Here is a 72089-nt window from a genome sequence, read left to right on the forward strand (position 1 = left end):
TGTGAAGAAACTCATTGGTAACTTGGTGGGGATGGCATTGAATCTGTAAATTACCTTGGGCAGTATGGCCATTTTCACGATGTTGATTCTTCCTATCCATGAGCATGGAATGTTCTTCCATTTGTTTGTGTCCTCTTTTATTTCACTGAGCAGTGGTTTGTAGTTCTCCTTGAAGAGGTCCTTCACATCCCTTGTAAGTTGGATTCCTAGGTATTTCATTCTCTTTGAAGCAATTGTGAATGGAAGTTCATTCATGATTTGGCTCTCTATTTGTCTGTTACTGGTATATAAGAATGCTTGTGATTTTTGCACATTTATTTTGTATCCTGAGACTTTGCTGAAGTTTCTTAACAGCTTAAGGAGATTTGGGGCTGAGACAATGGGGTTTGCTAATTATACAATCATGTCATCTGCAAACAGGGACAATTTGACTACTTCTTTTCATAAGTGAATACCCTTTATTTCTTTCTCTTGCCTGATTGCCCTAGCCAGAACTTCCAACACTATGTTGAATAGGAGTGGTGAGAGAGGGCATCCCTGTCTTGTGTCAGTTTTCAAACGGAATTTTTCCAGTTTTTGCCCATTCAGTATGATATTGACTGTGGGTTTGTCATAAATAGCTCTTATTATTTTGAGATACGTCCCATCAATACCGAGTACTTTTTTTAAATTTTGCTAGATCATTGAACTTTGATACTTTGTCTTTTTAAATAAAACTTAGACTTGGCATAACAAACATTTTGCAATAATACTGTTCTTTATTTGCTTTTTGGTTTTCAATTTACAGCAATTTATTGTTAATATTTAGAGAATAAGTAGTAAAATAACTTATTAAAAATGTTCTTCCTATAAAATATTACTGTACACTTCCAATAAATTTTTATGTGCAATGGTCTCACTCCCAGAGAGAAGATTTTCTAGTCCAATATCCAGGTCTACGAAGGTTTTACGTATGCTCTACTTACTGCCTAATTCTCTGGAACTAATAAACAATGAAGCATACAATATATTCTAAATTTCAAACTGCATTATCATCATATTTTTTTTACTTAAACCCTAATAATAAGTTTCACTTTTGACACCTGAAATTATTACAATGGGCTTCCATCATGCCAATCTCAACCTCTCAATATTTCTGGCATTTGCAGTATTTTTCTGAGATATTTAAGAAGAATCATCTGAATAGTATTTTGTTTATCAGAGCCTCAATTAATATATACATAAATTTTTGGTTAATACAGGCCCCTAATCTCTAAATACAAGTACTAAAATATGTTGGGTCCTTTTTTTTTTTTTGGCTCAACTTTTATAGTTCAGATAGCCCAGGATTGGAAAGACCTGTTGATGTTTATTACTGTTTTATTTTCTTAGTTCTTGCTTGCTCGTTTTTTTTTTCCCCCCAAACTGAACCTATGTTCTAAAATTCTGAAATGAATTTTTTTCATGCTAGTATGAAGAGGGTTTAATTTGAACTTTTTTTTGCATCTGATCAGGATATGTAAAAATACACTTAGAATTTGTACATATAATCTCCAGCTAAAAATAAAAATAAATATTAATAGTTTTAGTATTATTGTGTTAAATTTTCTGAAAGTATATATATCATCAATGTCTTCTATAAATCCATGATTTTTTTATTTCCTCTTGTTTTTATTTCTATCAGCCACAATATATGTTAATAAATTAGGCTGTATCTCTAACCTATTATCATATTCTGTTTTCCTTTTCTCCAAATAAATCATTAGTAAGTATATATTTTCTTACTATTAAAAAGGTTGGCCAGGCTCAGTGGCTCATGCCTATAATCCCAGCACTTTGGGAGGCCGAGGAGGACAGATCATGAGGTCAGGATTTCGAGTCGAGACCAGCCTGACCAACATGGTGAAACACCGTCTCTACTAAAAATACAAAAATTAGCCGAGCATGGTGGCACCTGCCTGTAATCCCAGCTACTCAGGAGGCTGAGGCAGGAGAATCACTTGAACCCAGGAGGTAGTGGTTGCAGTGAGGCGAGGTTGCGCCACTGCACTCCAGTCTGGGTGACAGAACAAGACTTCGTCTCAAAAAAATAAACAAAAAAGTAAATAGTTTATCAGTTGTCCATTTTTACAATATTTCCCACTCTATATGTTACTAGTATAAGACATGTTTACAAGGATTTTAGAGAATCTTTTTATTTTAATTGTCAATTTGAGCTGTTTGTTATTGGCTTTTTTTTCAAGTGGTTATGGATTTTGTATTTGCCCATGTTTAATGAGCCTTACAACACTGGTATCAGAGAACATGAGTTATTTAATTTTTCTTTTTATTTTTTACATTGACACCTAAAACATGTTTTTCTCATTTATAACATTGAGTTATCAATATATATTCTTTACATTTACTTTATTAATTTTATTACTGATAACTTTACAACTTCCTATTTATACATATTTTATAATATATATACAAAACCTTTTCAGTTTTCCCAAAGTAAATATATATTGAATGTATATTAACTATTATACCATTTTCTATTATTAAATAAATATTTTGGAAACAACTGAATAGTAAACACATTTTCATTCTAAATTATGTATCTCAGTGTTACAAATAAACTAAATCAGGGCATTCTTAGATAGACATAAGGAACAGTACAGTGTTTACTACTATAGCAAGGAGATATTTAAAAACAACAAAAATATTTTAATTATAATATCAAAATATTTAAAAGAAGTATTTGCTTTAAGCAACAGCAGTTGAAGATAAAATTTGTCACATATGTTATCAGGATGTTGTTGGACCATCTAATAATTGCTGCATTAATTTAAGAGTAGTCATTTTAGTTTTTAACCTTATAAATTGTATTCTTAATGCAAAATTTAGGTAAATATGTTTTCATGGAAATTACCTAGAAATTTTATGACAGATTTTTTTCAAAATAGGATAAAATTGTTGTTCATTAAATGTGTAAACTTTACATGTGTAATTGAAATTAGACAAGAGTTCAGTAAAAATCAGTGACAAATTATTAAAACATCAAGAATATTATTTTTAAAATTTCACTTTAAGATGAAATTAAATTACTGCCATAATTTTTAGAAATTAGTTCATTATTTATTGTTTCTATAGCATAGATTTGTTGGACATCAATTTGTAACATGAATACATTAAATGTTTCTTTCCACTTCTACAAATTAAAGAGAAGATAATGTAGATAAATTATGCCAATAAAGTTAAATTAATATGCTACTTGAATTTTAAAGAATATATAAGAAGGTGATTAAAATGTAGAATGAGATATGTTAACATAAAAAATATAAGTGCAATGCATGAATACTATAGAATATTGATATACCAAAGTAAACACTAAGAAAGAGAGCTAAATTATTTATAACACTATAAAGTTATATTGGGCTCAAATATACAATGGAAAAATAATACTGTAATCAGTTATTGTGGAATTAAATGTCAGTGAAAATCATTAGATTGTAGCTTAATTTTTCTAGGTCATACTTCAAAACACAACCATTTTGCATATTAAGCCTACATAAATAACACTGTATTTATTGGTCTGAAAATTATACTGTTACTAAATAGGTTTGATATTAAATTACCTACATAGGATGACCGCACAAAACTAATCTACCACAAAAACTCAAGTTGCTATGATTCAGAGAAACTGAAAGGAAAAAGGTACTTTTAAAGTCATTTTTGGCTCATTTTACAAACAAAGGAATAAAAAATCCACAAAAATATTTGATTAACATATATTGTAACTTGTTTCTAAAGATAACCAGATTTCTGCTTTTGTCCCTATTCTGGGAAAAAAAAAAAAAAAAAGGATTTACTCATTATGCTGGTGCTCTTCACTGAGGCCTCTTTTGTAAAAGTTTTACAACTTTTGGTCCTGATTTCCTCCCCCCAAAAAAGAAAGCAATGGGGCTAAACCTCCATTGCATGGAAATCCACACAAGAATGGCTAATCTAGTGAAAGTACCAGCCTGTGGCTCAGTATCTACCCTCTAATAATATTATTTAATTATTACTCCTATGTGAACAAGGCTAGTCCTTAATTTTTCTTTCACAAGAAAGCCTCAATGGAGAACATTAGCATAGGATGCAGCCATTCAGAGAAAGCAGACCATACAGTGTCTATGGATACAGAGAGATGACAAAGGTGTCCAGTTTGTGCTGTTATAACAAAATATCTGAGACCGGATCATTTATAAAAAGCAGAAATTAGTTTTCTTACAGTTCTGGAGGCTGCAAAGGTCAAAGTCAAGGCACTGGCATGTTTGGTTGTCTGGTCAGGACTGCTGTCTGATCCCAAGATGCTTGGTTGGTGCGTTCTTTGTAGGGAAAGGGTACTGTGTCCCCACAAAGCAGAGATAGAAGGACAAGAAAGCTGAGTGCAGAGTGAAGCCTCTTTCATAAGAGCCTTCCCATTCACAAGGGTGAAGCGCCCACGACTGAATTAAAAAATAAGGAGCATATTGAAGTTCAATTTAAAAATTATTTAAAAACATAGTGTTAAGTGTGAGTAAACATGCCTATTCCTGTACCAATAATAGAAAACCTAAGGCTTCATGCTTACAGAAATTCATGAGATGAGGCCATGATCCTAGATAAGAAAGATGAAGCTAAAAATAAATGCCACCAAAAGGCCAAACATATGTTTACAACTACCACAGAGAGAGTACAAAGAATTTTTGTTTGGGGGTGTGTGTGTGTGTGTATGTGTGTGTGTGTGTATTTTCTTACTGTCTAGTTCCTTGCTTTAAAAGTTTGGGTAGGGACAAGAGGGAAAAAAAAGAAACTCAACTAAACGTTTGTGGCAAAACCCTATGTTTAAGCAAACTTAGCAATTTACACTCACACTGTATCTTTGGTTCAGCAGCTTCACCCTAGAATATAATGTGTATGAACTGATAATATCTCTGGTTCACCTAGTAGAATTGAAACAAAAATAAATGTAGAATACAGAGACAATGTCTCATATCATTTCAAAAATTCATTTTTTTTGGATCCATTGCTAGAGAATTATTGTGTTCCCTTTGAAGATGTCATAACATTTTGCTTTTTCATAGTTCTAGTATTATTACACTGATTTCTTCACACCTGAGGAAACAGTCACTTCTTACTTTTCAATTTACTTTCATTGGGGCAGGACTTTTTTTTTCAGGCTGTGACTAGGACGTATGTTGATGGAGGTCATTTGGCTTCGCTCCTGGGGTGCTTCAGCGGCAAATATTCAGTGTGGTTTTCTTGATGATAAATAGCCTTAGGGCCAAGGCATTCTCAAATACCAGTTGTAGTAGTCGAGTACTGGGCAGGTGAGTGGGCTCACAGCCTCCTGTGTAGCTGGGATGATGTGGGTGATGGTAGTAGCAGGGAGCAGAGGTAGTAAGAAGCTTGTCTTTTTCCCAGGCACTGTGCACTTCTGTCAACAGATGTGATGGACTGTGCAGGCTGACTTCCAGGCCTGTAGGTAGCACTTGCAGGTGACAGCCAACTGCAGCAGTGACAGTGAGTTTATGCTTGACCTTTGTTAACCAGGTGGGGTACTTGGGTGTCCCAGGTGATAGGTTGACCCATGGAATACTCAGTGGTTCAGAGGTCCTGTGCTCGGCCTCTGAGGTGTAGGGCAAGGGTGGGAATCAATGAAGCTGGCAGGGCTAAGCCAGACAAGCCTGCACTTGGAACGTGCGATAGCAGAAGCAAGTGCCAACCCAGAGGGGTGTGAGGCTCCACAGGCAAGTGAGCAAGAGTTGGACCCATTTGACTCTCACACTCTGGAGCAAGTGAAGCTCCCTTCCACAGCACAACCGCAAAGTTCATGTCAAACCTCACTCAGTTAGCATGGATAATAGTGCTCTAAAGATAAATAAATCATCCCAAGTCAGAGCACAGGAAGAGCTTATCCTCAGTAAATAAGACTGCCAACACAATCCACAGCCAAATTATTCACAGCAACACATTTCAAATTAAAGTAGTTTAGACAGATTTAAAAATAAATATATATGCATACATCAAAAATCCATTAGGGGGGCCACATTATGAAAAAAAGCATTGAAACATTTAGAAATAAGAAAAATAGAACTTAAATAACATAATTTTATATCTGTATATATTTATGTTGAGTAGATTAGCCATTGAGATTAAAATGAAATGGCTATATAAAGTAGAAAGTTAGGTTAATCTACAGATAATTAGTAAAAAGAAAGATATGAAGAAGTCATTCATAATAAAGTACCAAGTGATTAAACAGCTGCAATATATGAAACAGAGGTAATTCAAAATAGAATCCAAAATGATACAGGTCAACATATTTCGGATTTCCCAGAAAATGATATTGTTTTGGGGACACAATATTCAAACGAACAAAGTTAGACCATTTTCTGGAATTGCAAATGGGCAGAAATGCTCAAATTCAGGGAGCATAAGAAAGATAATTCACTCAGAGATTTTACAGCACCCCAGCAAATGCAAATTAGTACATCTGTAGATAAAACATATCTAAAATGTAGATTTCTCTGCCTCTGTTTCAGTCATGGGTGTTTATGTGATTAGATTTCAGTTTAATTCGACGTAAGCATATCTGATGTGGTCACTTTTCAGACTATCTGCAAATTAAAGGAAAGCTGCTTGCTCATGAGTTCTTCTTTGCTCCCTTTCTATGGTCTGCAATGTGATTGCGGCAGTGAGCACTTTTCACCTTGAATGCAGAAATTAGAGTAAAAATGAGATCAATGTCCTAGCGGGTAACACAGCCACAAGAAAATGGGGACGAAGGTCCCTGCATAACCAAATAGAACAGAGCTTTCCTATTAGCCTGGGTGAGCGTGGAAACAGATTACCACACATAAGCCAAAACCGTGAGATCTTTTTGTAATAACATCTTGGTATTTACTATCATACAGATATTTAGGTACTCATATTGTTTCATCATTTGAGGAGAAAACAATAGCGAAAGGGAGAGAAAGAGAGAGAGGGTAATGAGTGGGTAAAGTCATAGGAGAGCGGAGAGACAGAAGTTTAGACTTTGTAAAATTGTCTCATGAAATTGTTTTATTTATAATAAAAAATAAAGTGAGAGAATATCAGCTTAGGGAATCCAAATACATTGCAGCTATGTGAAATTTATAAGTTACTCCCAGAAAACTTAAAGACTAAAAACATTAAAATTAAAGGTTGGAAAAATACACAACCAACAAGCAAAATTACTACTAGCCAAAAAAAATTGTGAAAATGATATGAACAAAAATTGGCTGAAACAAGCAAACCTAAATGGCTAGCAAACATAAAAAGTGTCAAATTTGCTAGTAGTTATTGGGAAATAAAATTGACATATATGTATACGTGTGTGTATTATATATATATGCATAAATGTATATATTCACAGATGTATATATCAACTTTTAATAATTAAACTAGTAGAAATCTTAAGGAGAGAAAGCCTTGGCAAATAAACATTTATAGTACATATTGTTACAAACATTATAGAAAGAAATCTGCCAGTGTCTATTTAAATAAAAGTCTATAAACATACTAACCCAACAACTCCACTATTAAAGCTCATCTGTGTAGAAATATCCACATAGCAAAATAATAAATGTGTCTCGTTAAAGAACAGGATTCAGGTACATAAGTTGCTAGGGCTGCCATAACAAAGTATCACAGACTGAGTGGTTTAAGAATGGCCTCTTAGCTGATAGTGGTGTCTCACGCCTGTAATCCCAGCACTTTGGGAGGCCAAGGTGGGCGGATCATGAGGTCAGGAGATCAAGACCATGCTGGCCAACATGTTGAAACTCCATCTCTACTAAAAATACAGAAAAAGTAGCTGGGCGTGGTGGCGTGTGCCTGTAGTCCTAGCTACTCAGGGAGGCTGAGGCAGGAGAATTTCCTGAACCTGGGAGGCAGGGCTGCAGTGAGCCGAGATCGCGCCACTGCACTCCAGCCTGGTGACAGAGCAAGACAATGTCTCAAAATAAAATAATAATAAATAATTTAAAAACGAATAAAAACTAATAAAGAATGGCCTTTTATTTTCTCACAGTTTAGGAGGCTACAAGTCCAAGATCAAGATGTCAGCAGAGCTGGTTTCTTTTTGAGACTTCTGTCCTTGGCTGGTAGATGGCTCTCATTTTACGTGGTCTGCCCTGTGTACACAACTGTGTCCTAACCTTTCGTTTGTATCAAGACACCAGTCATTAAATTAGAACTCACTCAAATGACTTTGTTTAACTTAATTACTCTTTGAAAAGCTCTTTCTCCAACTACAGTCACATCTTGAGGTAGTGAGGGTAAGAACTCCAACACATAAACTTTGAGGGGACATAATTTAACCCATAACAATATGGATGGCTATTCTACTGTATTTTTAGTAATAAAAATGCAGAAAAATTCTGAATTACCATTAATAGAGAAATCATTATGTAATATTGTAAGTCATCCATAATACAATAATTATACAAATTTAAAATATGATTTTATTAATTTATATTAATGTGTATGGATATTCATAATATGTTATGCTATGGTTTGGATATTTTTTTCCTCCAAATCTTTTTTTTTTTTTTGAGACGGTGTCTTGCTCTGTAGCCCGGGCTGGAGTGCAGTGACCGGATCTCAGCTCACTGCAAGCTCCGCCTCCCGGGTTTGCGCCATTCTCCTGCCTCAGCCTCCGGAGTAGCTGGGACTACAGGCGCCGGCCACCTCGCCCGGCTAGTTTTTTTTTTTGTATTTTTAGTAGAGAGGGGGTTTCACCGTGTTAGCCAGGATGGTCTTGATCTCCTGACCTCGTGATCCGCCCGTCTCGGCCTCCCGAAGTGCTGGGATTACAGGCTTGAGCCACCGCGCCCGGCCCTCCAAATCTTATGTTGGAATGGAATATCCAGTTTTGGAGGTAGCTTGATGGGAGGTGATTGGATCATGGGGCAGTTTCTCATGGTTTAACACCATCCCCCTTGGTGGTGTCAGGGAGAAAGTGAGTTGTTGTGAGATGTGGTGGTTTGAAATTGTGTGGCACCTCCTCCCTCTCTTCCTTGTTCCGACTCTCACTATGTGACGTGCTGGCTTTCCCATTTCCCTCTCCCATCATTAGAGGACTTTTCCAGAAGTAGATGCTGACACTGTGCTTCCTGTTTAGCCTGCAGAGCTTTGAGCCAATTAAGCCTCTTTTTCTTCTTTTTTAATAAATTGGCCAGTCTCAAGTTTTTCTTTACAGCAATTCAAAATTGGCCTAATATATCTGGTCAGGAGTAAAATGTAATGGTGTTAGTTTCCTAGAAGGGAACATTTTTCCATTTTGCTTGCTAGAACTTAATTTGATTATTTCTTTTTTTTTTTTTTTTTTTTTTTTTTGCTATTGAGTTGAGTTCCTTTTATATTTTGGGTATTACCTCCTTATTAGATGCATATTTTGCAAATGTTTTTCTAGAAGGGGAATCTGTGGATTGTCTATTATGTCAATTGATCTTTTTGATGTATGGAAGCTTCTCAGTTTGATGCAATCTTCTTTATTTATTTATTATTTTATTTGGTTGCCTTTGCTTTTGGGGACATAGTGAAAGAAAAAAGTCATTACTTGGTCTAGTGTTGTAAAGCTTTTTTCCCTATGTTTTCATCTAGCAGTTTTACTGTTTCAGGTTCTACATTTAAGTTTTTATTCCTGTTTGACTTAATTTTTGTGTATAGAGTAAGATAAGGGTATACTTTTAATCCTCTGCATGTAGACATTCAGTTTTTCCAACACCATTTATTGAAGAGACTATGTTTTTCCTACTGTGTGCTCTTGCCTTTGTTTGAGGAAAATTAGTTGGCCTTAAATGCATGGATTTATTTCTAGGTTGTCTATCCTGTTCCGTTGGCTGATATGTCGGTTTTTATGCCAGTATCATGCTATTTTGATTACTATAGTTTTGTAACATATTTTAAAATCATTTATTGTAATGCCTCTAGCTTTGCTTTATAAAGAGTTAAAATTATCACAGGATTTAGTTATTGAAGATCAAAGAACTGTGATGAAATTGACAATGGCATATAGTTATACTGTGGTATAAATGTATCTAACTTAAGACATGAAGAAACAAAGCATAGTGCATGTCTTCTTGGAAATAAGGTCCTGTAGTGGGAGGAAAGAAAATGAAAACAACATCCAAGGTAAGATTGAACTACTCATGGTCAGTATCTTATTCAAAATTCGCCAATTAGGTAAATGTTTATATATCAACTATTACATCATGAGTGAGGACAAAGTAGAAGCCAGGATTCTCAGGCAGTGGAGATTCTGTCAAAAAGTAAGGTAACGTCAGGAGTAGAAAAGAGGTAATCACTTTCATCAACATTTACTTATGAAAGATCATGAATCAAGAGTCATTTATGAGATTTATGTACATGTGAACATATCTGCATTATTGAAGAATAGCACATTTTAAAATATAGTAATATCAAATGTTTGAATACTCAATTGAATGCATTCTTCTTGTTGATTTTACATATATATTCTATATTTTGGATCAATATTTTCTGTCATTTTAGGTATAGTTATAGAAAGCTACACTCTTTGGAAATACAGAGCAATCAATATTCTATGCTAACAAAACAGTTATGAAAAAGCCTAAGGACGTTTTGAAATGATAATAAACTAAAAAGTAATGCTACAAGAAAATAAAAGCATCATGTATTGGGCAAAATCACTGACTTTCACTAGTTTTTTTCAGGTTCTTTTATCTACTACAATTCAGGGTAGTATAATTTTAATGCTTAACAAATCATCTATATTAATGTCAAGAAAATAAAGTTAAGCAACAATGTTAAATTTTTTCTGCATTTTTTTTTTAAATTTGTAAGATTTTATTTTTCAATACACCAACCATTTTCTGTTGATTCCAGTAGTGGTAACTTGAGGTATATTATTATATTAACAGACTAACAAAATAGTTATATTGAAGTTCCAAGATACATTTTTTTTTCTTAATGTGCTACTAGCTAAATCTATGAATTTTGAAAACGTACAAAATATCCTTGTTTAGACGATGTTTGATGAATTATTAATTTATCCTCCTTCTTCTTTTTGTATGTACATACCAATTTGAAAATGCCAATTCTCAATATCTCAGGATTCCTGTAAATTAGAACTCATCATGTGAGAAGTAAGCAAAGGTCTCTTGGAAACCTTTGAGAACATTATGTTTTCCTTGATAAAAGTGGTTGGCAAAGCTTCTTTCCTGACATGCCTAGACTTTAAAGACTGAAGTGACGACAGACATCTTGTTACAATGAGAAAAAGATTAAGAATGTTTCAGAGAAAATGGCTCCGCTCTAGTCATTTTATTATGTGACACAAATGAATTTCCTTTAAATTTGCTTTTCGGCCATCTGTTGGGATTTTCCATTACTTATAATCAAAGCCATTTCTGATTTACATATAAAGTTTCATTTTTCATTTGAAGCACATATAGGAAGTACAATAAAAGAGAAGAAAGATTTTTAAGATTTAACATAATATAAATTATGGTATATGGGTTTTATTGTCTCAGTTATTCATATTAAACTGATTTTCATGAATTTCTAAAAAAAGTGTTTATAACAAAACAAACCATTGCATATTTCCTACAGCTATTACTGAATAAATGCTCAAGAAAAGATAAATCCTGGAATCTAAAACTTCTAGGCATGGCAACAAAAAATTTTGAAAGATACATAAAAGATACATTTTTTAGCATGTATCTACAATTCCTTGAATTTTCTTATTATAGAATAGCATTGTGTGTCCAAAATGTGTTCTTCATCTTGAAGGATCTTTCTTGAAACAAAAACAGAAACTGAACAATACTAAGCCAAGCAAGTTACAACTTATTGATTACTCTTCATCCTCCGTATCAATCAATTAAAAATGTATTTTTCCTACTATTTATTTTCTTCTATTTAAATTTTTTGCAATCTAGGAGACAGAATATAGATACATACCCTAATGATGGTTAGAAAATTAGGAATATAGCTACATAGATATTATAAAGTATCACTTAACACTACCAGTTCTTATTATAGTTCAAACAGGGTTTCACACTCATATTTTTTCTATGTTCTTTCTTAATATCAATATATTATTAATACTAAGTTGGTCATTTAAAAAAATATCTTATTTCACAAAACCTCTATGTAAGAACATTTGCTATACTAATTTTTTCAATGAGTAATTGAGGCACAAATAGCATAATAATTTATTTAAGTTCACACAATTAATAATTGGCACAGATAAGATTTGAACTCAGACAATCTCACTTCAGAAACTAACTTTATCCTATAAAGTTTTACTGTTTCATTTTTTTTTTTAATGTTAAAGTCTAAAACAAGTACGCTTTTTAATGCTGACATTCTTGCTTAGAAATAAAAAATTATTTGAAGTTTTCTGGTCAAAAAATAAAGTATTTCTATACTTCTGCTTTTATTTTTTGGCAGGACATTTTTACAGTTTTCTGTCATTATAACACATGAACAATATGTTGTAAATAAGATGTCATTTTAATATAACACACATTGTTTTACATTTTAATAACAATTATGTTACATAGATCAGTAAAGGAAAACATACTATTTTTCTGAGACAAAGTCTTGCTGTATTGCCTAGACTGGAGTGCAGTGATGTTATGGTTGACTGCAGCCTAGACCTTCTGGGCTCAAGCAATCCTCCTACTTCAGCCTCCTGAGTAGCTGGGACTACAGGCGTGTGCTGCCACATCTGGCTAATTTTTTGTTATTTTATTTTAATTTTTCTAAAAACAGGGTATTCTTATGTTGCCAAAGCTGGTCTTCAACTACTGGGCTCAAGAGATCCTCCCAACTTTGCCGCTGTAAGTGCTGCAATTACAAGCATGAGCCACCGTGCCTGGCCCTAAAAAATACTTTTAAAGTTTTTATGAAACTTAATTTCAGGCTACATCTGAAATCTCAAAATTAGTGTGTAAAGTTTATCATATTTTCTGAAAAGTATTTTAGTTTATATTGGCTTTATAAGCAAATATACAAGTTACTTTGTCTAATATTCTTTATAAAAAATGCACTAATGTAATGAGATTAAAATATAATAAACATTAAATAACAATAAATTAGTACATAGAAAAGAGTCAAATGACAGTGTATAAAACTTATTTATGCCAAAGAGGAGCTGGAAAAACTGAAATTAATGTCTATTTTTAATTAGAAATTTTTTAAAAAAATTGAAAGTTACCTAATTTAAAAATTACTTTTGGAATGCAAATACATATAATTCATAATCCATATAAATTAATGATTTATTTCAATATTTTAAAAATGGAGCCTTCTATACCAATGGAAAAGAAAAAAACAGGTGTTTTAAGTATATATTTTCATAGTTGTCTCCACCATGACTGATAATTGATTAGCTATAGTTTTTCAATGACTAAAATTAAGATTTATCTGTCTGTATGAATGTTCCATTTCCTTTCCACAGCCTGTTGGAACATGAGTGTTCAAATGTTAACATAGTATTTTATACTTTTTATACTCTTAATCATAATGTCAACCAAAGTTTTGTAAACTGAATATCTGTGATTTGAACTGTGGGGACCTGTATATAGTAGAAGGATCTTTAGGAGTAAGTGGTTGATTGTTTTTGGCTGTCCCAGTAACCAACTAAAACCATTATACTTTTGACCACCATTCTCAGTTTTCCTAAGGTGTTCTACCAAAGCAAAAACAAAATCAGAATAAATTTATAATAGAATTACTTCTGAAATAAAATGAGTTGAAAATGTACAGAAAAACAGTAGTACAGTAGCCCTCCTTATCCCAGTTTCACTTTCCACAGTTTTCAATTACCAGTGGTCAACTGCAGTTTGAAATTATTCAATGGAAAATTCCAAGAATAAACAATTTCTACGTTGTGAATTGCACACAGTTTTGAATAGCACGATGAGATTTTTACCCCATCCCAGGTGGAACTGAATGTGAATCATCCCTTTGTCCCACAAATTCATGCTGTCTGCGCTTCCTGTGGGTGAATCACTAAGGAGCTAGCTGGGTTATCAGATCAACTGTTGGTATCACAGTGCTTGTGTTCAAGTCACCCTTATTCTATTTAATAAGTGCAAGAGCAGTGTTGTGCAGCAATTAGAATATGTCAAAGAGAAGTTGTAAAGTGTTTCCTTAAAGTGAAAAGGTCAAAATTCTCAATAGGAAAAGAAAAATATATATACACTGAGGTTGCTGAGATCTATAGTACAATAGAAAATGTTAAGAGAGGCCAGGCATGGTGGCTCACACCCACTTACTCCCAGCACTTTGGGAGGCCAAGGCGGGCGGATCATGAGGTAAGGAGATCGAGACCATCCTGGCTAACATGGTGAAACTGCATCTCTACTAAAAGTACAAAAAATTAGCCATGCGTGTTGGCACCCGCCTATAGTCCCAGGTACTCAAGAGTCTGAGGCAGGAGATTCACCTGAACCCAGGAGGTGAAGGTTGCAGTGAGCCAAGATCGCACCACTGCACTCCAGCCTGGGTGACAGAGCAAGATTCCATATCAAAAAAGAAAGAAAGAAAGAAAAAAAGAAATGTTAAGAGAGAGGGACCATATTCACATAACTTTTATTGGAGTATATTGTTATAATTGGCAAATTTTATATTAAATAATGTTGTTAATCTCTTTCTGTGCCTAATCTATAAACTTTATCATAGGTATGTATAAGAAAAATCATAGTACAGGTATATATAGTTTTCAGTACTATCCATGGTTTCAGGCATCCACAGAGGGTCTTGGAATATATTCTCCATGGATAAGTGGAGACTACTACTGTCCTGAAATCTTAGAACATATAATCTATTAATAAAACAAAAACAAAACCTGGTTACTGGTGACATAGGGTATATTTTTGGAAAGCAGATATTTACTATATGATAAAAAGTATGGAAGTTCTTCATATAAAGATACTATATTTCCCTCTTCACATATAGGAGCAGGTTTAGAAACTATAATACATCACATTATATATCATACTTTCTATGTATTTGGAGGGTAAGGAAGGAAGTATCTAAATAGTTGCATCACTTCGGATATATTTGCAATAATTGTCATTTAAAATGCTTAAATTCTTTAATGTTTATAAAACTACAATATGAAACTTTCAGCCAAATCTAATATTGTTAATATAAAGACAGAAAAAATATATACACAGACAGACTGCACAGTCCTTGTAAACTATAAATCTAAATATGTGTCTTAATGATGGCCCTGAGTGTAACATACTTTTTGTGGTTGAAAAATAATGTATTCCTAACACATCCTTGCTACATAAACGATTAATCTAGGAAGAAATAAAGGAATAGAGAGGATTCTTACTAATACAATTTCTCTTGACCTACCTGTGACAAAGACTCTTTCCTTTGAGTAAACCTTTAGTCAGGTATTTGAGTCCTTCTTAACTAGTCCTGACCTCAGACTTTTCTCTGTCCTTGTAGAACCCAGTTTGAACAAGAATCTTGCTAAGTCAGTGAAGGAGTTGAAAAGATTCCACCAGAAAATATGCTACTCTGGCATATTGACTATTTCCAATAAAAACGAAGCCCCTCCCCCCCCCAAAAAAAACAAAAAAAACACAAACAATCAAAAAACAAGCAAACAAAAAAACCCAAGGCAGGTTCAAGATCACTCTTAGTTTAACTCTGTTTTTTTAAAAAACAAGAGATGAAATTACCATGTGTAATACATATTCTCTATACCAAAAGTAGTAGCGTTCTTGCCATTAATGATTGGAAGGTAAAGCTGAGGAAAATCTGCACAAATAAATCTTGTTAAACTAACCTTTTTCTTCTTAGTCACTTCTCTAACCAATAAATTACTGTAACCCAAGCCCCTTTGACTCACCACATTTCACACCCACTCATGTTTAATTCAATAAATAACGAGTTGGACTCTTAACCACCTCTTTGGGTCTTCATTTCCTCATATAGGCTTTTATGCTGAGTAAAATATATACAGTTGACCCTTCAATAATGCAGATATTAGGGGTGTTGACCCTCCACACAGTTCAGAATACATGCATAACTTTTGATTCCCCCCAAAATTAACTACTGATAACCTACTGCTGACTGGAAACCTTACTGATAACATAAATAGTCAATTAACACATACACACATACTTCATACATTTTATGCATTATATACTGTGTATATAATCAAGTGGCCAGTGGTAAAGAAAGTTGGTCAAACTAACGAATGACATTTTAGATTAAAATTGACTTTTATGTAACCCAATTATTCTTACCCTATGCTCACAAAGTTGAGTTTAAGGTAGTTCGATGCAGATGGTCACTCCATTCCAAAGCCTGGGTCCAAATACCCTGTTTCCAGGAGGAGCCAGCTTTCTTCAGAAGGTGGCAAGAGCATTGCAAAGTACTGAGGAAAACTTTTTTTGCAGTATCTTTTTTCATCATTCCATATTTTGCTCTTTATAATTGCAACTTCTCTCCTTATACATGTCTCTTTTGAGACTTCTCACTTCTCTAAGGTGCTATTTTCCCTCCTCATCTATTTTTTTATATGTAGCATGTCCCTCCTTATTGTGCTGAAAAGGCTTCAGACTTGCTGTTCTTGCCAGGAAACATTTCTGCAGTGCGTATGGGAGTGGAACGACTTACAGAGTGTCAGGGCAAGTCCTTACATTTGTTTTATGCTTAGGACACAACACAGAAGATAATTTTCTAAGTTAAAGATTGTATGATTTTGTCTTGACTTCAGAAACTGGTCATACTTTTTACTTTAGTTTCTAAGAACCTCAGAGCTGAGCTTGAAACAACTTGAATAATTCCAATGAGACATTTGTTATTTATCCTTTTAAAAAAATACTTCTAAAAAAATAATAAATCATTTTATTATTGCTCTAAATTTGCCAGGTTCATTTTAGAGTTTTATAAACTGTCTTAAAACTAGTTTACGGCCAGGAGCGGTGGCTCACGCCTGTAATCCCAGCACTTTGGGAGGCCGAGGTGGGAGGATCACGAGGTCACATCAAGACCATCCTGGCTAACACGGTGAAACTCTGTCTCTACTAAAAAATAAACAATTAGCCGGGCGTGGTGGCGGGCACCTGTGGTCCCAGCAACTCGGGAGGCTGAAGCAGGAGAGTGGTGTGAACATGAGAGGCAGAGCTTGCAGTGAGCCGAGATGCGCCACTGCACTCCAGCCTGGGCAAGATCCAGACTCCATCTCAATAAATAAATAAAAAAATAAATATAAAAATAAACTAGTTTACATTAAGTTGGAATAAAGTTAACCAAATTAACACAAACATGTTTTATTGCACTTCTCTTTATTCACAGATATGGCCTTTTTTTCTTTTATTTACAAATGAAATGTTTGTGACAACCCAGGTGAAACAAGTCTATTGGTACCATTTAATAAACAGCCTGTGCTCACTTTGTGTCTTGGTTTCACATTTTGGTAATCCTCACAATTTTTTAAATATTTCATTATTATTATATTTATTATGGTGATCTTTGATCAGTGATCATTAATTTTATGGGAGGTGGAGTTTGCAGTGAGCAGAGATCGCTCCATTGCACTCCAACCTGGGCAACAGAGTGAGACTCCGTCTCAAAAAAAAAAAAAGTTTTTATATGTAGGGTACAAAATAATATCTGACCTTAAGGTGTGTGCAGATTTTTCTGAACTAATTAAGACTTAAATATTAACACGAGTGATTGTTTTTGTTACAATCGCCAGGTTCTGATACTTTCCCCAGAAGAAAGCATATACAAAATTTTCACATAATTTAAAAACATCCACAGATATGTACTATGGATTCAGTTTATGAATCAATAATTCAGCTCTTCAGAAGTAAAAGATGACATGAGAAAATATCTGATTTTGAGTTGGCAAGGAATAATAATGTTGAAATGTACCTTGTTAAAAACTGCAAAAGTTGTGGCTAAGTAAGACGTTGTGTGTTACTGAGATGCATCCATGTGCCCAGTGAGAAGACTTGTAAGAATCCGTTTGGGAATAATGAGAACATGAGCATTCCCCTCCCTACCTCCACCACTCCCCTCCTGCCATTTGAATGTTGTGAATATACCAAACATGGTGATTTAGGTCACTTTTATTATTTCAGAAATTCCAGATACTTTACTACTCATATTAAATAGGCCTCGAAGGGAAGTTTGCCATTAATTAATGTCTAATACGAAGAAAAGACAAATGTATGTGATCTGTAGTGAACAGTAATAATACAATCTGAATAATACATTTAAAATTTTTACTCCACTTTCCAAGTAATAAAGCATTGATTCTAAATATATTCTCTATTTGTCAAAACAAATAGAAATTATTTAGTGTTTCATTTAGAAAAGTAATTAATTAATGATGTCTCTAAGTTAATTTTTTACCTCTTTCCCCCATATCATTTTTGTATTATATAAGAGAGCATATTTTTCTACTCTATCTTGGAATTAATTAGCAAAACATAAAGTATGATATTTAACCCACGGCTACCACATTTTATTCAGTGTATTTAGTAGGCTCTCATATATCTGGAAAAGAAAACTTAAGATATAAACATAAGCAAACTAGAATAACATCTTTTTTTCCTTCTATTTACTTTACTTCTTGAATCCAATGATACAATATGGCTTCATCTACCTCTGAGAATACACTTAAAACTACAGAAGCAAATTAACATTCTCCCGATTCACAGGTAGTGCAATATTGAAGATTTCATCTCGTTGAACACATGTTGGATCAAATTTACAATACTAAAGCGCTCTTCTAAATACTGCAATGTGTAGATGGAAGACAAGCTAGTCAGGTGGCTGAGTGAACATCATGCTGGTAGGCCTTTTCAAGCTGTCACTTGCAAGATGTTTGACTGCTGAGAATGTTAGCCATAATTAATCGCAGAGATAGGAGGCTGCAAATGGGCGAGGTAATGTTCAAACGCATGGAATGAACACTAGTCATGGTAAAAGATAATAGATGTGGCCTCATTGCTTTGAGAAAATTTAGAGAATATTTTGGGTCACACGGATACATTTCTGCCTTATTTGTGAAATGTATTTAATGAAGTTACATCACACATGTAGACTTCCAGATCCTGTGTCTAACGTACTTTCCTTGGCTTTGTGGGAGAACACATATTCTAATGAAGCTCATTTTAAGGCAAATATTTTTTGAAAATCCAAAACTGATAGATATATGTATGCAGGGTTCCTTCTTATATGTCTTTTATAAACAGTGAGGTGGTATTTCTCCTTTAGTGTTTAATGTGTTTCATCACATAATGTCCTAGAAGTTTTATCAAATTTTTCTCTCCAGCTTTTGAAGGTGTATGAGAGCAAAAAAAATGCAGTCTGCTGCTTCACTAATAAAACTAGGACAAAGGCCATTCCGACTGAAATATGTGAAACACTCACTTTTATTCATTTCAAGCATTTAAAACTCTAAATTTGGACTTGAATAAAGACATTTCATAGAAAAACAATTATTTTTTATTTATTTTTTAATCTTTATAACTTTTAATAGTTTACAGCCACAGTGGCAGCTTTTATATGTGTACATGCATTTAAATACAGTTTTGTACCATAAATAGCCATGTGGAAAAATATCTGCCTCTAGGCAAAAAAAAAAAAAAAAAATCTTTGCCACTACATAAATACCTTTAAGTAATACTGAAAATAGATGTGAGGTAATTTTATCTAAAGTGACCGTAGCCTATATTAAGACATATTCACTGTAACAATTCAAGTTTTAAAATCCTTGTTTTATAACTTGAAAATGTGTCTTTTTTGAAAAACATCTTTACATTTATCGCTATTGTACATTTATTTGGTAGGAAACAGGGATGTTTGATGTCTTGCAACAGGGATGTTTGATGTCTTGCAACGATAAAATGATCATATTCAATAGAAAATTATCTCACATTCTGCATAACTTCTGAACATTCTATAAGACAATTACAGAAGTGAAAAACCAATTTGTAGATAACTGAATGAGTACGACCATTTAATATATGTGAATAAAGGCATTTCAGAACATTTTAATGTACACTACACTTTCCGATAGTAAGATTTTAGGTTAAAATAAGATTATACTTTAAAAAGTTGACCATTTTGAAAAAATCATATCACTGTTGGCAATGCCATTTTCATACTTGAGATGCTAGTCCAACATATTGCTTATCCATTTGCTTCTGTTTGATTTTATTGTTATTACATTCATGATAATGCTAAAATACACACATACACAATTACTTGGGGTTTTTTTGTTTTTTTAATAAAAAGCCCAAAGAAAAATGCTGACAACGTTCAGTTGAAATTTTGAAACTGGGTTTTATAATTCTGCCCACACACCAAAAGCTGAAATGGTCTATGAAGATGCAGTTTTTGAACTAATGAAGCAAGTAGTAAAACTGACAAACCAAGTGAAAATTATACAAGGAAACACAATAATAAGTTAACAAATGAATTATATATAATACAGTTTTTCTTCATGTTGACAAGACATCATTTAATCCTTTTTAATATTTTCCCTTCTCTTTTAAATAAATAAGCTTATTTGTTAATACTTTATCTAACTCTTTTATTCTCTTACCAGTGTCAGTAATACTTTATTTTTCATTATTTCTCTTATAAAGTGACTTCTGAACTTGCTAGTTTGTTTAAACTATCACAAGGTCAGAAAACCAAACACTGCATATTCTCACCCACAAGTGGGAATTAAACAATGACAACACTTGGACACAGGGCGGGGAACATCACACAGGGGCCTGTCATGGGGTGGGGGGCGTGGGGAGGGATAGCATTAGGAGAAATACCTAATGTAAATGAGGAGTTAATGGGTGCAGCAAACCAACAGGGCACATGTATACATATGTAACAAACCTGCACGTTGTGTACATGTACCCTAGAACTTAAAGTATACTAAAAATAAATACGTAAATAAAATAAAAAATAAATAGAAACATATTAATCATAAGTAAATGAAATATCTGATGATCTTATGTCTGGTAGTAATGTCATCTAAGTATTTAAATATTCATCGATATATTCCTTTGCTAAATTTTCTTTTATTTCTCTTTTATATTACACTTTTTTTAGAGAGCACAACTCCAAATCATCTTTTATTAATGTAGAAAGGTCATATTTAGCAAAAGACACAAGGCAGGGAAGTGTCAGGCCTGAGGCCTGAGCCCGTGCTGAGGGAGAAGGGGGCTCAGGGCATGTGGGAGAAGTGCTGGGAAGGGCTGAGTTATGGGGGCCGCAGAAAGTTCCAGTGGGCAACACTGTGGGCAGGTCATGGGTGGGACTCACGGGGACCTCGCTGCTAACTCTCGTTGCGTTGGCGGAGTGGGGTGGGGGGAAGGGAGGATCATTAGTGCTGCCACCTGGAGTGAGAGCCACCCCTTGGTTCCTGGAAGTCACCATCAAGGGACACAGGACAGGAAGCGCAGGATGGTTAGTGCAACTAGGGATGAGAGTCAGGGAGAAGCAGGTGCTCTGGAGTGGCCAGGAAATGTCCAGACACAGAGGCTTAGGAGCTTCCTGTTAAGTGTGTGGGTTCCGCTCTGTCTCTGCCAGGCATTCTGACTAGGGATGGATGATCCCTCTCTTCAGGCGCTCCGTGGTGCTCTTGCTGCCAGCAAAGGTGGTCCGGATCCCTTTGCCCATCTCCCCTGTGACCAACAGCAGTTCCATGTGGGTGCTCTGGCAGCCCTGGGTGCCAGGTGGTTTCATGGCCTACACACAGCCGATGGAAGGTGGTCCAAAGTCGTTAAACAGCGGTCTGAAAGGGACAGCGGCTCCTGGCACTGAACCCGACGGTGATAGGACGCTTCCTGTAGAGACCGGGGTGCCCAGCCCAGGGGTGCTGGAGCCGGGGGTGCTGCTGGGGGCAGGCGTGATGGGTTTGTAGGACATCCTCAACTTCTGGGCACTGCGGAGCCAGCAGGCCGCTCCTCAGGGTTTGGCTGCCTGGCCGCTCAGCTGAGATCTGATTTGCAAGCTGGCTGCACACCCCGTACTAAATCTATGTTAAATTTTTTAACCGCAGTTTTTATTAATCTAAATACAGTTCAGATATTCTCGATGAAAATTTCACATTTGAGTTGAGACGTACTAAAATGTAAAATACACAATGGATTTCAAAGATTTCATAAGAAAAAAGAATGCAAACTATCTCTAGTAATTTTTACATTGATTACATGTTGCCACAGTATTTTGGATTTATTGAGTTAAAATATGCAATTATTTTTTTAAAAAATCTATGCTACATTTTTGTTAAAAACATTTAAATAAACTATGAAATTACTTCTTGGGATAGAAAAGGGGACATTATTAAATATTTACCTAAATTTTTTCAAAAACGTATCTTTAACAAAAACATTTTCAAACAAAACAAAAGTATTTTAATTTTGAATAGGTAAAATAAACTTATTCCTGCTGGAATTCAATCCTGGTATGATTTCTTTTTTACGCATTTGAGGACTCTGTTTATAACCCAGATAAAACATAAAGCTTATGAAACTCCTCTGAGAATGTCGAACACAAATTACCTGTGTAGATATCAGGGTGCAGATGATGCTGAGGCCGGGCTGGCTGAAGAAGAGCAGGATGAAGATGCTGTACTGGCACAGGGGCTGGCCCCAGGTCACCCGCCCTTCATGTACGTGGTGATGGTCACCTGGCTCACCAGCAAAGTGAACAAAAGGTCGGTGGCGGCCAGCCGCATACCAGTGTGTAGAAGGCGGTCTCCTTCTGCTCCTCGTGCGACTTGCACAGCCGCATGATGGCCACCAGGTTGCCCACCACCCCAAAAATGGACGGTCCCAGGCTGTCCGGCAGATTGGGCTCCAGGTGAGGGACACATTGACCTGGGAAGGGGTTAACATGATGGTGGCTGGTGGTGTGCAGCCCTGGAGTGTGAAGCTGAGTCTGGGGTGATGGAAGAGAGACAAAGCCTCCATGAGTGAAATGACCACCTGCAGGATGTCAGAGCCACGCCCAGGAAATGGGATGCTAACATGACAAGGGAGGATCTCAGTCCCACTCTCTGGATTGCAACCACTTACCAACTGCAGCCACCCAAATCTCCAGGCTCGCTCTGCTCCTGCCAGCGGCACACCATTGCTGATCTTAATATGTATAAACTGAGCTTCACATTCCTCTTCCTCTCCCCCGCCCCCCCCCCCCCACATGCCTATCTCACTACTCTGACAAGAGCCATCTTCAGGGAAAGGTAACTCCCTAGTATTATTCCTGACAGATTCTGAGTTAATAAAATGCTCACGGAAACCCTGGAAGACAATTTGGAGAGTGTTTTCTTTCCTTCCTGGCTCCACTGGCAGTGCCCCATCTCCACGCCTTCTACCCAATGGCCCAAATCCCATGTCACGTGTAGCGGCCCCAGTGGTGGCCTCTGCATGAGCCCCCATGGTCAGCCCTCAGCTGTCCTGGACCAGCCTCCAGCCTGCCTTCACCTCCTCCTGCTCAGCCTGGAAAGTGCCAGGGCTTTGGCTTCTGAGAGCCAGGTCTCAGTGGCTGCGATTTAGGGATCTGAGGTCAGAGTGGCCAGTTTTCAAAAACGTGGGAAACAAGAGGGCCAGCGGGATGGATCTGGAAAGAACAGTGCTGGGTTACTCGTTCAATTTTTTTCCTTCCTTCAAACATGAGTCCCAGCTTTGCTGTGCCCCCCCGTGTAGGCTGTGGGAGGACAGCTTGCAGGTGTGCGCCGCACGTGCAGGTGGCAGGAAGCCTGGGTCCCAGCTCTGGCCGCTGTCCGCCCCAGCCGCTAGCAGCGTCAGCAGCTACTGATGTTGGCGGCTGCTGCTCACTGGCATTTATAAAGTACTCCACCCTTGGCTGGGTGCGGAGGCTCAGGCCTGTAATCCCACCACTTTGGGAGGCCAAGGCGGGTGGATCACCTGAGGTCAGGAGTTGGAGACCAGCCTGGCCAATATGGCAAAACCCTGCCTCTACTAAAAATACTAGAATTAGCAGAGTGTGGTGGCGGGTGCTTGTAATCCCAGCTACTGGGGAGGTTTAGGCAGGAGAATCGCTTGAACCCGGGAGGCGAAGGTTACATTGAGCCGAGATCAGGCCATTGCATTCCACCCTGGGCAAAATGAGTGAGACTCTGCCTCAAAAAAAAAAAAAAACGAAACAACAAAAACCCCTGCTCCTCCACCCCCTAGCATCAGAATACAGCAGAACATTTAGGTACCCACAGAACATAAACCAAGATGGTCTGTGTCCTGCATTTTAACAAACATTAGAGTTTTAAAAGAACTGAAATCATGTAGAATGTATCCTCCAGCCAAAATGGCATCCAATTAAAAATAAAAAAGTAAGATAATAGCAAAATCTTAAATACTCGAAAGATAAACAGCACATATTTTAGTTTTGTTGGTTTTTTCTTTTTTACATTTTTATTTATTTTATTTTAAGTTCTGGGGTACATGTGCAGGATGTGCAGGTTTGTTACACAGGTAAATTTGTGCCATGGTGGTTTGCTATACATATCAACCCATTGCCTTGGCATTAAACCCAGCATGCATTAACTATTTTTCCTGATGCTCTCCCTCTCCCGCCCCCATCCAGGGGCCCCATTGTGTGTTGTTTCCTTCCCTGTGTCCATGTGTTCTCATTGTTCAGGTCCTACTTCTAAGTGAGAACATTAGGTGTTTCGCTTTCTGTTTCTGCATTAGTTTCCTGAGGATAATGGCTTCCTGTTCCATCCATGTCCCTGCAAAGGACATGATCTCATTCTTTTTTATGGCTGCATAGTATTCCATGTTGTATGTGTACCGCATTTTCTTCATCCAGTCTATCATTGATGAAAATTTGGATTGATTCCATGTCTTTGCTATTGTGAATAGTGCTAAACAGCAAGCACACTCCTAAGGGAAACGTCTCAAGGGAAACTATTAAATATATTAAACTGAATAAAAATACGACATATCACACTTGATTCAACACAGGTAAAGCCAGTGCTGGCAGGAAAATGTGTTTCACTAAATGTGTATGATGGAAAAGTAGAAATTTCTCAAATAAAATTTCAGCTATCACATAAAGAAAGTAGAAAATAGTAGCAAAATAAAACCAAAACAAATATAAGAAAGAAGCCTGAGCTCTGAGCGGCAGCCGTGGCCACCGGCAACAGCACTGCCACGAGTGTCTTGTGGGCTTTCCTCAGAGGAGCCTGTCAGCATCCTCCAGTTCCAGGCGCTCTAGCCCCTGTCCTGCTTCAAGAGGCTTTTTCCAACCAGAGGCCTCTCCTCCATAGCCTGAAGGCTCGGCCAGTTCCCACAAAGTTTGCCGGGAACGCAAGGCTGTCACTAATATTCGTGGCACCAAGACTTGTGCGCAGGTTGCACACATTGGCCACTGTCTGTGCCACGTGCAATGACGCCGCCTGAGGCGCGCACACCGCACGCGCACGCCCATAACGGCTTGGCTTGCCTGTAACGGCTAGGCCTGGCTCTGCGTTCCTGGCTTGGCTTGGCGTTCCTCCCTTGGCTGGGCGTTAATCGCTTTGCCCGGTGTTTCTCGCTTGGATTGACGTTTCCTCCATCGCGTTCCTTTGCTGGGCTTGACCTTTTCGCTGCTGGGCTTGGCATTCCCTTGGCTGGGTTGGGTGTTTCCTTTGGGCGGGGCGGGGCGGGGGTTGGCCCTTCCTGGGGGCGGGGGGCGTGGGATCACCCCGGGTGGGCGTGGGCTTTCCCCGGCTGGGTGTGGGTTTTCCCGGGTGGGGTGGGCCGGGCTCCCCTGCTGGGGTTGGCAGGTTTTGGCTGGGATTGACCTTTCTCTTCAAACAGATTGGAAACCCAGAATTTCCTGCTAGTTGGTGAAACTGGTTGGTAGAGGCGATGTGCTCGCTACTACCGGCCTCCCCTGGCTGTTCAAAGCAGATGGTGGCTGAGGTTTCTTCAATACCCGCTGCCTCTGCTGTGAAGAAGCCATTTGGTCTCAGGAGCAAGATGGGCAAGTGGTGCCACCACTGCTTCCCCTGCTGCAGGGGGAGCGGCAAGAGCAACGTGGGTGCTTCTGGAGACCAGGATGACTCCGCTATGAAGACACTTAGGAGCAAGATGGTCAAGTGGTGCTGCCACTGCTTCCCCTGCTGCAGGGGGAGTGGCGAGAGCATTGTGGGCCCTTCTGGAGACCAGGACGACTCCGCTATGAAGACGCACAGGAGCAAGATGGTCAAGTGGTGCTGCCACTGCTTCCCCCGCTGCAAGGGGCGCGGGGAGAGCAACGTGGAAGCTTGGGAAGACTACCACGACAGCGCCTTCATGAAGCCCAGGTACCACGTCCCCAGCTGCAAGGGGCGCGGGGAGAGCAACGTGGAAGCTTGGGAAGACTACGACGACAGCGCCTTCATGGAGCCCAGGTACCACGTCCCCAGCTGCAAGGGGCGCGGGGAGAGCAACGTGGAAGCTTGGGAAGACTACGACGACAGCGCCTTCATGGAGCCCAGGTACCACGTCCGTGGAGAAGATCTGGACAAGCTCCACAGAGCTGCCTGGTGGGGTAAAGTCCCCAGAAAGGATCTCATCGTCATGCTCAGGGACACTGACGTGAACAAGACGGACAAGCAAAAGAGGTAACCGGGCCTGGGCTGGGAGGAGGCGGGACGTGGGGGGATGATGGGGACATACCCTCCTGGCGGGATCGGGATCCTGGCTTTCTGTTCCTCCGCAGGCCCCACACCACCCTGGGTGTGGAAACCTCAGAGAGGTCAGGGCACAGGCCCTTTATGAACAGCAACACAGAAACAAAACTTTAGCTGATTTCCTATCCGATTATAATTTCCCTTATAGAGCACTAATAGACTGTATGAAAGTGACTTAACTCGCAAAATCAAGTCGATGCAGCAGATTATTTTTAATGTACACATTTTAAAACAATGTTCTATACATTATAGAAAGGTGTATATTGAGAACTAAGTCCCATAATATATCAACTTCTGGGCGAAATATTTTTCAAATAAAATCCAATATGGATTTGATATCAATGTACCCTATGTAAATATGTCCTTTACTGAGGAACCTTACAAGGAAACTGAAATGGGAAGATGGTTTGTGTCCTTGAATAGGAAGATTCGTTTTTCTTAAGATGTGAGCTTTTTCTGTGTTTATCACTTTTACGTAAGCCAAATAAAAATAGCAAAGTTTTAGCATTTTTACACTGCACATCCTGTATTTTATTGCTGTAATAAATTAATTTTTTGTACCAGAATGGAAAAAGACTTGCTTTTCCAGATATCAAAATGTGAATGTGCTATTTCCACAAATTGTTTACTAACAACTGAAAAAATATCAATGAATAGAACAGAATAGGAAATCCAGAAATACCCAAATATATGTAAGAATTTAGCACTTGATAATGGGGATGTTTCATATTGATAAAGCAAGATTAATCATTAATAAATGAAATGCATGCTGTTTGGAGAAAACTAGCTAGATTTTTATGTCACAAAAGTAAGTTCCTGGAGTATAGATTAAAATTTTTAAATATACAAAAGGAGAAAAGTACCAGAAGAAAACACAAAAGCCTATTTATATATGCAACTATTTATTTATTTATTTATTTTTCTGGGACAGAATCTCACTCTGTTGCCCAGGCTGGAGTTCAGTGGCGCAATATCAGCTCACTACAACCTCCGCCTCCCGGGTTCGAGCAATTCTCTGCCTCAGCCTTTTGAGTAGCTAGGATTACAGGTGCCCGCCAGCTCACCCGGCTAATTTTTTGTATTTTCAATAGAGGCAGGATTTCACCATCTTGGCCAGGTTGGTCTTGAACTCCTATCCTTGTGATCCACCCGCCTCAGCCTCCCAAAGTGCTGAGATTACAAGCCTGAGCCACTGAACCAAGCATATATATGCAGATAAAATAAAATAAGCTCAATTTAAGATTGGGCAAGGTATTTTTTGCATATCTACCAGTGACTTGTGCACATAGGAAAACGTAGTGTTCCTGGTAAGAGAAGGAATTTAAGTTAGAAGAGGAATGAAATACTGTTTTCTATTGAAGTTAGAAGAGGAATGAAAGGCCGGCCGCGGTGGCTCACGCCTGTAATCCCAGCACTTTGGGAGGCCAAGGCAGGTGGATTACGAGGTCAAGAATTTGAGACTAGCATGGCCAGCATGGTGAAACCCCGTCTCTACTAAAAAATACAAAAAATTAGCCAGGCATGGTGGCATGCACCTGTAATCCCAGCTACTCAGGAGGCTGAGGCAAGAGAATTGCTTGAACCAGGGAGGTGGAGGTTGCAGTGGACTGAGATTGCACCACTACACTCCAGCCTGGATGATGGAATGAGACTTCATCTCAAAAATAAATTAATTAATTAATAATAAAAATAAATAAATAAAGGAATGAAATACTGTCTTCTATCCACAAAGTTTGTGAGGGTGAAGAACAGTGGTACTTATGTAGTTGCTGAAAGTTTAGGCTGCTGCAACTTTTCTAACACACTTCGATGATAAGAACCACATGTTAAAAATGTGTATGCCTTTTACCTATCAACTCTATTATACTGAAATATCTATATGAAATAGAGACATATGTTTTTCTTGGTATTGCTTAAAATAGCAGTGTATTGAGAAGAGCTCACATAAAGATTTTATGAAAAAATTTCAGTGCATCCATAGGATGGAATAACATGTAACCATTGAAGGTGTCAGTAGATACAGAGATATGTTGATGTGCAAAGATGTACTTTGCTATATGAAGTGAGGAAAAAATCAGTTTTTTAATACACCTACACAAACAGAATCTGCTCTTGTGTTACCTGAAAACATGTAGAAAACATAATCAAACTTATTTCTGGGGATTTGTAAGTGAAGTTCTTCCCTTTCTCTTATCTGTGATTTCTGCAATGAATATCTGAAAAGTTTTAGTTAAATTTCACTAGTAATTAAATAATCCTTGGGAAGAGAAGGAATGTACTACTTGCATAGATACAAATAATTTCTCACATTTTGTTATTTATTTTTATTCCTGTGGATAGCTATCTTCTGTGAACTTTTACCCTCTTGAGAAGTAGAGGGTTTCTGTTTACCTGTTCCTGTAGATTTTATTGTATATACATTTTATTATAAAATTATCTTTTCATTATATATATAAACATGTGTAAAAGGTATGAATTAATTATTTTATTTTAGTTATATATTTATGAAAACTAAAATAGCAAATATAAATGACCATTACTATTGTAAATGTATTGCTCTACTCAACAGGAGCATTCTTTAAAAATATTGAACTCCCAAGCTGTGTTTATGCATTCTTTCAATCCGTTTAGTCATCAAACATAAGCCAGACACCTATTATGTGGAAGGCATATTCTACCATCTCTCAGGATCCTTCCGTCTTTGAAAACTTCATATTTACCTGCTGGGCCTGAGCAAGTTGAGAGATTTAAAATTGGGGCATTAGGAGGTAATCTCAATTGAAACTTTTCTTCCTTCCTTTCAAACAAAAGCATTTCTGAAGGTAGACAATAGTAAAAGATAACCCTCAACTACCCTTCTGAAAATGTATAAGTCTTGGGTAAAGACTGTTTTAGTACTTTTAAGAACTAAAATGTGGCACACAAACAGCATGGAATACTATGCAGTCATAAAAGAAAGAACGAGAGCATGTCCTTTGCAGGGACATGGATGGTGTTGAAGGCCATTATCCTTAACAAACTAATACAGGAACAGAAAACCAAGTACCGCATGGTCTCACTTATAGGTGGGAGCTAAATGATGAGAACGCACGGACATCTAGAGGAAAGCGACACACACTGGGGCCTATCAGAGGGTGAATGGTGGGAGGAGGGAAAGAAGCAGGAAATAGAACTAATGGGTACTGGGCTTAACACCTGGGTAGTGAAATAATTTGTACAACCAACCCCCTTGACACGTTTTTACCTATGTAACAAACCTGCACCTCCTGCTCCTGTACCCCTGAAAGTAAACGTTGAAAAAAAGCTCCACAAATAGTTTCATAAATTCATTTTAAAAGGAGAAGAATTATAACAGTCTTAAATCCTAATATGAATGATTGGAAATATCTAATGTACATACATTGTATAAATCTAAGTATTGATAAAAATGAGCCCATGCCATTCATTTGAATTTCAAGCTTTCTTTGGCTTAAAGTTTTTGAAAACCAAAGTAAGAAACAGATTATTTTAGAAATTTGTTTGTGTTTTCACCTCAGCCCTCTTATTCCATACTTCTTTTAAGAACTAAAATTTATCTAAATGCTAGTCATCTGACTGGAACCGCCCCAGACGTGTTATATTGTAACATATTCTACTTAATGTAAGGCACCAGGGATTGTATGATGCCCCATTATTGTATGTCTCAATAAGAGAATTATTTAAATGCTGCCAATTATAGTTATAGTAAATCATGAATTATAAGTGGTATTTCAGTGTGAGAAATGGTGAAACATAGAGACAATGATCATCTTAGAATCACTAAAATACATCGTTACCTGTAATCTTTAAAACATACCTGAAAGTGTAGGTATAATTGTATCATCTCATTGAATTCAAATGTTGTCTTTAGTGGTATTAGTAAAAATTATAATATCTTACAATTACTGAGCTGTTATTTGTGTTAGGAACTATTCTATATCTTTCGTGTAGAGTCTTATTTAAGCATTACTGTGGTTTCCTCTGAGAAATCGACTCTTTTCATTCCCATTTTATTGATGAGGAAATTGAGAGCCAAAATAGGTAAGCAACAGCTGGGAAGCATCAGAGCTTCAAGTAGGATTCCAGCCCACGTTGAATGCCATTCAAGGGCTCTGGTCTTCCTATTCAAATAGGCTGCTCTTTCATTCATACAGTGAGTCATGAGGTAATAAGTAGTGTGCTTTCTTCAAAGGGAAATTAAGTTTGTTTTGAAGGCAGAGTAATAGCAGGCTATTCTGTGTTTGCTATTGCATGAATCATTGATGTAGCTGTAGATAGTGCACTACAATTTCCTAAAAAGTCTTCTCACTCTCATAGGACTGCTCTACATCTGGCCTCTGCCAATGGGAATTCAGAAATAGTAAAACTCCTGCTGGACAGACGATGTCAACTTGATGTCCTTGACAACAAAAAGAGGACAGCTCTGATCAAGGTATGCAGTAGTCAACTATATCAGCATGAGATGGCTTTGATTTCAATACATAGCATAAAAATGAGTTTTCTCATTTAAATGGAACTAGTTGGTGAAAGCTGTGGAATGTTACTTTTAATTCTCAGGACTTATAATTTATTTTTGGTCTAATACTGACAGGCTGTACAATGCCAAGAAGATGAATGTGCATTAATGTTGCTGGAACATGGCACTGATCCAAATATTCCAGATGAGTATGGAAATACTGCTCTACACTATGCTATCTACAATGAAGATAAATTAATGGCGAAAGCACTGCTCTTATACGGTGCTGATATTGAATCAAAAAACAAGGTATGGGTCTACCAATTTCACCTTCAAAATACTGAAATGCATTTATTTTAACGTTGACCTGGGTAAGGGCCAGTTTTCCATATTTGGAAGCTCAAGCATAACCTGAATGAAAATAGTTTGAAATGAGTTAATTATCTAAGACTTTATTTTAAATATTGTTACTTTTAAAGAAGCATTCGAGGGTACAGTTTTTTTTTTTTTTTAATGCTCTTGTGGTTTATGTTTTTTTTAAAAACACTGAATTTGTATAAGGTAATACTTTGTTTTTTTTTTCATGCCAGGTTTTTTTTCCCCTAATAAATGTAAAATGACAAAATTTGCCCTGGAAATAGGTTTTACATTAAAACTCCAAGAAAACTCAAACAGAGTTCAGTGAATAGTAATCCTGCCCCTTTGGCAAGTTCCAAAAAAAAACAAAAAAGCAAAAAAAAAAAACCAGTAATAGATATGAGGTGATGGATTTCTCAGTGACAAGTCTTTTTCTCAGTGACAAGTCTTAAGATATTTCTGATTGCACATGAGGCAGAAGCGGAAAGGGAAAAAGACAGCAATCAGAAATATCAAGGCCAATTTGGAAATTGGGTAACGGAGGGAAAGACCATGAAGAGGTTTTCTGTGTGTGTGTGTTGTTGCTGTTGATCATTCATTTGTTTCCTTTGTATGGTGAGACAAGGTTCTTTTCAATTTTAGAGAATGACAGTTTTCAGTTTGGGAGAGGGAGTTAGTGGGTTGTAAACTGCTTAGAGATCAATTTCAGGAAGCCTCTGAGGATCCAGATAGGCAGTGAATAGGTGGTAATGTAGTGGGAAACACTTGAGCAGAGGGAACGACAAGTAATTAACTGACTTAGTGTCCTATTCTGGTAAAAATGGCCAATTGGAGTCTCAACTCTGCTTTCAACTCTAGAATATCTTGATGGGAAGGTGGGTGATAAGGGGCTTATAAGGAGCAAGATCAGGTTGGATTTTGAGTTTACTAGACCTTGTTCTACTCTTACCGGGGAAAATTATGTGATGTTTTCAGCAAATGAGTCTCTCTCCTACTCTTTCCTCTTTTTGGCCAAATCCTCAAATGATAAAGGGAATTGGTTATGTGGATGAGCACTGAGACTGAAGTAATCGTCTATTGTACTAGCTTCCAGCTAGAGTTGTGCATTCCAGTTACCTCAGGAAAATTTTCAAATAATCCACAAGTCTAGGCTTTCCCCTGAAGGTTTTGATAGAGTAAGTCTAATATGTACATTTAAAAATGTTTCCTTGAAGCCAGGCGTGGTGTTGCAGGGCTGTAGTCCCAGCTGCTGGGGAGTCTGAGGTGGGAGGATTGCTTGAGCTCAGGAGTTCGAGTCTAGCCTGGTCAACATAATGAGACCCTGTCTCTAACAACAACAACAACAACAACAACAAATTTCTCAAAATCTGGATACACTTCTGCTTAAGAACCATGAATACATAAGTGTAATATGTAAATTCTTATGTCTCAGAAACTTAAGATATTTCCAGAAGAGTTGGAGTTGCATATGTGCTAATTCCTTTCAATCTTTCCTTTCCAATAACATTAATCTAACTTTTTTTTTGGTTTGTTTTTGAGATGGGGTCTCAATCTGTTCCCCAGGCTGTAGTGCAGTGGTGTGATCACAGCTTACCACAGCCTTGACCTCCCCAAGCTCAGGTGGTTCTCCAATCTCAGTGGTTTTTTTTGTTTTTGTTTTTTGTTTTTTTTGTTTTTTAGTAGAGATGAGGTTAATGCCATGTTTTTCAGGCTGACCTTGAACTCCTGGGCTCAAGTGAATCACCCACCTCAGCCTCCCAAAATGCTAGGATTACAGGTGTGAGCCACCATTCCTGGCCAAGTCTGACTTTTATATGTGGATGAGACATTAAAATGAATATTATTGGCACTATCAGCTTACGGAATAATACCTTTTCCTTTATACCTTCAGTTATTCCCTGCCATTCAGAAGGTCTTTAGAAATTTGCAGTGAGTAGTCTTTCATTAAGTAGAGAATGGCCCTCTCAGGATTTTGTGTCTCTTTGTTCACTTATTCAAGTGCTTAGGTCAGTAAGTCATTGTTAAGAGCAGAGTTTTCTCAATTAGAATTGTAGCAAATTCTAAACCTTTTTTTTAATCAATTGAAGCTGTATTGTGGACTATCCATTATGTCTCTTATGTTTGCAGAGCTTTGATATAATCAAGATGGCAGGTTTAAACACTAAAAACCATGGAGTTATTAAGAATACAGACGGGAATTCTGTTAGTTTCAGTAATCCTATGAACTGATGATTTAGTTAACAATCTGGAAAAAGTAAATACAAATAGATTTTAAATGAATGAATGGAAAAATTCTTCAAATGGGCAGTAGGAGTATTAATAGCAATTTTTATTGCACATTGGAGCTTCAACTTTTGGTAAAACATGTGAAACTAAAGAAATATTTTACATTCAAATTCTTGCTTTATACACAAGAATTTTGTCTTAGGGTTGGATAATATAGAGATAAAAGATACATCCCCTGCCCTCAAGAAGCTCTTTGTTTAAATGGAAAAAAAATCATCATCCAAAAGTGCCATGCCAAATGCTGGGTTAGAAGCAAAGAGTCTTAGAAGCAGTAAATGTTGAAAATGAGTTTTTGAGATGATCAGAGTTGATGTGGTCAGGCAGCGAAGGGGTGTTTCCAAGGGAAGCAGCAGCATGTGGGAAAGCACAGAAGAGTAAGATGGAAGCAGCTACATTTGATTTACTTTCTGTGAGTGTAAGTCCACGGGATCTTATATAAAGTTTCCAGTTCAGCTGAGAAATAGGTAATTTTTTGAATTACATATTGTTTTTGTTTTATATTGTTTTACAGCATGGCCTCACACCACTTTTGCTTGGTGTACATGGACAAAAACAGCAAGTGGTGAAATTTTTAATCAAGAAAAAAGCTAATTTAAGTGCACGTGACAGATGTGGAAGGTATAGTTATTTCTTTTAATCTGTGTGTTGTTCGAGATTGATAGCAGTCACTCAAGTCATAAATAATAAATTAGTAAGATTAAATTATACTTATTGGGACATAGTGATGAGTATCAACACAAATCAGTTAAGTAGAAAAACAATTATTTGGACTGGGCAACATGAAGAACAGTTTTAGTAGGATTCATCTTCTCTTATTGTATTGACTGATGTTATTTGTTGTATGATGTTTTTGGTTAGATGAGATTATGTTAGTTAAAGGGATTTCATGTTAATTTTATGAAATGTGAACTTTAGCTTTTAGTTTACTTTATGACCCAGTATTGAACTTCTTAACCTTTTCTAGTAGTTTTTAACCTCTGTGTCTTATATGCTTTTCTGCTAAATATGCTGCATGAAACCTAAATAGGAGTTGAAAATCCTTTTTTCTATTCAATGACTCTGCTTTAAGTTGCCTTGTTTGAAGAATATTAATGTTAGCTTATCCCTACTTGACAATTAATTGCTATTCCCACATACGGTGGGTCCAACAGCTTTTCCTTTTTTATTTCCAGTGTATTTTGATGGTTTTATTTTTAATTGGTATGGAGAGAGGGAGTGAAGATAGTTTTAAGTGGATACACTTTTCCTTTAATGAAGGCAAGCCGTAGGTGGGTGATAAAGAGAAAAGAGCTAGGCTTTGAATTCACACAAGACTGGGTTTAATCCCTAGCTTTCTTACTTGGTACGTGTGTGACCTTGGGAATCTTATTTACCACCAAATGTGTTGTCATATATGAAAAGTAGGAGAATATATCCTTCAAATTGATTGTGCATAAGTAAGGAAGATATATATGGCATTTAATTCAGTGCCTAGCACATGCTTATTGGCATCATTAACTGAAACTCCTATGACTATTCTTACCATTATTATTAATATTACTGCTTTCAGCAAGCAGAGAGTTCTTACTTATCTTACCCTCTAGCTGATTTTCTATTACAGCATATCAATCTAGGGAAGCTGTAAGGAAATTTTCACTTATAACCTTGTCCACTTCAGATAAGTGGCCCTAGCATTGTTTTTTGCCCATTGAAAGACTTTAAATTAATGTCTTCTACTTTCCAATACCTCACCGAGATAAGAGGTTTCCTTGTTGTCCCTTCTTTTAAACCTTGTTGGTATTTTACAAAGATGAACACTTAAGCACCCAAGTGCTTGTGTGTTTTAGTGCATGTAAATCTTTAATTCTGTATGGACAGGTAAGATGTTAAGTTGATAAAGTATATCAAATTAGCTTTTAAAATAAGTTTATTACAGTTCCTAAGGGAGAAATTATCTCTGTCATTTTAGAAATGCTCTCATACTTGCTGTATGTTGTGGATCAGCAAGTATAGTCAGCCTTCTACTCGAGCAAAATATTGATGTCTCTTCTAAAGATCTATCTGGACAGACAGCCAGAGACTATGCTGTTTCTAGTCATCATAATGTGTAAGTGTTTACATTAAAAGGCAAATTAATGCTAAATTGAGGTTTAAAATAATTATAACAATAGCATCTTACATATCAGGTGAGATGTCATAGTGCCGTTCAGCTAGTTTTAGAGTGGCAGTCAGTTAGTCCCCTGCATCAGCAAGAAATCAAAAAAAAAAAGCAAGATGATTTAGAAGTACCAATGGATACAGGATTCTTTATCTCAGGACTTTTAAGACCTTGATACTTAGAGATCCCAACATTGTTCATTTCATCCAAGTATAACACCTATGGATGGGATTAAAAAACAGTGTCATATCTTTCATTTTTCTGATTAGTTATTTGAGTCTTGAAATGTCCAGCTTAACAGAAAACCTTGTACTGTCTTCTGGAGACTATTTCCTACATACTCCTTGAATTTTTCAATAACTGAAGAGATTCACTAAATCCAAGGAAGACAGTCCCTTTTATCAAGTCAGAAGGAGGAGAATAAAAAGGACATTCCAGTCATTCTGATGTTTCCCTTGTTTCTGTTGCTGCGTTGTTGCCACTCAAACTGGTCCTGTTGCCTGGTAATGGTTGACCTTTGACACCAAGATGCCCTTACTGATTCAGATCCCTCAAGTCTTTAAGTTCCCATATCTATGCTTCTATGCTCAGCCATTGTTCCCAAAGCACTAGCACCCTGCTCTGGCAGCTGGGCATCCTGACTTGATCTGCAGACAAAGTGAGCAAAATGACACTTGCCCCCATATTCAGAACCTAATGTGGAAACCACATCTTAGCCACGAATTAGCTGAGACCTTCATGGTACAAAATCATTTGAGGCCGTTGTTGGTCTTTTCTCTGGCAGATATTAATTGGGCTTGTTCTAAAGGGTCAGAGGGGTTCAAATAATGTGACAGAAAGAGATCAGTGTTTGTTTCTTCTTCTTTGCTATCAGATCTGTACTTTGAGGCACCTTTATATTCTGTATAGAACCTTAGGCAGTAGAAAGTCCCATATGAACCTTCTCCAAGCAGTGGCTCCCAGTTGTGGTCGGCCCTTGAGTGATCTGTTTTACATGATAATGAAAATCGTCCAAGCTACTTTCATCTGTAACTCAAGATTTTAAAATATCTTCAAATTCTACCTCACAGGGAGCCATTGAAGAGAATTCTCAGAATCTCAAGTAGGTTATTTGGACTTAACAGAACCAAGCCCTGTGCATGACTCATCACTAATCATGTGTAAAAATAGGGCTTTGTGCTTGCTTCCGCAGCACATATCCTAAAATGGGAACAATACAGAGAAAATTAGCATGGCTTCTGCATAAGGTAGCAGCACAAATTTTTGAAGCATTCCATAGTTTGGTCAGTCACTGGAAGGTCATTTGACTATTTGCTGACTAGCTCTAAGGAAACAGTGTGAATCAAAGCAAAAAATGGGTGCCACCAAAATATTGAAATTGTGATTTGTACTAAAAAAATAGTCATGTAAGATGGTCTATGAGGTGAGTCAGAGCTGAATAATGTGTTTGGTGCAAAATATGTTGTTAGTGTGTATGTCAAAAATTAGAGAATGTCAACTTACAACTTCTTCATGGAAACTAAAAAACACATAGGTAGAGTTTTGGTCTCCATGTCAGCTGGAATTGAACATCAATATAAACCATTATCCTAAGAAACATCTGCTGGCTCAGAGTTGGAGTCGGTAGAGAAGGATCACTGGTCCAAGCCAGGTCTTAACATCCATTGTTTTTTCTGCCGTTGGTGTGATTGGTCAACTCCGTAATAGTGGACACTCACATTATCTACTTTAATAAGATATTTATGAGTAAATTTAGTTACAAACTAAGACGTAGTTGAGATGCCCAGAATTATAAGCCCTAAGGAGCAGGAAAACTAAGAAGCAAAATTAAGACTTAATAACATTTGCTGAAAACTATAACATTTGCATATTAGAACCTATGAACAAAATATGCATTGGGTTTTATTTGGGATTCCAAGATAATTTTAGTTATAATGTTTAGGAACAGATTATTTCTTTGCTTTACTATTTCTCTGAGCATTTAAAAAATGTTATCTTGTTAAATCTTTGTAACAACCTAGTGAAAGAAGGTAGCAAAGTCCTCACTTTGTTGAAGAAGATAAGCAAGTCATCCAAGAACAAATAGCAGCTGTTCATTATGGAGCTAGGACTTAAGCAGAGTTGGAACGCTTTCTATTATGTCATGCTAATGCAAGCTAATTTACTGGGTCACACTGCTCTCGATTTATGAGCATTTCACCCTACATTTTTGTCTTCTTTACTTAGAAGCTTCAAGAGAAGTTTGTAGAATGTACTCATAAGTGGATGGGATAATACTGTTAAGTTCTGATATTATGATATTGTTTGAAATACTCTAAGAATTTTACATTTGGTAAGTGTTTTACATCAGTATTAAAATAGTAATTTGGTTTATTACATTTTTATACATAGAATTTGCCAATTACTTTCTGACTACGAAGAAAAACAGATGCTAAAAGTCTCTTCTGAAAACAGCAATCCAGGTAACCCTTGTGATAGTGAATTACTTTAGGTCAGTTGTCCCTGATCTTTTTGGTACCAGGGACCAGTTTTGTGGAAGACAGTCTTTCTATGGGCTGGGGGAAGGTGGGGATAGTTTCAGGATTATTCAGTCATGTTACATTTATTGTGCTACTTTATTTATATTATTATTACATTGTAATATATAATGAAATAATTATACAACTTACCATCATGTAGAATCTGTGGAAGATCTGAGGTTGTTTTTCTGCAACTAGATGGTCTCATCTGGGGGCAACATGAGACAGTGACAGATCATCAGGCATTAGATTCTCATAGGAAGCACACAACCTAGATCCCTCGGGTGGGCAGTTCACAACAGGGTTCATGCTCCAATGAGTATCTAGTGCTATCACTAATCTAGGAAGGGGCAGAGTTCAGGCAATAATATGAGCCATTATTATTGGTTGGCTGTAAGTACAGGTGAAGCTTCCCTGGTTTGCTTACTGCTCACCTCTTCCTGTGTGGTGTGGTTCATAATAATCCATGGACTGCTACCGGTCTGTAGCATGGGAGTTGAGGACCCCTGCTCTGGGTGGTCCTACCATAGATAAAAAAGTAAAAGTAAGGAACTTTTGATCTCAAAAGAATGCTGAAGCAGTTATGTTACATATGCTTGTCCCAACAACGTCTCACTATTACTGACTTCATTCCTCCTCATTTGAAGTTGGAAAGAGACACATTTACTTTGTTGGAGGAAGATGTGCTCTTCTACCTGCTGGTTAGTTGTCATGATAAGAGCAATTTTGTTAGAACAAATGCTCTGCTACCATTTGCCAGAAGATTGTCATAATAAATATACAAATTTCTCAACTCTAGGCTCAGAAGATTATAATAAAATTAGAAAAATGTTTCACAATAACAAAAATACTAGTATGCTACCTGGTTGTGGACACCTAATACATTGTATAACCCAAACGGTATGAGGACACCTTTAATTTAGCTATCAATTTATCAAAGAAGTTTTATAAGTTTGGTTTTATAAGTTGCAGGAGATAAAGATGGAGCAGATGTAGTTTTGATCCTTAAGGTGCTCATAATAGAGCTGTCTCTGTTTCATTTCTGTGCTTTTTCAATAGAATTTACAAAGAAAATATTTCCATTTATGTTTTCACTTCACTTAACAAATAACTATTGAATGTCTTTTAGATACTAAGCATTTTTCTAATGCAATAGAACACAATTAAAAATACAGACAGGAGTTTGTTATTATCATTGTCATTATTTTTTTATTTTACTACTTTATTCAGTTCTTACTGTGTGCTAGATGCCCACTGGAAGCTTATAATTTATTATATATTGATTATGTGCCAGACATAAGTGATGAGGAAGGAAAGTTTTGGTAAAAAAAAAAAAAATAATAGGTATGATTCAAGGGAAGCATGCAGAGTGAGAAGAATTTTTCTAGGTGAAGAAGCAGAAGAATAATGTTTGACAGAAGGAACATGCAACAAGATTGTGTGTTGGCCAGAAGGAACATCTAAGGAGATTGCCTGTTTGGCAGGAAGGGAAGCAAGTGCAAAAGACAAGATGCTTGAGTGAACTTTGCAGGGTTTCTGAGCAGTTCAGTTCTGCTAGCACCAAAAGTGTGAGATACCAGAGGTTGGGAATGAGGTGAATACTTAGGTAAGGCAAGTTTATGACAGACTTTTTAATACTACAGAAATGAGTAGATTTTATCCTGTGGGCCATGGGAAGTTTACCAGGTAGAATGCTTTGGACTGCAAATACTGATGAACAGTGGTGAAAACAGTAGGAACCAGAGTTGTTTTGTTTGTTCAGTGATATCCTAGGGATCCCTCTTGTCCCTCTTTCTGTGCTGTCGACAGTGTTTTATTCATGTCTCCTTTCATGATTGGGTAATCTGCAACAGCTCCAAACATCTTGTTCTCACAACACAACATCTCAAGGGCTTCTTTTCTTCACCTGTGTTTTCTAAACAGGGAGAAAACTTAGAAGTACACAAGGGGCTTCCTGTAACATTTCATTGGCTGTGTTACACTACCTGCTCATTCCCAAACCAGGCACTGGGAATGCAAATACGTGATTAGCTTAGAATTAACGTTTCCCTTTCTAAGGCTGAGGAGGGAGATTGGGATAATAAACACCCAATAGACTTGTGTTTCTTCTGCAAGAAAGAATAAGGAATGGCTATTGGTAGGGAGTCGACAATGTTTGCTGCAGGGGCTCATTGGAGACATGGGAGCAGGGGAGTCACAAGATTAAATGTGAGTATTAAGGCATTCTGGTTATGGTGTAAAATGGGTTAGCAAGCTTTTCCTGTAAAGGACCAGGTGGGAAATATTTTAGACTATGTGGTCTCTGTCATAACTACTTACCCCTGCTGTTGTCTGCTGTTGTAGAATGAAAGCCACCATGATTCTATGTAAGCAAACAGGCATGACTGAGCTCCTTTAAAACTTTATTTACAAACCATAAGGCAGATTTAATTTGGACTGTGGCCTATAGTTTCCTGGGATTGGTGGAAGGTTACCATGGAAAGAAACCAGGAGACAAAGGAAGCTTTTGCAATAGTCAGCTATAGTTTTCGTCACACGTCCTTGGACTAGTATCAATGTATTATAAGGTTTTCACCCATCCATGGTGGAATAAAGTTAGGAATCTCAGTTACTCATTTTAATATGTTGGTGTTTGTTTTTATGGTGTTATGCCTTTTTATTTGTTTTGCTTAATTTTTTCATGTAAGAACTAACATTAGTAGTTGACGGTTTTCTTTTAAATAGAAGCCATTTTGTAAAGTTTATGTTCCCAGTGGCAGTGGGAATATAAAGCAGAGGCAGAAGAGAGGTATAGTCCATATGATTTAGTGATAATTGAATGAGAAAGGCTTGGGGGACCGAGAGAAATGTCAGATGATTTACAGGTTTCCAGGTCGTACACTAGTATTTAACCTGGACATGAGGAAGTAGTAGGAAATTTTCTGGTGAATACAGAAGAGCAAAGAGCTGCAGGTCAGCAGGAATGACCATTTTTTTCCTATGCATGTTTAATGGAATATTCATGTAGTATATTTTGAGTAGGTAATTGGATAACCAGCATTTATATCTCACATCCTACTACTTTGACTCTCAGTAACAAGACTTATCAAAGATCAAAGAATCTGAAAGTTGATGAAACTGTCCATGTGTATCACCATCAGTGACCGAAAGTTGGCATCCACAGAACACAGAATTGGGATAGGTGAACTTAATAGATAAAGATGAATATCAGAATTGTGTTCCTCTTAGGGAATGATAGTCTCCATGACCTGTGTGAGTCACGGCTGCCAGAAAAGAAAGAGAGCAAGGAGTGTATTAAAGAAGCACAGCAAATTCAGTCCTAGAGTGCCCTGCTTGACTTCAGTGGGGCATTTTTGTGTTCTTCCTTTAATAACAGCAACATATAAATAACAAAAAGAAGTAAGAGAAAGAGTTTTTTTTATAGGCTAGTATTTAACGTAAACTTGAGAGTGAGTACCAAGATTATACTTAGAATTTACAGACCGGGTAGGAAGACGATATAGAAATCTGAAGATTACTGACTCAAACACAGTGTATTTTCATTGCTTTATTGTCACATCTCTGAATTCACAACTATGAATTATATTCATATGCACTATAACTTTAGAAAGCACCTTCCCAAACCAAATATTAAGTGATTTATTATAATTTCTTTGAATTATTATAGAATTGACTTTCCAAGTGCTCATGAGAATTATTGAGAATTTGCTACATAGTAACATCTCAGCTGTGTCCACAAGAGCTATCTGTCACCTTGTCTTAATGACTATTGGCTCACTAGGAATATTGGTTTTGGCATTAAAATGATATTTTTCTAAATGCAGATAGGACCAGGGATCACTCTTGAACATTAGTGTCCAAGCATCTTAAAATTACACATCAGGTTTCATAATCTGACTTCTGCCCCACTCTCCATCTTTAGCCCTTTTCCCTGTGCGCCCTTTCTCTGGCATTACTGAGTTGCTGGTAATGTCCTACTCACTCGTTCACTCTTTCAGGCCTCACTCCTGCTCTTGCTGCTGTGTGGAATGCTGTTACCCTTTCCTTCCCTCTACCACTTTTAATCTGGCTAGCCTCAATATTTCAGTCTGTGCTTGGGCATGTGTTCTAGAAAAGCCATCCCTGATATGCTTTATTTTCATTGTTTTTAAACCCTAATGCCTAGCATGTATGTAGCAGGACTCAATAAGAAATTTCTGAGTAAAATAAAGACTGTTTTTACAAAGATGATGTGCAAGACTGTTCTCTGCAGTCTTGGAGCAGAGGGGACAGATATGTGGGGGAATAACGTAGAGTTCAGGTGGTAAAGATGCAGTAGAAAAATCAGTGAAGTCAGAAGGCAGCCTCAAGAAGGAGGTACCTTTTTATCTGGGGAAAGACATGCAGAATCAAGGAAGACTTCACATATCATTGTTTTAAAAGATGAAAATAAGGCCAGTTGTTGTGTCTCACAACTGTAATCCCAGCATTTTGGGGGGCTGGAGGAGGTGGATCACAAGGTCAAAAGATCAGGAACATCCTGGCCAATCATGAAACATCATCTCTACTACAAATATGAAAAATAGCTGGGCATGATGGTGCATGCCTGTAATCCCAGCTTCTTGGGAGACTGAGACAGGAGAATCGCTTGAACCAGGGAGTCAGAGGTTGCAGTGAGCTGAGATTGTGCCACTGCACTCCAGCCTGGTGACAGAGAAAGACCCTGGCTCAAAAAAAAAAAAAAAAAAAAAAAAAAAGAAGAAGAAGAAGAAAAAAAAAAAGAAAAGAAAATAAATTTGTCAGAATAGTAGAGGGAAACATTTTAGATATTAGGAAGTCATTGTGCACTAATAAAGGTGTCAGTAGTATTTTTGGAAATCATTTATAAGGTACTATTGTTGCAGAAAACAGGAGGCAGGAGAGACCCAGTGGGTGAAACAGGAGGATTTTATTTAGGTGCACACCGGTTCAGTGGATTTGCATCCAAATGCTGAGTCCTGAACAAAGACAGAGCCTGGCTTATGAAGGCAAGCTTACAGAAGCAGAACAAAGGCAGTTAATCATATAGTGACAGTTTTGCAACCTCAGCATAGCTTGTGACTTTGCAACTACATTGAAGGAAAAGAAGAACTTGCAAAATATATACATTTGTACAAATAGCTATGAGTAAATGCTGAGGGGAAGGGGAGACGGTAAAGGAATTTGTTTTCTGAACCTTGCTCTGGGATGTCTGGACCCATACCTGTGGGCTCTGGCTTCTTGGACAGCGTCAACACAACCTTACCTGGGCCCTGCCTGTTACTATCCTTAGAGTCAGAGTAGCTAAGTGCAGGAAAACTTGTTTCTCTTTAAAACTAAATTTCCTTTTCATTACATTTACTGCTTCATGATTAGGAAGTGGAGAACAACATTCTGTGTTACCTTATATGTTTCTACTGTATTTTAAAATTGTGTTTCTGGTGGTTTTGTTCATTTATGTTGGGTGGATGAATTTGTGAGTGAATCTCATCAGGCGTCTCCCCAAGTGGTTTGTTGAAGTCTTAGAGAGTGATTTCCTAAGTAACTATTTCATGAAACACTAAACACTCAATTTATGAGATAAAATAAAATGTTGTCTTAAATCTATTTTTATAAAGGCAATAGTTTTTAACTGTTCTAAGTGGTTCATTTTAACTGAATATATGGATTTCTCAACAGAACAAGACTTAAAGCTGACATCAGAGGAAGAATCACAAAGGCTTAAAGGCAGTGAAAATAACCAGCCAGAGGCATGGAAAATTTTACATTTAAATGTTTGATTTAATGTTGTTTTCTTTGCTTTAATAATATTAGGTAGTCCAAATGAAATTATCTTTCAGACTAGGTTTTGAGAATCAATAGATTCTTTTTTCTAAGAACTTTTTAATTGATTCATAAAATTTAACAAATTCAGCAACCTCATTAACAGAAGAATCAATAGATTCTAAGTTAGCATTTGAAACTTACCTTAAAAAACATAACCACTATAAACTTTAAAATACTCTTACTTTACAATATTCTTATTTAAAATATTCTTATCTGCCTTTTTGATTAGCTTATAGGTAATCTTTCCTTTTGGAATAGAGGCAAAAGAAATTCCAGAACTTTGTTCTTTTATTCTTACAACACCCTGACATAATAAAGAAAGTAACATCAATTATTGGATTATATTATTAAGCAATAGAATTATGAACAATGTAACACTGATGGTCCCTGAGCTGGATTCGTGGTTGAAGAGTAATCATGGCCAGTGATTGAAAATCTGCAGTTTTATATTGCAGTCACTGATAGCAAGGTGAAAGATATATTCTGCCTTGTGATCTCTCATTGACCTCAGCGTTTCTCTTCAGGGAGGGAACCAGGTCATAAAAGCAACCCAAATGCCTATTACAAGAATCGTATCTTGCAGAATGGGACCTTTGGTGTTAGTGCAGAAACACAATAACATTTGAACTTACTGCAGTTGCAGAAAATGAGTACAGATTATTAAAATTTTTATCCACTGTCATTAGTACACATTAGAATATATTAGAACTGGACTTAAGCAGATAAACTAGATACATAACACTATCATATTATGACATATAATTTCAATTAAAATTTAAGAATTTGCATTTCTTTCTGTTTGGTGTTGATTTCAGCTCCTAATAACTGAAAGCATGCCTACAATTCAGTTAGTAATCTGTAGAGGCTCACTGGTTAGGGTTTGGTGAGGTAAACTCTTTTCAAGTGAGGAAGACTTTGCAACACTACAAATCATCCGCTGATGCATTTTTGGCAGATTTAACACGTAATAAATTAAGTGGAGTCCAAACAAATGGTGACAAAGTTAAGTTTGCTGGTTCATGTTGATCTTCTCCCATTGGCTAAGGTGAATTATTTTTCTCATGTTAGTCAGAAGCCAGTGATGTGGCAGTAGCTGAACGTAGATTAAAAAGTTAATTTTTAATTTTAATTAATTATTTATTTTAACAGTTAAATTTTAATTTTAATTATTTTCTAATTTTTCATTGTCTATACTTGATTACTTAAAATAAAATTATTTTTAAAACATGCATTCCAAAAGAGGAAACATCACAGAAATACAACAAGCAAATTAACCTTCTATTTTTGCATTTGCAGGAAATGTCTCAAGAACCAGAAATAAACAAGGATTGTGATAGAGAGGTATACCATTATATTCAAATGTTTCTGTTGAATTAGATTTTTACATTATGTTGTTTAATAAAGTGTTGTAAGTATAGGCACACATGATCCTATCATGTAAGTAGCATAAATCATCAGTGAAAAATTTAATATTTAACTCAGAAAGAATTCTGTAGATTGAGTTTTAAAGAGATACAAACCCTAGAAATATTCTTTCATTATTATGGAATAATCCTGAATGGTGCCGTAAAGTGCTAGGTCATGCGACTTTAGGAGCTTTGGATCAATCATTTTATCTTTCTTGGTTTTAGTCTGATTATCAATAGTTAATGTGGCTAAAGAAGATAATTTCTTATTCTGTGTATCTTCCAGCTAGAAAACTGTACGGCTATCGAATGTGAAATTTGGGGAACATCTTATTTTCTGGGCATCCACGCTTGTACCTCAGCAGTTTCACTCTGCTCCTTGTGTTGTGGCGAACTGTGGTTCCCATGTTTCAGTGAGAACCATCATGTTTTTGATATCCCAGGGACCAAATGAAAAAAAATGATCAAAGGCAGTGGGGGAGAAGAATATCTCAGTGCAGAAAAGTGCAATCTTCCTTTCTATTCCTGAAGCCCCACAGTGTCTCATCCTCTAAATCTGACTGCTTAATGTGAGATCTAGGTGGTAAAGACAGAAGAAGACACATTTTGCATCTTTGTCTTTTTATTTGTGTGTTTCCACGAGTCAAATGGGATAAATACATATATAAGATTCTGAAGAGTCATTGGGAATAAAAGCACAAAATGAAGGAGGGCCCTTTTTGAATTTTGAAAAATTCTGTTTTATTCAGTCAAGCAGAAATGAAGCAAACTTTACAATGATATGATAATTACATCTTAAAATTAGAGGGTAATTGTTCTGTATATATGATCAAACTTAAGTGTGAAATATTTTTAATGACTACAATAATGACAAACTGAGTCAATTGATAAAATCAATCAAAAAGGTTCTTTTTATTCAATAAAGTGAATATCCTTAATATCAAACTTCCACTCAAGGCTGAAGAAGACATGAAGAAGCACGGAAGTAATAATATGGGATTACCAGAAAACCTGACTAATGATGCCACTGCTGGCAATGGTGATGATGGATTAATTCCACAAAGCAAGAGCAGAACACCTGAAAGTCAGCAATTTCCTGACACTGAGAATGAAGAGTATCACAGGTAAGCCTATGACAACATTTAATAGGAGACAGCCATATGCTGTCAAACTAATCCTAATTTGGGCTAATATTCATGATTAAAAATTTTATATTTTTCCTAGGATATTCAGCCTTGCCTGGTAATCAGAAAAATGAAAATCAGCAAAAAATGAGTTACCATTTTTTCCAGTCATTAATTTATTTGAAAAATAATGAGTATTGGCAAATGTGAGGGGAAAGGAATTTCTTTACATTTTAGTGAACTTTTATTTTAGCTTCAGAGGTACATGTGCAGTTTGTTATATAGGTAAACTGTATCATGGAAGTTTGGGCTACAGATTATTTCATCAGCCACATAATAAGCAAAATACCCAAAAGGTAGTTTTTTGGTCGTCTCCCTCCAGCCATGCTCCACCCTCAAGTAGACCCTTTTGCCTGTTATTCTCCTCTTTGTGTCCATGAGTTCTCATTGTTTAGTTTCCACTAAATGAGTAAGAATATGTGGCATTTGATTTTCTGTTTCTGCATTAGTTTGCTTAGAATAGTGGCCGCCAGCTCCATCTGTGTTGCTGCAAAGGAAATGGTCTCATTGAAAAAGACATGTCGTACACTGTTGGTAAATGCATTTCGAACATTAATTGAGTAGCATATTCACACACACATATATAACATAGTAAGGTTATATATGTATGTTAAGGATACTTGTATAGATTAGTTACGTATATACTTACATATAAGAACATTTATTACAGCATCATTATATCAAAAGATGGATCCTTATCAGTAGGAATTTATCATTATTAAAAGTAAATCCTTACCAATAGGAAATAGCTCAATTTTCATTCTTAGAAAATAATGTAGTATGGAACCATTTTTTACAAATGAGGTTAGAGCTAGAATATACGGATTATTTCACAATTAAAATGTATTTAAAACCTTTACTTTGATAACACATCTTAAGATAATTTTGTTAGAATTCTTGTAATATCTGCTGTGTTGCAAATGGAAGCTGCATGCTCCATTGACACTGTACCTTGATTGCTAGTTATTAAATTTTTGTTGTCAGTGCCTGAGTGCTGAAATATTGGATCTTCAATCTGAATATTGCCAAGGGATTGTATGGGAATCTATATTTAATATAAACATTTCAGTATATTGGGTAAAACTTTTATTAAAATGTATCAAAGGATCTTTCATCTACTAAACCAGAATTTGGTCAGATTTTTCTGCAAAGAGTCAGTTAGTAAATATTTTAGGCTTTGCAGACTGTATATATAATTTTGAGACAGGGTCTCTGTTGTCCAGGCTGGAGTGCGGTTTTGTGATCATGGCTCACTGCAGCCTCAACTTTCTGGGCTCTAGTGATCCTCCCACCTCAGCCTCTCTGCTAGCTGGGACCACAGGTGTGCAACATCACACCCAGCTAATTGACTCTGTGAACTGTAGAGTGAATAAGCGTGGCTGGGTTCCAAGATACTTGACTTACAAAAACAGGCAGTGGGATTTGGCCCACAGGTGCTAATGTGCTGACCTTGTGCTAAAAGGAAGGTGCTACTAATGCAGTAACTCTTATTCATAAAAGTGTCCGGCATGTGTGACATTATCCTTCCTTTTAGAAAAGGATATATTTCAGTATTCACCACACCACATTTTTCCACAGTGACTTCATATAATTTTTTAAATTTCATTTATAACATAAGACTATTTTCTGCATTTCTGCCACTTTATTCCTGTTAATAGAACTCAGTAGTTTACTGTGATCAATTACTTTGTATATTTGATGAGTATCAACTGTTCTAGAATTGGCTGATTTTTATCAAGCCAGAAATACTCTCCTTGAAACGTTTAGTGTTTCTTGGTCTTTATGTATAAGCATGAACAAAGTGATATTCAGCTTATGGAATCTAGAATTGTTTAAGGTGACTTTTAGTTCTATAGTTTTAAGGATTTAACACCTAAGTCTGGCATTTTTAATGCCACATGTGTATAATTTTATAACTTTTAAAATATATAATTGTTATGTAAAATTTGAAGACTACACCTGTTATATAAAATTTGAAATTAATTGTCTATTATTTTCCATGACTGTGGAAGAAAATAACCACATTCTCAGGCATGACTTCTAAGTATGATGTCCTTAAAAGAACATGTCTACACTCATGAACTCAATTTTCTTTTCATTCACTCTTGATCTCACACCAGTAAGTTTTCAGTTTCAGTACTCCTCCAACGTTGTTTTTCCTCAAGATTATCACTAATTTTTTTCTGTAATAAATCTAGGCATTTTTCGTACACTTCATTTTATTTAATCTGTTAGCAGAATTTGAGCCAATGGAGGATATCTCCTCTCTAACAGCGTCTTCAACTTGGCTTTCAGGACCTCAGTCCCTCAGGCTTTTCCTCCTGCCTTTCTAATCCATTCATCATGGCCTCTTTTGCTTGCTCCTCCTCATCTTTCTCCATTTGGACATTGTTTTTTCCGAGGGCTCAGTCCTCAATCTTCTCTCTCATGACTTTTTCTTTTTTTGAGACAGAGTTTCACTCTGTCACCCAGGCTGGAGTTCAGTGGTGTGATCTCGGCTCACTGCAACCTCCACCTCCTGGGTTCAAGTGATTCTCCTGCCTCAGCCTCCTGAGTAGCTGGCATTACAGGTTCGTGCCACCATGCTCGGCTAATTTTTGTATTTTTAGTAGAGACAGCATTTCCCTATGTTGGCCAGCCTGGTCTCAAACTCCTGACCTCAGGTGATCTCTCTGCCTTGGCCTCACAAAGTGTTGGGGTTGCAAGTATGAGCCACTGCACCCAGGCCCTCGTGACTTTTTCTACCGTGTATATGCTAGTGATTTCCAAATGTATGTCTCTGGCTCAGATCTCTCTCCCTAATTCCAGATTTCCATATGAGCCTGCCTACTTGATATCTCTATTTGGTTAGCTATTGGGTATCACACACTTGTCAGACCCAAAATTGGGCTACTAATGGCCTTTCTGAAATCTACCGCTCATGTATTCTTTCCTACTTTGGTTAAGGGCAACGCTTCCAGTTGCTCTGCCAAAAATCTCGTTGTCATTCTTGACTCATCTCTCTCTCCGTCTCTCACACCTTACATCTATTCTCTCAGTAAATCTTGTCAGGTCTATCTGAAGAATATGTCCAGAAGCCAGTCATATCTTCTACATCTGAGCCACTCTCATCTGCAGTCTACATGAGTGTCATAGACTGGTAATTGATAGTCCTGGCTTTTAAAAACTTCCCTTTTCATCAATTCTTAACTCAGTGGATGTACCTAAAATATAAGTCAAATTGTGTCAGTCCTGTGCCCCAGCCCTTCTGATTGCCTCCCATTTCACTCTGAGTATGTATCAAATTTCCTCCTAATTATCTCCCTTGCTCTGCTTTAGCCACACTGAACTTCTTGCCATCCCTTCTCTACCCCTAGTGCTTAAAGACTCCAAGCACACCTCTGTACTTGGCAGTTCCCTGTGTCCGGAATGCTTTTTCCACGGATATCCTCCTAGCTTACTCTTTCCATTCCTTCAGTTCTTTATTTAAAACCTCCTTTCTGCTAAGAAGTAGAAAAAGGGTAAAAAGAAACACATTATGGAACAACCACTTTCTGAGGAAGAACCATGTACTACCCAGATGCATCATGCTTAAGATTCAACTGGGAGTGTACCAGGGAGGCTCTCTAATGTAACCAAGGGAAGGTTCAATGAAACAAAGTGATTTATCATCTCTAACTTCAAATCCATTTGTATCTTGACATCAACACTCTTAACCTTATATCATCATTTCTTAGAGTCTTTGATATACAAATAAAAGGTTTTTTGTATCAGAAAGAAAGAAATCCCCTTTCTCAGCAGAGACTTTTCTGACCATCCCAACTTTCCTACCACCCTCCCCATCAAACACATAAACGTTTCATTTTCCTGCTTTAGTTTTTCTCCTCTAACATACTGTATCTTTTGTCTTCTCTGTCTGTTGTTATTGTGTGTTTATCTCACTCTCATGAATAAGGATTTTATTTTTCACTACTGTATCCTCACTGCCTAGAAAAAGGCCTAGCGTATTGGATGTAGCTACCTAATAAATCGTTATTAAATGAGTGAATGGAGTTTATCCTGGGTATGTTGTTTGATTGATTCTCACTTTAAAATTTTGACATGGGTCATTCTATTAGTTTTGTCTGGTAATTATATGCATTTTAATAATTGTTTTGGCTTTTTATAATAAGCTACATTCTTTATATTAATTTTTTTATTTAGGGAGAAAAGCCCAATATTGTGGTTATTCATTATTTATTCTTTTATTTGTAATCATAATTGTAATTATGGTAAACTGAGTCAGAGGAATTGCAAACTTTACTAGTATTTTATTTGATTTGATTTTTGAGATAGAGTCTCACTCTATCACCCATGCTGGAGTGCAGTGGTGGGGTCTCAGTTCACTGCACCCTCCGCCTCCTGGGTTCATGTATTTCTCCTGCCTTAGTCTCCTGAGGAGCTGGGATTACAGCGGCATGCCACCACACCTGGCTAATTTGTGTATTTTTAGTAGAGACTACTAATTTCACCTTGTTGGGCAGGCTGGTCTCGAACTCTTTACCTCAGGTGATCCACCTACTTTGGCCCTTCAAAGTGCTAGGATTACAGGCATGAGCCACTGCACCTGGCCACCTGCTTTAAAAAAAAAAAATTGGGGTGGCACATTTAATGAACTTACAAATTCTTTTCAAGGGATTATGAACCTTTGGTATTTGAAATAAAATGAGAGAGTTGGAAATTTTTTGCTTCCTATAGTAAGAGGAATACTGGTCCGGCACTGGCTATTCTGATGGAGCAGGTGCTGCTGCTTGGCTGTATTTCAGAAGCAAGCTGCTCACATCTGTATTGGTTGGTGAGCAAGACCAGTGGTCATTGATTGGTTGATTAGATTTCAAACTGGCTCTGGGTGGCTTCTTGTTACCATTGGTACAGGTCATTTCTTTCCTAAGTTATACTCAACTTTAACTAACATTTTCTGTTTAAAAGTTGCCTTCAATTAACTATGTTCAAAATGAAACTATTTTGTATTCCAGAATTTTAGACCTCATTTTAAAATTGTGGTCACGATGAATTGGTTAATAATAGCTCTCAGGAAGATCTATTTACATTTTTTAAAATACATATTTCTTTGCATAATTTATTCCTTAAAATTAATTGCCTTGTTTCTGTTATTGGTATTTCTAGAAGCTTTTGTTCAAGTCCTAACATAAACTCCAGTAGGAGATTTTAGTCTCTTTGTCAGTTAATATATGTATATGGTAGTGATATTCTCTTTTTAAATTCCTTTTCTTGTTCACTGTCTTCTCTGTACAATAACAGTAATATTCTTATGCATTTTTACCTCATTAAAAATAATTACAGTTTTCAGGTCATGTGATGCCAACATGTATGTTCCTTTTGCTTGGTGTGTGTGCTGCTATTCAGGCTCTGTTGTGGTTCTACATGAATGGCAGCTTTTTAAAATAACTCTGTGAAGAATGACATTGGTACTTGGATAGAAATTGTATTGGATCTGTAGACTTCTTTGGGCACTATGATCATTTTCACAATATCAGTGCTTTCAGTCCAGGAACATAGGATGTATGTTCATTTATTTGTGTCATCTCTGATTTTCTTCAGTGGTGTTTTCCAGTTATCCTTTTATAGTTGACTCACCTCCTTCGTTACGTATTTTCCTAGGTATTTTACTCTTTTGCAGCCATTGTCAAAGGGACTGGGTTCTTGACGTGACTCGCAACTTGGTTGTAGGTAGTGTATAGTGGTACTACTCATTGGTATTTGTACATTTTGTAGCCTCTGAGACTTTACTGAATTCATTTATCAAGTCTAGGAGTGTTTTGTAGGAGTCTTTAGGGTTTTCTAGGGATAAGATCATATCATTGGTGAAGAGATAATTTGACTTTCTTTTTTCCAATTTGGATGTCCTTTATTTCTCTTGCCCAATTGCTCTGCCTAGGACTTCCCAGTTTTATTCTTAACATGCATGAAATAAAAGTAAAATCAAAAGTGATTAATGATTACTTTATTTCACATCTCTGTCACATACACAGATAAAATTAATTCAAAGTTGTATGTTAAAAACACAATATTAGACCCTGTCTTGTTCCAAAAGGAATTTCTGAGTTGTCTATAAAATACAGAGGAATCAAGAATATAAGTGGAAAGTGTTTCCCAAAAATAAATATAAAAAGTATGGGTTAACACAGGGCTTCCCAATCCCCAGGCCATGGACCAGTACCAGTCCCTGGACTGTTAGGACCTGGACCACAGAGCAGGAGGCTAGTGGCAGGTGAGCAAGCAAAGTTACATCTGTTTAAAGCCACTCTCTGTCACTCACATTACTGCCTGAGCTCCTCTTCCTGTCAGATCAGTGGTGGCATTGGATTGTCATAGTAGTGTGACTCAAACCCTGTTGTAAGCTGCTTACACAGGGGATCTAGGTTGTTCACTCCTTATGAGAATCTAATGCTTTATGATCTGTCACCATCTACTGTCACCCCCAGATGGGACCATCTAGTTGCAGGAAAACAAGCTGAGGCTCCCACTGATTCTACATTATGGTGAGCTATGTAATTATTTCATTATATATAAGTAATAATAGAAATAATATGCACAATGAATGTTATGTGCTTGAATCATCCTGCAACCATCCCCCAACTCAGGTCTACAGAAAAATTACCTTCCACAAAACCAGTCCCTGGTGCCATCATGGTTGGGGAGAGCTGGGTTAAGAGATGTGAGACCCCTTTGCCTTGTCTTGGATTAATGTGCAGATATGCATTGTGTGAATGACATCTGATGGCACCATGTTGCCCTGTAGATCATTTTAGGGACACCTCCAGTATTTCATGAAAATCAAAATTTCTTCTAGTGATGAACAAAATGATACCCAGAAGCAAGTTTCGGAAGAACAGAATGCTGGAATATCACAAGAGATTCTGACTGGTAAACAAGAGCAGATGGAAGTGGCTGAAAAGAAAATGAATTCTGAGGTATTTTCTTTAGTCATTTTCAAATGTTTTAATATGTGTATTTATTTAAAAGACAACTTTATGTATTTTGGAAAGCACACAGGATTTTTAAAACAGAAGTGCAATGTTTAGATGCCTACATGTACATTGTGGAAGGGTACAATGCTTAAACAGTTATGAATAAATGCAATTCTTATAACTGACTGTAAAAATATTAGAAAAGTGGTATATTGATAAAACTTTCTTCAGAAAAAGGAACTTAAAGAACTTTAAGAAATTGCTTCTGTTCAAATATATGCATAGCTAAGGTTCTTACAATGGTGTGGTTGATAGATTAGATATCAGAGAATAAACCCAATTTAAAATATATACTCAAGCTTATTAATCTTATATTTTATGCATTTGTGTTTTTTATAATTCAGAGAAGGGCTTTTCCAATTCTGAAATTCTAAAAATCCTCTAGTGACTTATTTTTCATGGTCTTTAAATAAGTATTTCAACTTTTTGGAATTTACACATTTTTAGATTTGAAGTTTTGTCCAACTTTTTTCCAGTTAAATATCCACTATGGGAATTCTTTCCTTATACAAATATAAATGTCATACTTTAATTTCAGAAGAAATCATCATATGTCATTCTCTTGAGTGCTAATTAAAAGTTCCCTTTGTTTACTTAGGTTTCTCTTACCAATAAGAAAGAAAAAGATCTCTTGCATGAAAATCGCATGTTGCAGGAAGAAATTGCCATGCTGAGACTGAAAGTAGACAAAATAAAAGAGCAGAGCCAGCTAAGGGAAAAGAAACTTTTGGAGGAAATTGAAAGTGTGAAAGCAAAGAATGATAAACTTCTAAAGGCTGTAAAATTAAGGGAGGATCATTAACAAAAGTCAGCATTTAAGTACAGTGGACAGCTTAGCATTTTGACAACTGAGAATAATGATAAACTTCTTAAGGCTGTAAAATTGAATGAGGAAGCATTAGCAAAAATCAGTATTTCAGTAGAGTGGACAGCTTAGCATTTTGACCGCTGAGAATGCTCAGTTCTGAACTGCAGAATGTAAGACACAGCTAGGAAACACTGGAAATGGAAATCCTATCATGTCGTTTTAGACTGACTACTGCCCTACATGACTGTGATCAATGTCAAATAGATGAAAGAGACTTCTTTACAGAGAACAAACATGAACAGGTTTATTTACAGGAAAAAAATGAATTCTCATATATCTAACCTAAAAGATAACAGTGAGATTCTTTCTGAACAACTCTAATGTTGACAGCAAAATTAACAGCCTAAACATTAAGCTGCATCACACAGGATAAACTCTGAGAGACAAGATGGGGCAGGCCCCCATCTTTCCTGTTCAGACAACTTAGTCATTCTAGTGTGTGGGCTTTGGAGACTACAAACCCATCAAGGGCAGAAGAGATCCTGTGGCACGGCACAGCTGCTTTACCAAATCATGGCCAGACTGCTTCTGTAAGCAGGCCCTGATCCTGTTCCTCATCACTGGACAGGACCTCCCACCTGAGGCCTCTAGCTACCCCCACTAGTGTTCCCTGGCCAACGGAGATTTGAAACCTTCCTGGGACAGAGTTCCCAGAGAGAGGGGAGGGCCACCACCTTTGCTGTTTGGGTACCTAGCCATTCTGGCCCATGGGCTTTGGAGAGCCCAAGCTGACCAGGGGTGGAAGTGGTGTCTCAGTGCAGCACAGCCACCCTCCAAAAATGTGGCCAGACTCGTGTTTAAGTCAGTCTCCGACCACATTTGTAAACACTGGGTGCAGGCTTTCAACCAGGGTCTCCAGCCACCTTCACTGCTGTTCTCTGGCTGACAGAGGTTTCAGACCTCCCTGAGTCAGAGCTCCAGGGGAAGGACCAGACTGTCATCTTTGCCGTTTGGACAACTCAGCCATTTCAGTCTTCAAGTTTCAGGGTGTCTGAGGCAACCAGGGGCTGAAGTGAACCCCCAGCACAGCATAGCCACTCTACAAAAATGTGACCAGACTTCTTTTTTAAGCAAGTCCCTGTTCCTGTTCCTCCTGACTGTTCAGGACTTCTCAACTTGCCTCCAGCCACATCCTACAGGTGTGTACAGATTGGCAACTGGTTCATACCTCCGAGGTGCAGAGCTCCCAGAGGAAGGGGCAGGCTATCATCTTTGCCTTTTTGCAGACTTCACTGCTGATACCTTCAGGCACTGGAAAATAGGAGGCCATTGGGGACTGGAGTGGACCCCCAGCATACCACAGCAGCCCCACAGAAAAGTGGCCAGACTGTTATGTGGGTGCCCATTTCCATATCTCCTCAATGGGTAGGCCCCCCTGGCAGGGTCTCCAGCCAGCCCCCCACTGGAACTATCAAGCCTGTAGCAACTTGGCAATTCCCTGGACTGAGCTTCCAGGAGCAACTGAAATCCTCTCTGCCGCTGCCTCTGCATGGAACTGCCCTTGCTTCCCTCAGAATATCAAGGGAGCAAAGACCCTAAGTGCCATATCGACACCTCCAACAAGCTGTAGTTGACCCAAGGAACACACCAGTCCATTTCCCACAGGTATAACACACCCTGCACTGTTCATCACCAGACAGGGAACCCTGACTTGGGCTCACAGCACAGACCCTCCATCCTGGGGTGATTACATTAAGTAACTGCTAACTTACATCTCTCTCGGGTGGAGCCTCCAGGAGACAAAGTTGTAGAGCAACAAGTCAGATGATATGCAGCCCAGAGGGCAGGGACAGCTATCTCTCTAGCTCTGCTTGCTCTTATGAGACACTTTATCCCAGCACTTAAGGAGTGCTGCGGTCAGACCAGCCCTGTCTCATGTGCAAGATTGCCCAGCACAGATCAGGTCTAAGAGTTACCTTCTTTCAAAAGGGGAGTTGCTTAAAAAAGAAGTCTGGCCATGTTTGTGTAGAGCAGTTGTGCTGTGCTGGGGTTCACTTTTGAGAGAGTTCTCTGAGACCTGATCTCTGCTAGGCAGTTTTGCACATCAGGTGGGGCTGGTCTGACCTCAGCACCCCTTAGTCAGCTTGCCTCTCCCAGGACCCCAGCCAGGCCACACCTGCTTACAGGACACTCTCGGGTGCACACACCATAGCTTCTGTACCAGTGGACCGTGCCTGATTAGTGGAGAGCTGCAGCAAGGTGGCCCCTACAGCCATGAACCAGCCTGCACATCACCTCTCCATACTGCAGCCCTTTATATGGAAACTTCTCACATCCCTTTGCTGTGTCTGTTTACACAGGTGGGTTTTTCTGTACTTGCCCTGATAGCACATGGGAGTGCAGCACACACCCCAACCCACACCAACTGCCACTGAAGACGAAGCTGTGGTTGGAACAGAGCCAAAAACCCCATCCCTGTCAACATCTCACCCTTGAGGTAATGCTGTGCAGAGAAAAAGGGACCTTCTTATATCCTGAGCGACCACTGCTGCTTTGGGGGAGGGGGGGCTCAGAGAAGGCACCCAGAGGTGCACTGGCCAGCAGTCCACCCCAAACCAGCACTGCCTCCAGTGTAACAGCACACAGAGTCAGCAGGGGCCCCCTGGCCCACACCCCAGCTGTCTTGCCTCCACCCCCTTGTCAACGCTCTCAGGGAGGCAGGGACTCCTGCATCCGCTAGCATTCTGCTGCAGCTGCCGCACTTGGATCCCCTCAGTGCAGTGGACTCCAAACCTGGAGGAGCGAGAGAACAAAGATGGGGCCCAATACACGTTCCCCAGAGTTAAAGCACACAGTTCAGGAATTGGGAGCTGCATGTTGGCCCCCTAAAATCCTCCAAAAACAAAACCAGTTGGCTGAGTCCGCCTTACACCACAATCAAATCCTCAAGGTCATCAGATATAATAAAAGAAAAATATCCTGTCCAAAGGTCAGCAACCTCAACGACTGAAGGAGGATAAGCCCATAAAGATGAGAAAGGATCTGTGCAAGAATACTGAGAACTCAGAAAGTCAGCATGCCTCCTTCCCTCCAAATGACTGCATCAGCTCTCCAGCAAGTGTTCAGAACTGGGCTGAGGCTGAGATGTCTGAAATGATACAAGCAGAGTTCAGGATATGGGTAGGAATAAAGTTCACTGAGTGAAAGAAATACGTTGTCATCCAATACAAGGAAGCTAAAAATCATTGTACAACACTACAGGAGATGACAGACAAAATAGGCAGTACAGAGAAAAACATAACTGACCTGATAGAGCTGTAAATCACACTACAAGAATTTTCATAATGCAGTCACATGGTGATTGTGTGTGATGGCATTATGAAAATTATTGTAGTGTGTGTGGGCACCCGAGAGTGCCCTGTAAGCAGGTGTGCCCAAGCTGGAGCCCTGGGAGAGGCAAACAGAGTAAGGACGGCAGAGGTCTCACCAGCTCCATCTCATGTGCAAAACCACCCAGCAGAACAGACGAAGCAGAGGAAAGAATCTCAGATCTTGAAAACTGGCTTTCTGAAATAAAACAGGCAGACAAGAATGGGGAAAAAAAAGAATGAAAAGCAATGAACAAAATATCCGAGAAATATGGGATGATATAAATGACCAAATCTGTGACGAATTGATGTACCTGAAAGGGATGAGGAGAATGGAACCAACTTGGAAAACGTACTTCAGAGTATCATTCATGAGAATATCCCCAACCTAACCAGACAGCCAACAATCAAATTCAGGAAATCCAGAGAACCTCAGTAAGATATGTCATGAGAAGATCATCCCCAAGACACACAGTCATCAGATTTTCCAAGGTCAAAATGAAAAAAAAGTATGTTAAAGGCAGCTGGGGAGAAAGGCAAGGTCACCTACAAAGGGAATTCCATCAGACTTAACAGACCTCTCAGCTGAAACCCGACAAACCAGAAAAGATATTCAACTTCTTAAAGAAAAGAAATTTCAACCCAGAATTTCATGTCCAGCAAAATGAAGCATCATAAGTGAAGGAGAAATAAGATCCTTTTCAGACAAACAAATGCTAAGGGAATTCATTATCACCAGATCTATCTTACAAGAGCTCCTGAAGGAAGCACTAAATATGGAAAGAAAAAACCATCACCATCCAGTACAAAAACGCACTGAAGTACACAGTCCAGTGATGCCAAAAACCAACCACATACACAAGTCTGCAAAATAACCAGCTGACAGCATGACGACAGGATCAAATCCACACATACCATGATTAACCTTAAATGGAAATGGGCTAAATGCTCCACTTGAAAGACACGGGGGCAAGCTGGATAAAGAACCAAGACCCATTTGAGTATGCTGTCTTCAAGAAACCCATCTTGCATACAGTGCCATACATAAGCTCAAAATAAAAGAATGGAGAAAAATATTTCAATCAAATGGAAAACAGAAAAAAGCAAGTGTTGCACTCCTAGTTCCTGACCAAACGAACTATAGCAATAAAGATAAAAAAAAGAAAGAGGGGGCCGGGCGCGGTGGCTCACGCCTGTAATCCCAGCACTTTGGGAGGCCGAGGCGGGTGGATCACAAGGTCAGGAGATCGAGACCACGGTGAAACCCCGTCTCTACTAAAAATACAAAAAATTAGCCGGGCGCGGTTCTGGGCGCCTGTAGTCCCAGCTACTCGGGAGGCTGAGGCAGGAGAATGGCGTGAACCCGGGAGGCGGAGCTTGCAGTGAGCCGAGATCGCGCCACTGCACTCCAGCCTGGGCGACAGAGCGAGACTCCGTCTCAAAAAAAAAAAAAAAAAAAAAAAAAAAAAAGAAAGAGGGACGGGCGCGGTGGCTCACGCCTGTAATCCCAGCACTTTGGGAGGCCGAGGTGGGCAGATCTCGAGGTCAGGAGATCAAGACCATCCTGGCTAAGACGATGAAAACCCGTCTCTACTAAAAATACAAAAAACTAGCCGGGCACGGTGGCGGGTGCCTGTAGTCCCAGCTACTCGGGAGGCTGAGGCAGGAGAATGGCCTGAGCCTGGGAGTTGGAGCTTGCAGTGAGCTGGGATCGTGCCACTGCACTCCATCCTGGGTGACTGAGCGAGACTCCATCTCAAAGAAAAGAAAAAAAAAGAAGGAGATTACAAAGGTGGTCCTGACCTTTGATAAATCTCATTATTGATTGATACCAACCTGGGCTATCTTTATTGCCCAAACCAAAAGGATAATTTGCTGAGGTTGGGGAGCTTCTCCCCTGCAGAGAGTTCCTGATCTCCCAAAATTTGGTTGAGATCTAAAGTTGATTTTGCTGTACAAGTCCTTTTCTGAAGTTTTACTCATTTCCAACAACGAAGGCAAATTTTCCTGCTTCCATGGCGATGGAGAGCAGGCACCTCCTTTCCTGAGTTTCGGCTTGCTTCTGACAGGAAAGGTAAGTGTCAGTTTTTTTCAGCTTCTAAGACGGCAGAGAACGATCACCAGCCTGAGCCTTATTTCCAGGTAAGTAACTGAATTAGACTTTTGTCTTAAAATTTTTTCTAATGACTAAAATTTAAGATTATCCACCAGCTACTTTTAATTTCTCCTTACCATGACAACACTCAGTAATCATATAAATGGTGCATTTGTTTGTTTTGCTCAATTCTTTGTGTGTGTTTGTGTTTGGGGTTTTATTGTTGTTGTTTCACTTTTCTCCCATCTCTTCCTGACTTGGTCAAATCCAAGGGAATGTTCCAAATTGTGGGGAGCAAGGCATCTGAATTGGCTAAAAGCCCTGTGGCTGCAAAAATGAAAAAAAAAATTCCAGTTATCAGAAAATATTTTTTATTTTTATTTTTTTTGCTTGTACATAAGCGGGCTCACCTACATAACAAGGCCATCTTTTGCTAGCCAAGGCCAGGCTGAAGGAGTAGTCTTGGTGACCCAGTGTTAAGATTCTGCCTGTTAACTACAGAAACCTGAGTTTGGTTCCTAAGTCTAGTTCTTTCTGTTTGATGTTTGTGTTACTTTTAAAATATCAGCAGTTTGTCCAAGCTATGATGTGGTAGTAAAAGATTCAAAAGGATTTTTTTTTTAAAGTTCTATGATTAAAAGTTTACTTAAAAGCAAATTTCCTTTTTTTAAAATTATACTTTAAGTTCTGTGGTGTATGTGCAGAACATGCAGGATTGTTTTATGGGTATACACATGCCATGCTGGCTTGCTGCATCCATCAGTCCGTGATCTACATTATGAATTTCTGGTAATGCTATCCCTCTCCTAGCTCCCCACCCTGACAGGCCCTGGTGTGTGGTGTTCCCCTTCCTGTGTCCATGTGTTCCCATTGTTCAACTCCCACTTATGAGTGAGAAGGCGTGATGTTTGGTTTTCTGTTTTTGTGTTAGTTTGCTGAGAATGATGGTTTCCAGCTTCATCCATGTCCCTGCAAAGGATATGAACTCATCCATTATTGTGGCTGCATAGTACACCATGGTGCATATATGCCACATTTTCTTTATCAAGTCTATCCTTGATGGGCATTTGGGTTGGTTCCAGTCTGTGCTGTTGTCAACAGTGCCTCAATAAACATATGTGTGCATGTGTCTTTATATTAGAATGATTTATATTTTTGGGGGTATATACCCAGTAATGGGATTGCTGGGTCAAATGCTATTTCTAGTTATATAGATCCTTGAGGAATCATCACACTGTCTTCCACAATTGTTGAACTAATTTATACTCCCACCAACAGTGTAAAAGTGTTCCTCTTTCTCCACATCCTCTCCAACATCTATTGTTTCCCGATTTTTTAATGATGGCCATTCCAACTGGCATGAGATTGTATCTCATTGTGATTTTGCTTTCCATTTCTCTAACGACCAGTGGTGATGTGCTTTGCTTCACATGTTTGTTGGTTGCATAAATGTCTTCTTTGGGAAGTGTCTGTTGATATCTTTGCCCACTTTTTGATGGGGTACTTTGTTTTTCTCTTGTAAATTTGTTTATGTTCTTTGTAGATTATGTATATTAGCCCTTGGTCAGATGGAGAGATTGCAATAAATTTCTCTCATCCTGTGGGTTGCCTGTTCACTCTGATGATTGTTTCTTTTGCTCTGCAGACACAGTAGTTTAATTAGATCCCGTTTGTCAATTTTGGCTTTGGTTGCCATTGCTTTTGGTGTTCTAGTGATGAAGACTTTGTCCATGCCTATGTCCTGAATGGTATTGCCCTACTCAAGGACATTTCTGTGCCTGAGTGCCATACCACCTAAAGTAATTTATAGATTCAGTGCTATTCCCATCACGCTACCACTGACTTTCTTCAAAGAATTAGAAAAACTGCTTTAAATTTCATATGGAACCAGAAAAGAGCCCACACAGCCAAGAGAATCCTAAGCAAAAAGCACAAAGTTGGAGGCATCACAGTACCTGACTTCAAACTATTCTACAAGGCTGCAGTAACCAAAAGAGCGTAGTACTCATATCAATCCAAATATATGGACCAATGGAACAGAACAGAGACCGCAGAAATGACACCATGCAACTAAAACTGTCTGATCTTTAACAAACCTGACAAAAACAAGCAATGGGGAAAGGATTCCCTATCAATAAATGGTGTTGCGAAAACTGGCTAGCCGTATGCAGAAAACTGAAACTGGGCCATTCCCTTACACTTAATACAAAAATTATATTAAGATGGATTAAAGAGTTAAATGCAAAACCTAAAACCATAAAAAACCTATAGAAGAAAACCTAGGTCACCAACTGCAGAGAAAGGTACTTGCAGTGAAATGCATGGTACAAACACGCATTCCCGGCTTCCCTGAGTGGGTCAGGTTGACGAGTGGTCCACCTGCTCCTGGCGGATCCCTGCAGACATGGCTGGTTGCTCTTTGAGCCAGCTTGGCCTTGCCTGGCATGCACAAGCTGTAGTGCAACAACTGTGCTTCAAATGGAGCCACACAGAGAAAAGCAGCAGCCGGATCAGGTGCAGGGTGTGCGCTGCCTTCAAAGTTCCAGTCCATTCCTCAGGGCTCAGATGGTACTGTGGGCTTCTTCGTTGCAAAGAGGGAGACCACAGGCCATCTTGAGGAGGACTTTATGTTCAAGTGCAGAAAGCAGCCAGGAGTTCCACCCAGTGGACTCGGCCTTCTGTGCCCCTGGCCAGATTTAGAATTTCACCCGAGGCAGGACAAGCTCACTCAGAGTAGCATGGTGGTAGCTGGGGTCTATGCATGCCAGGCAAGGACAAGCTAGCTCCAGGAGCAAGCAGCCACATCTGCAAAGGTGTGGCTGGAACAGGTGGAAGAGCCACTGACCTCACCCACTCAAGGAAGCAGAGATGGTTTCAACAGCCAGACTGGCTGCCACCTGATGGCTGATGGAGCTGAGGCCTGAGGAGAAGCAGATGGCACTGGGGCCCTACCTCTAGGGTAGAACTGATGTACCATGAGTGGCAGAGAGTGAGGTTGGTGGCTGGTCCACCAGCTCCTGGCACACCCTTGCAGAGGTGGTTGGTTGCTTTTTGAGCCAGCTTGGCCTTGCCTGGCATGCACAAGCCTCAGTGCAACAACTGTCTTACACATGGAGCCACATAGAGGAAAGGAGCAGCAGGCTCAGGAGCAGGGTGTGCACTGCCTTTTGGGATCCAGTCAATTCCTCAGGGCTAATATGGCACTGTGGGCTTCTCTGTTGCCAAGAGAGAGACCACAGGCTGTCTTGAGGAGGACTTTCTTCTCAAGTTCAGAAAGCAGCCAGGAGTTCCACCCAGGGGCCTAGGCCTTCTGTTACCCTGGCCAGACGTAGAATTTGGGGCTAAGCAGGACAAGCTCACTAGGAGCAGTACTTTGGTACCTGTGGTCTGTGCATGCAAGACAAGGCCAAGCTGGCTCAAAGAGCAACCAGCCACCTCTGCAAGGGTGCCCCTGGAGCAGGTGTAGCAGCCACAAACCTCACCCACTCAAGGAAGCAGGGATGGCCAGTTTCCAACAGACTGAGTGACTGCCACCTGATGTCTGGTGGAACAGAGGCATGAGGAAAAGCAGATGGCACTGGGGCCCTACCTCTAGGGTAGAACTGATGTACCATGAGCGGCATCGAGTAAGGTTGGTGGCTGGTCCACCGGCTCCTGGCACACCCTTGCAGTGGTGGCTGGTTGCTCTTTCAGCAAGTTTGGCCTTGCCTGGCATGCACAAGCCTCAGTGCAACAATTGTCTTACACATGGAGCCATATAGAGGAAATGAGCAGCAGGCTCAGGAACAGGGTGTGCACTGCCTTTAGGGTTCCAGTCAATTCCTCATGGCACAGATGTCACTGCAGGCTTCTTGGTTGCAAATAGGGAGACCACAGGCCATCTTGAGGAGGACTTTATGTTCAAGTGCAGAAAGCAGCCAGGATTTGAACCCAAGGCACTCGGTCTTCTGTGGCCCTAGCCAGACTTAGAATTTGGCCCAAGGCAGGACAAGCTCACTTGGAACAGAATGTCCATAGCTGGGGTCTGTGCATTGCCAAGCGAGGCCAAGCTGACTCAAAGAGCAACCAGCCACCTCTGCAAGGGTGCGCCTGTAGCAGTTGGACCAGCCTTCAACGTCACCCATTTAAGGAAGGAGGGATGGCCAGACTTAGAAATTGGCCCCACGCAGGACAAGCTCACATGCAGCAGTGTCTGTTTCTGGGGCTTGTGCATGCCAGGCAAGGCCAAGCTGGCTCAAAGAGCAGCCAGCCACCTCTGCAAGGGTGCGCTCAGAGCAGGTGGAGCAGCCACCAATCTCACCCACTCAAGGAAGCACGGATGGCCAGATTCCAACATACTGAGTGGCTGCCACCTGATGGCTGATGGGGCAGAGGCCTGAGCAAACGTAGATGGCACTGGGGCCCTACCTCTAGGGTAGAACTGATGTACCATGAGCGATAGCGAGTGAAGTTGGTGGCTGCTCCAACTGCTCCAGAGGCACTCTTGCAGAGGTGGCTGGTTGCTCTTTGAGCCAGCTTGGCCTTGCCTGGCATGCACAAGCCTCAGTGCTACAATTGTCTTACAAATGGCGTCATATTGAGGAAAAGAGCAGCAGGCTCAGGAGCCACGTGTAGGCTGCCTTTAGGCTCCAGTCAATTCCTCAGGGCTCAGATGGCACTGCGGGTTTCTTCATTGCCAAGAGGCAGACCAGAGGCCGTCTTGAGGAGGACTTTATGTTCAAGTGCAGAAAGCAGCCAGGATTTGCGCCCAGGGGCCTAGGCCTTCTGTGGCCCTGGCCAGGCTCAGAATTTGGCCTCAGGCAGGACAAACTCATTCAGAGCAGCACTTTGGTACCTGAGGTCTGTGCATGCCAGGCAAGGCCAAGTTGGCTCAAAGAGCAACCAGCCACCTCTGCAAGGGTGCCCCTGGAGCAGGTGGAGCAGCCACCAACCTCACTCACTCAAGGAAGCAGGGATGGCCAGATTCCAACAGACTGTGTGGCTGCCACCTGATGGCTGATGGAGCAGAGGCCTGAGGAAAAGCAGATGGCACTGGGGCCCTACCTCTAGGGTAGAACTGATGTATCATGAGCAGCAGTGAATGAGGTTGGTTGCTCATCCACTGTCTCCTGGCACAGCCTTGCAGAGGTGGCTGGTTACTCTTTGACCCAGCTTGGCCTTGCCTGGTATGCACAAACCTCAGTGCAACAATTGGCTTACAAATGGAGCCATATAGAGCAAACGAGTAGCAAGCTCAGGAGCAGGATGTGGGCTGCCTTTAGGGCTCCAGTCAATTCCTCAGGGCTCAGATGGCACTGCAGGCTTCTTGATTGCAAATAGGGAGACCGCAGGCCCTCTTGAGGAGGACTTTATGTTGAAGTGAAGAAAGCTGCCAGGATTTCCCCCCAGGGGACTCGGCTTTCTGTGGCCCTGGCCAGACTTAACAATTTGGCCCCATGCAGGACTAGCTCACTCAGAGCAGAATGTCAGTAGCTGGGGTCTGTGCATGCCAGGCAAGGCCAAGCTGGCTCAAAGGGCAACCAACCACCTCTGCAAGGGTGCACCTGGAACCAGTGGACCAGCCACCAACTTCACCTACTGAAGGAAGCAGGGATGGCCAGATTCCAACAGCCTGAGTGGCTGCCGCCTGATGGCTGATGGAGCAGAGGCCCGAGGAAAAGCAGATGGCACTGAGGCCTTACTTCTCAGGTAGAAGAAGTTATGTACCCTGACCGGCAGCGAGTGAGATTGGTGGCTGGTCCACCGGCTCCTGGCGCACCCTTGCAGAGGTGGCTGGTTGCCCTTTGAGCCAGCTTGGCCTTGCCTGGCATGCACAAGCCTCAGTGCAACAATTGTCTTACAAATGGAGCCTTATAGAGGAAATGAGCAGGAGGCTCAGGAGCAGGGTGTGCGCTGCCTTTAGGGTTCCAGTCAATTCCTCATGGCACAGATGTCACTGCGGGCTTCTTGGTTGCAAATAGGGAGACCACAGGCCATCTTGAGGAACACTTTATGTTCAAGTGCAGAAAGCAGCCAGGATTTGAACCCAAGGCACTTGGTCTTCTGTGGCCCTAGCCAGACTTAGAATTTGGCCCAAGGCAGGACAAGCTCACTCGGAGCAGAATGTTGGTAGCTGGGGTCTGTGCATGCCAGGCAAGGCCAAGCTGACTCAAAGAGCAGCCAGCCATCTCTGCAAGGGCGCACCTGTAGCAGTTGGACCAGCTGACAACCTCACCCACTTAAGGAAGCAGAGATGGCCAGATTCTAACAGCCTGAGTGGCTGCTGCCCGGTGGCTGATGGAGCAGAGTCCTGAGGAAAAGCAGATGGCAGTGGGGCCCTAACTTTAGGGTAGAAGAAATGGTGTACCCTGAGCAGCATCGAGTGAGGTTGGTGGCTGGTCTACTGGCTCCTGGCACACCCTTGCAGAAGTGGTTGGTTGCTCTTAGAGCCAGTTTGGCCTTGCCTGCCCTGAACAAGCCTCAGTATAATTATTGTCTTACAAATGGAGCCATATAGAGGAAATGAGAAGCAGGCTCAGGAGCGGGGTGTGCACTGCCTTGAGGGCTCCAGTCCATTCCTCAGGGCTCAGATGGCACTGCAGGATTCTTGGTTGCAAAGAGGGAGACCACAGGCCATCTTGAGGAGGACTTTATGTTCAAGTGCAGAAAGCAGCCAGGATTTGAACCCAAGGGACTCGGTCTTCTGTGGCCCTAGCCAGACTTAGAATTTGGCCCAAGGCAGGACAAGCTCACTTGGAACAGAATGTCCATAGCTGGGGTCTGTGCATGCCAGGCGAGGCCAAGCTGACTCAAAGAGCAACCAGCCACCTCTGCAAGGGTGCGCCTGTAGCAGTTGGACCAGCCTTCAACGTCACCCATTTAAGGAAGCAGGGACAGCCAGACTTAGAAATTGGCCCCAGGCAGGACAAGCTCACATGCAGCAGTGTCTGTTTCTGGGGCTTGTGCATGCCAGGCAAAGCCAAGCTGGCTCAAAGAGCAGCCAGCCACCTCTGCAAGGGTGCGCTCAGAGCAGGTGGAGCAGCCACCAATCTCACCCACTCAAGGAAGCACGGATGGCCAGATTCCAACATACCGAGTGGCTGCCACCTGATGGCTGATGGAGCAGAGGCCTGAGCAAACGTAGATGGCACTGGGGCCCTACCTCTAGGGTAGAACTGATGTACCATGAGCGATAGCGAGTGAAGTTGGTGGCTGCTCCAACTGCTCCAGAGGCACTCTTGCAGAGGTGGCTGGTTGCTCTTTGAGCCAGCTTGGCCTTGCCTGGCATGCACAAGCCTCAGTGCTACAATTGTCTTACAAATGGCGTCATATTGAGGAAAAGAGCAGCAGGCTCAGGAGCCACGTGTAGGCTGCCTTTAGGCTCCAGTCAATTCCTCAGGGCTCAGATGGCACTGCGGGTTTCTTCATTGCCAAGAGGCAGACCAGAGGCTGTCTTGAGGAGGACTTTATGTTCAAGTGCAGAAAGCAGCCAGGATTTGCGCCCAGGGGCCTAGGCCTTCTGTGGCCCTGGCCAGGCTCAGAATTTGGCGTCAGGCAGGACAACCTCACTCAGAGCAGCACTTTGGTACCTGAGGTCTGTGCATGCCAGGCAAGGCCAAGTTGGCTCAAAGAGCAACCAGCCACCTCTGCAAGGGTGCCCCTGGAGCAGGTGGAGCAGCCACCAACCTCACTCACTCAAGGAAGCAGGGAAGGCCAGATTCCAACAGACTTTGTGGCTGCCACCTGATGGCTGATGGAGCAGAGGCCTGAGGAAAAGCAGATGGCACTGGGGCCCTACCTCTAGGGTAGAACTGATGTATCATGAGCAGCAGTGAATGAGGTTGGTTGCTCATCCACTGTCTCCTGGCACAGCCTTGCAGAGGTGGCTGGTTACTCTTTGACCCAGCTTGGCCTTGCCTGGTATGCACAAACCTCAGTGCAACAATTGGCTTACAAATGGAGCCATATAGAGCAAACGAGTAGCAAGCTCAGGAGCAGGATGTGGGCTGCCTTTAGGGCTCCAGTCAATTCCTCAGGGCTCAGATGGCACTGCAGGCTTCTTGATTGCAAATAGGGAGACCGCAGGCCCTCTTGAGGAGGACTTTATGTTGAAGTGAAGAAAGCTGCCAGGATTTCCCCCCAGGGGACTCGGCTTTCTGTGGCCCTGGCCAGACTTAACAATTTGGCCCCATGCAGGACTAGCTCACTCAGAGCAGAATGTCAGTAGCTAGGGTCTGTGCATGCCAGGCAAGGCCAAGCTGGCTCAAAGGGCAACCAACCACCTCTGCAAGGGTGCACCTGGAACCAGTGGACCAGCCACCAACCTCACCTACTGAAGGAAGCAGGGATGGCCAGATTCCAACAGCCTGAGTGCCTGCCGCCTGATGGCTGATGGAGCAGAGACCCGAGGAAAAGCAGATGGCACTGAGGCCTTACTTCTCAGGTAGAAGAAGTTATGTACCCTGACCGGCAGCGAGTGAGATTGGTGCCTGGTCCACCGGCTCCTGGCGCACCCTTGCAGAGGTGGCTGGTTGCCCTTTGAGCCAGCTTGGCCTTGCCTGGCATGCACAAGCCTCAGTGCAACAATTGTCTTACAAATGGAGCCTTATAGAGGAAATGAGCAGCAGGCTCAGGAGCAGGGTGTGCGCTGCCTTTAGGGTTCCAGTCAATTCCTCATGGCACAGATGTCACTGCGGGCTTCTTGGTTGCAAATAGGGAGACCACAGGCCATCTTGAGGAACACTTTATGTTCAAGTGCAGAAAGCAGCCAGGATTTGAACCCAAGGCACTTGGTCTTCTGTGGCCCTAGCCAGACTTAGAATTTGGCCCAAGGCAGGACAAGCTCACTCGGAGCAGAATGTTGGTAGCTGGGGTCTGTGCATGCCAGGCAAGGCCAAGCTGACTCAAAGAGCAGCCAGCCATCTCTGCAAGGGCGCACCTGTAGCAGTTGGACCAGCTGACAACCTCACCCACTTAAGGAAGCAGAGATGGCCAGATTCTAACAGCCTGAGTGGCTGCTGCCCGGTGGCTGATGGAGCAGAGTCCTGAGGAAAAGCAGATGGCAGTGGGGCCCTAACTTTAGGGTAGAAGAAATGGTGTACCCTGAGCAGCATCGAGTGAGGTTGGTGGCTGGTCTACTGGCTCCTGGCACACCCTTGCAGAAGTGGTTGGTTGCTCTTAGAGCCAGTTTGGCCTTGCCTGCCCTGAACAAGCCTCAGTATAATTATTGTCTTACAAATGGAGCCATATAGAGGAAATGAGAAGCAGGCTCAGGAGCGGGGTGTGCACTGCCTTGAGGGCTCCAGTCCATTCCTCAGGGCTCAGATGGCACTGCAGGATTCTTGGTTGCAAAGAGGGAGACCACAGGCCATCTTGAGGAGGACTTTATGTTCAAGTGCAGAAAGCAGCCAGGATTTGAACCCAAGGGACTCGGTCTTCTGTGGCCCTAGCCAGACTTAGAATTTGGCCCAAGGCAGGACAAGCTCACTTGGAACAGAATGTCCATAGCTGGGGTCTGTGCATGCCAGGCGAGGCCAAGCTGACTCAAAGAGCAACCAGCCACCTCTGCAAGGGTGCGCCTGTAGCAGTTGGACCAGCCTTCAACGTCACCCATTTAAGGAAGCAGGGATAGCCAGACTTAGAAATTGGCCCCAGGCAGGACAAGCTCACATGCAGCAGTGTCTGTTTCTGGGGCTTGTGCATGCCAGGCAAAGCCAAGCTGGCTCAAAGAGCAGCCAGCCACCTCTGCAAGGGTGCGCTCAGAGCAGGTGGAGCAGCCACCAATCTCACCCACTCAAGGAAGCACGGATGGCCAGATTCCAACATACCGAGTGGCTGCCACCTGATGGCTGATGGAGCAGAGGCCTGAGCAAACGTAGATGGCACTGGGGCCCTACCTCTAGGGTAGAACTGATGTACCATGAGCGATAGCGAGTGAAGTTGGTGGCTGCTCCAACTGCTCCAGAGGCACCCTTGCAGAGGTGGCTGGTTGCTCTTTGAGCCAGCTTGGCCTTGCCTGGCATGCACAAGCCTCAGTGCTACAATTGTCTTACAAATGGCGTCATATTGAGGAAAAGAGCAGCAGGCTCAGGAGCCACGTGTAGGCTGCCTTTAGGCTCCAGTCAATTCCTCAGGGCTCAGATGGCACTGCGGGTTTCTTCATTGCCAAGAGGCAGACCAGAGGCCGTCTTGAGGAGGACTTTATGTTCAAGTGCAGAAAGCAGCCAGGATTTGCGCCCAGGGGCCTAGGCCTTCTGTGGCCCTGGCCAGGCTCAGAATTTGGCCTCAGGCAGGACAAACTCACTCAGAGCAGCACTTTGGTACCTGAGGTCTGTGCATGCCAGGCAAGGCCAAGTTGGCTCAAAGAGCAACCAGCCACCTCTGCAAGGGTGCCCCTGGGGCAGGTGGAGCAGCTACCAACCTCACTCATTCAAGGAAGCAGGGATGTCCAGATTCCAACAGACTGTGTGGCTGCCACCTGATGGCTGATGGAGCAGAGGCCTGAGGAAAAGCAGATGGCACTGGGGCCCTACATCTAGGGTAGAACTGATGTATCATGAGCAGCAGTGAATGAGGTTGGTTGCTCATCCACTGTCTCCTGGCACAGCCTTGCAGAGGTGGCTGGTTACTCTTTGAGCCAGCTTGGCCTTGCCTGGTATGCACAAACCTCCGTGCAACAATTGGCTTACAAATGGAGCCATATAGAGCAAACGAGTAGCAAGCTCAGGAGCAGGATGTGGGCTGCCTTTAGGGCTCCAGTCAATTCCTCAGGGCTCAGATGGCACTGCAGGCTTCTTGATTGCAAATAGGGAGACCGCAGGCCCTCTTGAGGAGGACTTTATGTTGAAGTGAAGAAAGCTGCCAGGATTTCCCCCCAGGGGACTCGGCTTTCTGTGGCCCTGGCCAGACTTACAATTTGGCCCCATGCAGGACTAGCTCACTCAGAGCAGAATGTCAGTAGCTGGGGTCTGTGCATGCCAGGCAAGGCCAAGCTGGCTCAAAGGGCAAACAACCACCACTGCAATGGTGCGCCTGTAGCAGTTGGACCAGCCGACAACGTCATCCACTGAAGGAAACAGGGATGGCCAGGTTCCTGCAGTCTGAATGGCTGCCTCCTGATGGCTGATGTAGCATAGGCCTGAGGAAAAGCGGATGGCACTGAGGCCTTATCTCTAGTGTAGAAGATATGATGTACCCTGACCAGCAGTGAGTGAGATTGGTGGCTCGTCCACCGGCTCCTGGCACACACTTGCAGAGGTGGGTGGTTGCCCTTTGAGCCAGCTTGGCCTTGCCTGGCATGCACAAGCCTCAGTGCAACAACTGTCTTACACATGGAGCCACATAGAGGAAATGAGCAGCAGGCTCAGGAGCGGGGTTTGCACTGCCTTTAGGGTTCCAGTCAATTCCTCAGGGCTCAGATGGCACTTCTTTGTTGCCAAGAGGCAGACTACAGGCCGTCTTAAGGAGGACTTTATGTTCAAGTGCAGAAAGCAGCCAGGATTTATACCCTAGAGACTCGGCCTTCTGTGGCCCTGGCCAGACTTAGAATTTGGCCCAAGGCAGGTCCACCTCACTCGGAGCAACATGTCGGTACCTCGAATCTGTGCATGCCAGGCAAGGCCAAGCTGGCTCAAAGGGCAACCTGCCACCTCTGCAATGGAGCTCCTGTAGCAGTTGGACCAGCCTTCAACCTCACCCACTGAAGGAAGCAGGGATGGCCAGACTTAGAATTTGGCCCCATGCAGGACAAGCTCACATGGATCAGTGTTGGATTCTTGTGCCTCTGCCTGCCAGGGAAGTCCAAGCTGGCTCAAAGAGCAACCAGCCACCTCTGCAAGGGAGTGCCCGGAGCAGGTGGAGCAGCCACCAACCGCACCCACTCAAGAAAGCAGGGAAGGCCAGATTTCAACAGACTGAGTGGCTGCCACCTGATGGCTGATGGAGCAGAGGCCTGAGGCTCCTGGCACACCCTTGTA

At 40.1% G+C, this 72089-nt stretch overlaps 1 protein-coding gene, 1 non-coding gene and 1 pseudogene across 2 annotated transcripts; 2 read left to right on the forward strand and 1 right to left on the reverse strand.

The window, feature by feature from the left end:
* Positions 1–21543: 21543 nt before the first annotated feature.
* LOC135965353 (cyclin-dependent kinase 2-associated protein 2 pseudogene) lies at positions 21544–21915 on the reverse strand (annotated as a pseudogene).
* Positions 21916–25852: 3937 nt separating this feature from the next.
* On the forward strand, positions 25853–59014 carry LOC135965561 (POTE ankyrin domain family member G-like). The gene is made up of 13 exons (XM_065522608.1): positions 25853–26252; positions 26421–26599; positions 31004–31118; positions 31278–31451; positions 34297–34403; positions 35734–35871; positions 38314–38384; positions 44118–44188; positions 45561–45605; positions 46628–46794; positions 53687–53807; positions 54463–54639; positions 54739–59014. Exons 1-13 carry the CDS (start codon positions 25863–25865, stop codon positions 54799–54801), a joined length of 1818 nt encoding a protein of 605 aa, XP_065378680.1. The 5' UTR covers positions 25853–25862; the 3' UTR covers positions 54802–59014.
* On the forward strand, positions 37099–37205 carry LOC135965802 (U6 spliceosomal RNA). The gene has a single exon (XR_010578915.1). It is a non-coding gene; the product is annotated as a U6 spliceosomal RNA (small nuclear RNA).
* Positions 59015–72089: the final 13075 nt, after the last annotated feature.

The sequence above is a fragment of the Macaca fascicularis genome, chromosome 10, assembly GCF_037993035.2.
Source record: "Macaca fascicularis isolate 582-1 chromosome 10, T2T-MFA8v1.1".
Lineage (NCBI taxonomy): Eukaryota > Metazoa > Chordata > Mammalia > Primates > Cercopithecidae > Macaca > Macaca fascicularis.

Bases quoted from the DNA above. Each gene is read 5' to 3' on its own strand.
- LOC135965561 (XM_065522608.1), top strand. From the start codon at position 25,863: ATGTGCTCGCTACTACCGGCCTCCCCTGGCTGTTCAAAGCAGATGGTG. The intron at 26,253-26,420 runs GTGGAAGCTTGG...GGGCGCGGGGAG, and splicing joins AGGGGCGCGGGGAGAGCAAC to AGCAACGTGGAAGCTTGGGA. The intron at 34,404-35,733 runs GTATAGTTATTT...CTGTCATTTTAG, and splicing joins GCACGTGACAGATGTGGAAG to AAATGCTCTCATACTTGCTG.